We start from the raw sequence: 66829 nt of genomic DNA, 5'->3' as shown, positions 1-66829 counted from the left end.
GCGCTCTGGGAGCAGAACTCACGGCTCCTTCATACATACGATGGGTTTGTGCGGGAGCTCAGAACGGTGTTCGATCATCCCAACAGAGGAGAGACCGCTTCAACCGCGCTACTGTCAATAAGACAGGGGCGTCGGAGCGCAGCTGCCTATGCAGTCGCCTTCCGCATCGCGGCGGCGAGAATAGGCTGGAATAGCACTGCCCTCCGCGCCGCCTTTGTAAATGGACTGTCACTGGTCCTAAAAGAGCACCTGGTGGCGAAGGACGAACCGCGGGATTTAGATGGGCTCATCGATCTAGTCATACGACTCGACAACCGGCTAGAGGAACGCCGTCGGGAACGAGGCGAAGGGCGTGGCCAGGCACGCGTCGTCCCTCTCCCTTCCAGTTCCGACCGAGCTCCGCCCTCCCCACGCTCCTCTGTTCCTGCGCTCCGTGCGCCTACGGCTCCCCCTGCTGACGAAGCTATGGACATGAGCAGGGCAACATTTAGGGCACCTGGAGCACAAAGGAGGCGGGCCTACGGAGCTTGTTATGTTTGTGGCTCGAGTGAGCATCTCGCAAGCGACTGCCCCGAGCGGTTAAACTCCAACGCCCGCCCCTAGAGACTGGGCCAGGGGTGGGCCGAAACATTCACGTGGGACACACCCACATTGCTACACGACTCCCAGTCACGATCCTGTTTGAGGATTCAACCCTGAAGGCCCCAGCACTGGTGGACACGGGCTCTGAGGGGAATCTGCTAGACAGTAGATGGGCCAGGGAGATAGGGCTCCCTCTGGTGGCTCTTACCTCGCCTGTGCAGGTTCGGGCACTAGATGGCTCCCTACTCCCACCAATCACGCATAAGACACCACCTGTAACTCTGGTGGTGTCAGGTAACCACCCGGAGGTGATCGAGTTCTTTGTGACTCAGGCCACCTCCCGTGTGGTTTTGGGTTTTCCCTGGATGCTAAAGCACAATCCCCGGATCGATTGGCCGTCCGGGGTAGTGGTTCAGTGGAGCGAAACCTGCCATCGGGAGTGTCTAGGTTCCTCGGTTCCTCCCGGCTCCCAAGCTAAGGAGGAGGTCCGAGTCCCGCCCAATCTGAAGGCGGTGCCGGCGGAGTACCATGACCTCGCTGACGTGTTCAGCAAGGATCTGGCTCTCACGCTTCCTCCCCACCGCCCGTATGATTGTGCCATTGATTTGGTTCCAGGCAGTGAGTTCCCGTCCAGTAGGCTGTACAACCTCTCACGGCCGGAGCGTGAATCAATGGAGACCTACATCCGGGACTCATTAGCTGCCGGGTTGATCCGGAATTCCACCTCTCCGATGGGTGCTGGTTTCTTTTTTGTGGGTAAAAAGGATGGCGGGCTTCGTCCATGCATTGATTATAGGGGGTTGAACGAAATCACGGTTCGCAATCGATACCCGTTGCCCTTGTTGGATTCAGTGTTCACCCCCTTGCATGGAGCCAAAATCTTCACCAAGCTTGATCTTAGGAATGCGTATCATTTGGTTCGGATCCGGAAGGGAGACGAATGGAAGACGGCATTTAACACCCCGTTAGGACATTTTGAGTACCTGGTCATGCCGTTCGGTCTCACTAATGCTCCCGCGACTTTCCAAGCGTTGGTAAACGATGTCTTGCGGGACTTCCTGCACCGGTTCGTCTTCGTGTATCTGGACGATATACTCATCTTTTCCCCGGATCCTGAGACTCATGTCCGGCATGTCCGTCAGGTCCTGCAGCGGTTGTTGGAGAACCGCCTGTTTGTGAAGGGCGAGAAGTGTGAATTCCACCGCACTTCTTTGTCCTTCCTGGGGTTTATCATCTCCTCCAACTCCGTCGCCCCTGATCCGGCCAAGGTTGCGGCGGTGAGAGATTGGCCACAACCCACAAGCCGTAGGAAGCTGCAACAGTTCCTCGGCTTTGCTAATTTCTACAAGAGGTTCATTAAGGGCTACAGTCAGGTAGTTAGCCCCCTGACAGCCCTGACCTCTCCAAAAGTCCCCTTCACCTGGTCGGATCGGTGCGAAGCCGCGTTCAAGGAGTTGAAACAGCGCTTTTCGTCTGCACCAGTTCTGGTGCAGCCCGATCCTAGCCGCCAGTTAGTGGTTGAAGTGGATGCCTCGGACTCAGGGATAGGAGCGGTGCTCTCCCAGAGCGGGAAGACCGATAAGGTCCTTCACCCGTGTGCCTATTTTTCCCGCAGGTTGACCCCCGCTGAACGGAACTATGACGTCGGCAATCGGGAACTCCTTGCTGTGAAAGAGGCCCTCGAAGAGTGGAGACATCTGTTGGAGGGAACAGCCGTGCCATTCACGGTTTTCACTGACCATCGGAACCTGGAGTACATCAGGACCGCCAAGCGGCTGAACCCCAGGCAAGCCCGCTGGTCACTGTTCTTTGGCCGTTTTGACTTCCGGATTACCTACCGTCCCGGGACCAAGAATCAAAGATCGGATGCATTGTCCCGGGTGCACGAAGATGAAGTCAAAACGGAACCGTCAGATCCCCCGGATCCCATCATCCCGGAGTCCGCTATCGTGGCCGCCCTCACCTGGGACGTGGAGAAGACCGTCCGGGAGGCCCTGACCCGTGACCCGGACCCCGGAAACGGACCAAAGAACAGACTATACGTCCCACCAGAAGCTAGGGCTGCAGTCCTGGACTTCTGTCACGGTTCTAAGCTCTCCTGTCACCCTGGGGTGCGAAGGACCATGACAGTCGTCCGGCAACGCTTCTGGTGGGCATCCCTGGAGGCCGACGTCCGGGACTACGTCCAGGCCTGTACCACCTGCGCCAGGGGCAAGGCCGACCACAGAAAGACCTCAGGGCTGCTACAGCCACTGCCCGTGCCTCATCGCCCCTGGTCCCACATCGGCCTGGACTTTGTCACGGGTCTCCCGCCGTCCCAGGGAAACACCGTCGTCTTCACGATAGTGGACCCTTTCTCCAAGGCGGCCCACTTCGTGGCCCTCCCGAAGCTCCCAACGGCCCAGGAGACAGCGGACCTCCTGGTCCACCACGTCGTCCGTCTGCATGGAATACCATCAGACATCGTCTCCGATCGCGGTCCCCAGTTTACCTCACACGTTTGGAGGAGCTTCTGCCGGGAACTGGGGGCCACGGTCAGCCTTTCGTCCGGGTATCACCCCCAGACCAACGGGCAAGCAGAGCGGGCCAACCAAGAATTGGAGCAGACACTACGCTGTGTGACAGCCGCGCACCCGACGGCCTGGAGTACCCACCTGGCCTGGATCGAGTACGCCCACAACAGCCAAGTGTCATCAGCCACCGGCCTCTCCCCGTTTGAGGTGTGCTTGGGGTATCAGCCCCCCTTGTTTCCGGTGGTCGAGGGAGAGGTCGGTGTGCCCTCGGTCCAGGCCCACCTACGGAAGTGCCGTCGGGTGTGGCGTGCCGCCCGCTCTGCTTTGTTGAAGGCCCGGACGAGGGCGAAGAAACATGCAGACCGGCGGCGGGCCCCGGCTCCCAAGTATCGTCCTGGGCAGGAAGTGTGGTTGTCCACCAAGGACATTCCCCTTCAAGTGGACTCCCCCAAACTCCAAGAACGATACATCGGTCCCTTCAAAGTCCTCAAAGTCATCAATCCCGCTGCAGTGAGGCTCCAGCTTCCGGCCTCGCTGCGGATTCATCCAGTGTTTCATGTCTCCCGGATAAAACCCCATCACACCTCACCCCTCTGCACCCCGGGTCCGGCACCACCTCCTGCCCGGATCATCGACGGGGAACCGGCTTGGACCGTGCGCCGGCTCCTCGACGTCCGTCGAATGGGCCGGGGTTTTCAGTACCTGGTGGACTGGGAGGGGTACGGCCCCGAAGAACGCTCCTGGGTGAAGAAGGGCTTCATCCTGGACCCGGCCCTCCTGGCCGACTTCTACCGTCGCCATCCGGACAAGCCCGGTCGTGCGCCAGGAGGCGCCCGTTGAGGGGGGGGTCCTGTTGTGTGGGCCGCTGAAGAGGAGGTACTGCTGGCCCACCACCACCAGAGGGCGCCCTGCCTGGAGTGCGGGCTCCAGGCACCAGAGGGCGCTGCCGCCTTACGAGAGCAGTCAGGGTGACAGCTGTCACCCATTACTGGACACAGCTGACTCCACTCAGCACGGAGGTATATCATCAGGACGGCGTCTCCACCTCAGTGCCGAGATATCGCCTTAAGATTGAGGTAACGTTCTCTGCACGCATATTCTGCATAACCAGATAAAACTTGTTAAACCTTTTCAGGACAGCTGACTACTGAAAGCTAATTACTTGGATAAGTACTCACCTTCCTGCTGTATAGTGACAAGAGGTGGAGGCGGCTTCTCCCCTCTCCGTTTACTGGGTGCTGTCGCATCCACACCTGTGTGTTTGTTGCTCTCTCCCGCCAGCAGTACCGGATCCGACGAGCGGAGGCAGTGGCCACCTGGGAATTCGGGACTTGGCGGTTCCAGTACTCCCAGGGTTCGGTGGCAGAGGAGATCTGGGTGGTTCCGGTTCGACTGGGACGGACGTCTCCTACCTTCGAGCCTGCCCACACGACACCAGCGGATTTCGACCTAAACCCCAAATTATTGATTGTTGTATTAGCTGTGCTCGTTTCACAACAGTAAAACTTGTTATTCACCTTTCTCCATTGTCCGTTCATTACGCCCCCTGTTGTGGGTCCGTGTACCTACACTTTCACAACAAGAGGAGCCTGAAAGCTGAAGGCTCTGCCTCCCATTCTACTCTTACAAACCCTAGGAACTACAAGTAAGCCTGCAGTCTGAGAGCGAAGCGCTCTATTGGGGTGATATGGTACTACGAGGTCCCTAAGATAAGATGGGACCTGATTATTCAAAACCTTATAAGTAAGAAGAAGAATTTTAAAATCTATTCTAGAATTAACAGGAAGCCAATGAAGAGAGGCCAATATGGGTGAGATATGCTCTCTCCTTCTAGTCCCCGTCAGTATGTACATATGTTACCACGTAACGTGATAAAGCATGATACATGGTGTAAACTATTCCTCAACCAATAATTTGCATCACCTTTGAACAAAATTGGGGCAACTCTAAATTTTGACCCCTGTACAAACTGAAACTGAACTTTGTCTCCATTATTGTTGTTTTTACCCCATAACTCTGTAGAATTCAGTCACAGATAGTCCAAACTATACGTTTTTGGAATCTTTACAATCAGACAAATAATGTGGTATAATTTTCAATATGACTGGAGCATTTTTATATTTTGACTCCTATGTAATTCTTCAATTGACCCCTGCCGCCTATTGAAAATTCAAGTGGCCCATCGGTTTTTTTTTTCAAGAGTAATATCTAAGGTGTACTTTTGCAAAAGTTGGTGCTTCTATCACCATTTGAAGGATTACTCTGTAAATATTCTGTTATCTGCTGCACTATCTACTTCACCACCTGCAGTACTGCTTCAAGTCGTCCTTGAAGATCTTCTTATCCATCAGTCCATCACTTAGCCCAGGAATGTCCGCTTTCTTCAGCTGCTCCCTCTTGGCCAAACACAGCAAGGCAATGTCATTTGCATCCAACTCAAACCGATCAAAGCGGGGGGTGTGATCAGACTGCGACACCGGCCCTACAAGTAAGAATCCAGCTACAATCAAATAAAATCAAAGCACTACCCTTAGGTAAACTATAAAATTTTGCATCCATTCTCTATACATGCCATCATTTATTTCACATGTATTAGTACTGTTTCATAACAAAAATATTTATAAATATAAATGTGTGTGTATATTTGTTTGTGTGTGTGTGTAAGTAACAAAAAATTAAGTGAATAACCTGTAGAAATTATGCCATTGGTTTCAATGTACACACCCAAATAAGGTCGTACAGGATGGAATGTTCATCTAAAAAAATTATCATACATATACGATTATTTGGAATGTGATAGTAGGTAATCCCAGTTTCTTAAATATCTTGTAGTTTATTTATTTATCAAAAATAATTTAATAACACTATTCATGTTTCAATCCATCATGGGAGTAAAATCTGGGGTGCACAGAATAACACTTTTTTTCTTCTGTACAGTAGTGAGAAGATTGGGTGCCTTCTTGAGACAAACATACACCTTAATAAAAGAGATAATTGTTCCTCCATGAAAGACAGAAAAATGGCTGTTTGTGCAAAATTTTGTGGGATTTTTTTTTGGGGGGGGGGCGCTAGGAAGGGAAGTGATTCAGTGTAGATCCGCCACTGCTGCTATGCCTCTGATTACATTAAAACAAGTAGTTTTTCTTCCTAACCAGGAAGGACAGAAAGTAGAAACACGAGGACAAAACAAGTTTGGAGGACGCGGGCGGAGTTTCTTCTAGCACTGTAGCTGTAGCTCGCTGCTATGTGAGCCGACGGAAACACGTTGGTAAAATAATAAGTTTGGAGGATGCGGGCGTCGATCCCACTACCTCTCGCATGCTGCAGCTCACTATGTGTGTCAAAGTAAGCCCAAAATAAGCCATGGCCAGCCAATCACATAACGCTCCTCCGAAAGACGAACCAATCACAAGGCGGATACACTAAAACATGCGAGAACAGAGGAGAGTAAACAAGCGTCAACAATGTCCAAACAACAAGAGTCAAGTGTTTACTTTTTATCTGCTCTTTTATCCTACAGCTTCAGTCAAGGTAAATCTTATATCATTTTAACTTGTAGAAAATCCGTATTTCATTTTAATCTGTTTGAATCACACACACTCCATAATTTGAAAACCGTGCGGTCTGGTCCAACTGTGGTTGCAATCGGGAAGCGAACCCATGGTGCTGGACTCCCAGTCCAACGCGCAAGCCGTTACGACACAACACCCCTCCCCCCTCCTTATTTATTTATTTTTTTCCGCTGCGGAGCAGGCGAGAAGATTGGGCGCCTCAATCACACAACCCTCCTCCTGAAAAAATACCCAATCAGGCCAGCCAGATTAACTTCATTAGAATGCGGAAACACGGAAAAATAATAAGGTTGGAGGATGCGGGCATCGATCCCGCTACCTCTCGCATGCTAAGCGAGCGCTCTACCATCTGAGCTAATCCCCCACGAAAGCACAGTTTCATAGGATATCAATTGTTCTTATTTCCCAAGAAATTCCAGTTTATATCACGTATGAGTCCTCACCGCCGCACATTGAACATGACCACGTGTGTCGTGGCCATTTTTTAACGCGAACGCAGCCCAGTCGACACGAACAATAATTTACTTCACTGAAAGAGTCAACAGTTTTAGAGTTTTAGCGTTTGGTACACATTATATTAAACCGGGAAGACTTAGTGCTGACGGTAGCTTTTAAAAAGATACATTTTACTTATATTATAGATTAATTAAGTGATATTACACAAATTGTTCATATTTTCTGATAAAAACTGGGTCGTCTGCACTTAAAGTGTCTCACGTTGTCCGTCTTTCCTCCTTGAATGTTGTCGATAAAACAACACTCCCTTTGTCCTTTTCGCTGGAGTAAGTGGCAGAACTTGAAATTTTTAAGGGTTAGTGCCGTCGCGACACAGAAAAACAATTTATTTTCTTTTTAACTTCATGTCCTCAGTCACATCTATAATGCTGTGCTGCCCTCTACAGGTTCTCAGTGAAACTAGCTGCCGTGATTTACCAAGTTATGAGTCAGTGTGTGTAAACGTTGATTTAAATGCAATACTTGACAGTATGGTGGAGCAATATAGCACTCTTGAAATTTTCTTGTGTAGTGTTTGTATCATCCAAACATGTACATTAGGTTCATGTTCCACCAGGAGGTTGCAGGATAGTCACTCCAGTCAGTGGTCATTCAGCCTGAAACCCCATGAGGGTGGACGCTGGGGTGGTGCTGATGTTAACATGCACAGTTTACAATACAAAAAAAGTCAAGCATCATTCCACGACACCAGCAGCTCCCAGCAGCCCTTGCTGCCTCTCAGCCATAACTGTCCTCCTTCGCCCAGAGCTGCCAAAGTCCCATGCAAAAATGGAACGGTGTAGGAGCCAGAACATATCCCTGATGAACACCAGTATTCACTGTGAGATGAGATGAGATTTATTGCCATTGTCACTACGCGAGTGCAACGCTCCAATTACCACAGACAAGATACAGCAATTAATCCACAATTATTACAAGAAGCTACAGCAGCTAAAGCTGAGCTGCACCCCAGAGGGGGAAGGGAGTGGAGGGGTGGGAGCATGCGTATCAGTCTCTGTCCATGTGTAGACCCTGAAGCAATAACATTTTTGAATTACGGCTGGCTGAAGAGATTCTATGGCTGCTAGCCGGCTCCGCTTATGGCTCAGCTCTTATAAATGGCTCAAAATGGCTGGACTTTTTATTTTATTAGGATGTATAATCTTTATGCTATCTACAAGTTTCTCAGTCAATGATAGTGTCTTTCTATTAAAAGAAAGCAAATATACAGGTGATTAAGACTAGAGTATTTTATTACAGCTAATACAATCATGTACACTGTACTTGCCTACACTTTGTCGTAATTATCATGAATAATGCACATCATATTGCATTTGGATGGCGCTAGGCCAGATCTTCTCCCATTCAGAACACCTGTGGTACTGAAAAGGGATTCCACAGGCACGCTGCTTGCTGATATGCAAAGATACACTTTAGCCAAAGATGACAACAATGGAAAGTGTTTTTGATTGTCCTTCCAAAACTCCAAGGAAGTTTCAGCAGTTGTTGAGGTCAACAAGTACCTGTTGAGTTCTCCTTTCAGTTGTTGTTCTCGATACTCCACAACAGATTCCCCGCTGTCTCTGGCATCCTCCAGCCAGGACATCTGCAGCTTTTTCACACTGCTGACAGGCTCTGCATCACCCTGAGCAGCAGTTGGGACAGCTTCCTCCACATGACATGTCATGTTGCCCAGCACGGAGTACAGAACCTGTAAAACAAAATCACAATACAACCTTAACTATAAAACAAGATCACTATAAGTAATGCTTTTCAACATTTTTTAATAAATCCTACATGGTTGAAATTGAACAAATTTCATTACTTATGATAATGGTACACATTGGTAGTACCTTGAAGTCTGAATGTTACGGAGTAGTTCCTTGATATGTTGTGTAGCTTCTTCCTTGGTCAAGACTATATCCCTCACTGATGGGTCAAATCAGACACTTGCTTTCACCAAGTCAGTCATGGAGATTCACTTGTCCAGGTTCTGCAGGATTCTATTTTTCAGCTTTTTCATTTGTTCGGAATCACTGCCAGTCTCACACAGCTTCCTGATCCTCGAACGAATCAGTGGGACAACTGATAGGGTTGGAGCTACCTCACTGATGACAAAAAAGACAGTCATTACTTATGCGCCACTTGTGCGCCATGAGCGGCTCCGTCCCGACGCGCGAATTCCTCCGCACGTCTTTCATTACAAAATCTCCTGTAACAGTGGAATGTGCCGCAAAAGTGCTGATGTCCACATTTTCTGCGATTTCTCTGGTAGTCACATGACATCCCGGATCAACACAGCCTTCACTTTGGAAATGATCTGGTCGTTTCAGCCTGTCGATGGCCGCTCGGAGCGCGGCACGCCCTCTGCCGGTGTGGGCCGTCTTTAATCCGGTTGTAATGGTCCTTAATCTGTGTGACACCGATAGAATCTTCACCAAAAGCCATCTGAATTTTGCAAATGGTTTCCACCTGGCTGTCTCACACAGTTTCTGAAAAAATTTTCATGGAGCAAACCGGCAGTCGCTCAGCCATTTCCCTGACAATAAAAATCCGACGAGGGGGTTGGACCAGTGCTCACTCAAAGCCTGCTCACAGGCGAATGACGCAACTGACAGGCATGAAAAAACTCACGCATGCGCACGAAGGTTCAAGCTTGGCTGATGCAAGCGCACATGATTCAAATCCTTATAGTTTTTGAAAAAAATAAAAAGGTCCGTTACTTTTTGGACAGACCTCGTATAACTGTACTCAGTCTCACTGCGAAGTACGGATGCTTATGATGTTTGTCAGTCCATCCATCCATGAGTATTGTAGCACTGCTAATGTTGGCAAGTTTCTCTTTCACGAACTTTCTCACTGAGTCATACACGTCACACAGTGCTGTTGTGGCAAGAGCTCTTGAACTAGGCAGATGGAAGTTAAAGTTCTTGCTGTTTAGGTGTGTGAAGCCTGAGCGTTCCACAAGATCAAAGGGTAGGAGGTCCCGGCATAACCACAATGCCAGGTCACGATTGAACTCAAAGTCACTTGTGGCTCTAGCTGATTTTTTGTCACTGCTGAACCATGAGGTGATCTTCTGTGACTGCAGACTTCCTGATATTTGCCTCTGGATGTACTGCAGTAGCGTGGTTAAAGAAGTTCCCAGTTCCAGTGTTTTCTGCCAGGGAATACACCCTAGTTAGCTGACCCTCCTCTTTGGATGCCTCCTTGTTGAAGCATATCTTGCAAGAGTTTATCATCAATCCGAGTGTGACGGCCATCAGTCGTCCTGTGCACTTCCCCCATAAACTCCCCAAATCTGGAACGCTGAGGTTTTGTTGATTGTTTCATTGTCCAGAACAACCCAAGTTGTGTGAATGTGTTGACACGGCGATTGCTGACAAATTGATTCTGTACAGATCTCAGCAGTCTTGGCTGTCTAGGGTTCGCTGCATTCCCCTGGTCCTGCTGCGGAACATCTGCAATTCATAGAGAAAATATTGTAGACATTTGACAATGAAAAAACATACACAGAACAAAAAAGAACCAGATTTAACACTAGAACTACCAGAGCACTTCTTCCTTTCATGACCAAGGTGGTTCCAAATGACACTGCTGGGGTAATTTACAACTCATTAGGCCACCTCTTCTTATGTAAGTGCAGCCATTAGATCAGAATATGGCAGTACCAGACCGGCAGTTTGAGCCTGGGAGAATGTTCAGGAAAAAGATGCCAGTCTTAAAAAACATTTCAGCAGTGTGTAAATTTTAAGGAGGTTGGACGGGTATGTGTTTGCCCAAATTATGTTACTGTAAATCAAATAATAACACAGGGTGAATGGACAAGCCTTATCTACAAAATGTCTGAGTTTGCTGATTAATCCAAATGATCTTACTGTTTTTTGTGGATAAAACTAATGTGTTATTTCTGGTTCAAATTCTCATCCACTACAATGCCTAAAAATTTGATATGGGATAAATTTCATTTCAATCAATTGAAACTCTAGCTCGAACTGCTGGTCACTGGTACTGCCACATTCCCATCTAATGGCTGCACTTACATATGAAACATAAGAGCAGGTACATAAGAAAAGGTGGCCTAATGAGTTGTAAATTACCCCAGCAGTGCCATTTGACACCCTCCAGTCAGAATAGGAGGTGGGAGAAAGGGCTGGATTTTTGAGGGTGAACCATCTTTGGCAGTGCTGCTGACCAATGTCTGAATAGCTGATAATTGCATCAGCTTGTTGCACATGATCTGTGAAATCTTTTAGGTCTCACAGATAGACCTTTCTATAAGCTTTGATTTGATATTATATATATATATATAGAGAGAGAGAGAGAGAGAGAGAGAGAGAGAGAGAGAGAGAGAGAGAGAGAGAGAGAGAGAGAGAGAGATATTGAGCGGCCAAATAGATGGAATACATGCACACCTAGGTAGCAGCAATTTGCTGACATAACATGTGAATTTCTCCACTGTGAGATCAATAGAGTCTTATCTGTAAATTTATTCATAAGACCAAAACCTGGGGTGGCCCATCTACCCCATCCTCCCCTTACAATGGCACGTGTGTGTGCAGGACTGGGATAAATGTGCAAAAATTGTTTATTTATTAGGAAATGGCTATTGGCACGGTGCGAATAGGGTCTGCCTATTTATTACTGTTTTCCAGGCAAAACTGATACCATAATTTCCAGGCTATAGAGCGCACCTGAATATTAGCCACACCCACCAATTTTAAAAAGCAAAAAGAAATTGTACATAAATAAGCCGTGGGTCTCCATGTTGTAACATGAGATATTTACACATAAAGATGTTACAGAAATATTTTTTTAAACTTTTAATTAAATATGTACCATAAAATTGAAGGTGAGACCTAAATATTGATGCGCACATCATCCAGTGCGTGCATGGCCACACGGAGTAATTTTTACTTTTTCTAACTTTCATCGCGTGGAGCCAGGATCGGATGGAATCTGCGATAAATGAGACGTTAATAAGGCACTGTCTGTTACTTTTACGACTTTTCGCCAAGATGGGGAACCAATGTGGAAGAAGGTGGAAGAAGGCTCCACTCCACTAACTGACTGGCATTGCGACTGTGGAGTAAAGTGCCACAGAACGACTTTTCTTCACTTTAACAAACAGGCAAGATCTTATATTTACACTGTGTGTGAAATTACACTGCACGAGCGCACAGCTTTCAGGAAATCAATTGACGTATTTCGACTTATGGAAAAGCCTGTAAAAATCCATGAATTAGACGCATCCATAAAAGCCGCAGTGTTCAAAGCGTGAAAAAAAGTCACGGTTTATAGCCGGGAAATTATACTTTGCATTACCCAGTTTGGAAATCTTACCTGTGTTGTTGGTGGATCCCAACAGATGTTTCATTGCAGAAAATTACACCGTCTTCCAATTTTTGGTCAGTGGTCTTCTTGATTCTTGAAATCAACGTGAGTCAGGATCAGGACAGGAAGCACTGAGCAGTTCCAACGTGGCCTACGTCATGAATGCCAGAAGCGCTCTAAATGCGGACAAGTGCCCCCTCGTCAATATAGCAAACGGCTGAACCATTTAACAGCTGGCCAAATTCCTTGTGGCTGCGCACTTTATTTAAACGGCTGGCTACAGCTCAGCACCTGTTTGGCTTGGCTTGGCGGCTTACGGCGGCGGCTTCAGGGTCTATCCATGTGTGAGTGACAAATGAGTTGAGTTTATGTCAGTTTCTATCTGTGTGTGCTGGAGTTGCAGAAGATAAGAAAGAAGGTAGCCGAATGGTTCACCAAGACCGTAGAAATTCTTTTGGAGGAAAACAACAGGGCATTTTGTCCTTCAGAGGCTGATAAGCCTGCTATGTTTATGGTTGAGCAGTGAAAACACCTTTGCAGCTCACATGAACAATCAGATCCAATTTATGAGTATTCCCTGGTCTCGACATCTTCCTTTGCAAGACGTGCATTTGTTCCGAGATGTTATCCAATTTGCGTCTGAGTTCAAGGGTTCAGGGGTAATCCAGTTTGAGAATGTATCCCCTAGCCCAGCTCATTAATCATGACGGACAGGTGAAGGGAAGTGGTTCTGGTGGCAGCCGTCTTGCCAATTCTCTGGTAGGACAGGGCAGCACATAAACCAATACGTACCAGCCCGCCTACAATAAAACCAAATATAAATAGATCTTCAATGTCTTCCACAGAGAATGGCACAAAGCATGCAACCCGCCACGTCTCCCAGGCATCAAGAACATACACACACACATCCCCACTGTCCCTGTGGTTGAGATTAGAACAGACAAAGCTGGCTCCATCCACTCATTTCTGCCACACACGGGCACCTGTACAACAACAGTGAAAGGACGCGCTCTGTAATGAGCACCATTATCTGTTTTTTTGTTTTGTTTTTTTTTGTTTGTTTGTTTGTTTGTTTTTATATTTACTCTTTGCACTTGCTGGCACAAACTGTCCCTTTTTTTGGATGTTTTGTCAGGAATGTTCATGTGTGCTTGTGTTACATGTGACTGGACACATATGAAGTAACAACACTGGGAATGGAAGCAGGAACAGCACACTATCATGGTGAGTCAAGAAGAATTTCAATACAAATTTTATTTTTCACTTTGACTGATAGAGTGCCTTATTTTAGAACTTATGCCCCATAAAGATAGACAATTGAATTGTGAAACTTCTCACTGTTATGAAGTGACATTTCATAAATTGTCACTCAAGTATTGCTGAAGTATTCCCCCTACCAAAATTTTAGATGTGCTTTAAAAAATATCTTATGTTTGTTATCCTGTGAGAAAAACAAAGCACAGACAGTTTGTGCCACTTTTTTTAAAAAAAAGCATGTGACCAGCTATGTGACTTTCCAGAAGAGTGCTGCTGTGTTGTCTCTTGGCTTTATGTTGGAAACAGTTGGACAGGCAGCTGCACGTCCAAACACTGCTTTTCAGCACTTCTATTCCAGATAACATCAATTCAGACTGGCTCAGAATTTTATACCAGTTCAGTTTTGGTTTCATAATGTCATTGCTGACAGAGAAGTTAGGTTTGGGCCCTCAGAAATGCCTTTTATTCATGGCCTGCCACTCCTAGAAAGAGCCACAGGTCAGAATATCTGGATGTTTTGAGGTCAGGATTGGAAGCTAAAGGTGCTGAGCTTTGACTTTGGAACAGCCTACAAAATTATTTAAAAATAAAGTTACTTAATATTTTGTAATTTTCACAGTTATAGTTTGAGTTGCAGATTTTGTAGTTTATCTCTGAGGCTGACACTGTTTTTGTCCATGTTCAGTTGTTGATTTGTGATCATCAGGACACAAAAACTAATGAACCAATTTACACAAAACTTACTGCGAAGCATTGGGATAATTAAGAAATAAAGAACATGCTGGGTGTGGCAAGGTGGCTTAGGGGTTAGCACTGTTGTCTCACAGCAAAGTGGTCCTGGGATTGCATCCCGTCCTGATCATTTCTATGTGGTGTCTGTGTGGATTTCTTCAGCTTCCTTCCAAAAACATGCAGGTTAGGTGAATCGGAAACTTTTAAGTGTGTGAATGAGTTTGTCTGTTCAGTTGTGATCCTACGATAGACTGGCACCCTGTCCCAGGTTGTACCCTGAGTCTTGTGCTGTGACTGCTGAGAGAGGCTCAAGCTCCCCCATGACAACCCTTGATCAGAGTAAGCAGGTATAGAAGAAGCCATGGATTTGAAAAACTCAGAAAATTTGGTGAAAAAATTACATTTTTGAAAACATCTTAATTTTGGGCAGATACAGGAAAATTTAAAGTTTTTATTTACTAGCAGTGGTGACTAGGGTGGCTACCAGACCTGAACTTTAGAAATAAAGAAAACTGATAAAGCTCATTTTATGACATGGACATAACTTCATAACTACACATATATTAAGAAAGACACAAACAGAAAAAGAGAGATGAGTCAATATTTATACAGATTCCTTTCTGCATGGTTTTGTAGACTTGGGACTTTTATTTCAGTTTTACAACCCCATTTTGCTTGGATGGCAGCATGTGTTGCTCCAAAACCTGGATGTACCTTTCAGCATTGATGATGCCATCACAGATGTGTAAGTTGCCCATGCCATGGGTACTAACACACCCCCATACCATCACAGATGCTGGCTTTTGATCTTTGCGCTGGTAACAATCTGGATGGTGTTTTTCCTCTTTTGTCTGGAGGACACAACATCCATGATTCTCAAAAACAATTTGAAATGTGGACTCGTCAGACCACAGCACACTTTTCCACTTTGAGTCTGTCCATTTCAAATGAGCTTGGGCCCAGAGAAGGTGGCGGTGTTTCTGGATGTTGTTGATGTGTGGCTTTCGCTTTGCATGGTAGAGCTTTAACTTGCACTTGTAGATGTAGTGACAAACTGTGTTAACTGACAATGGTTTTCTGAAGTGTTCCTGAGCCCACACAGTAAGATCCTTTACACAATGATGTCGGTTTTTAATGCAGTGCCGCCTGAGGGATCAAAGGTTCACTGGCATTCAATGTTGGTTTTCAGCCTTGCCGGTTACGTGTACGATAAAGAAAGCTCGTAGAAAGTTCTCCAGATTATCTGAATCTTCTGATTATATTATGGACTGTAGATGATGGAATCCCTAAATTCCTTGCAGTTGAACATTGTGAAACATTGTTCTTAAACTGATGGACTATTTTTTCACGCAGTTGTTCACAAAGTGGTGATCCTCACCTCATCTTGGCTTGTGAATGGCTGGGCTGTTTGAGGATGCGCCTTTTATACCCAGTCATGACACTCACCTGTTTCCATTTAACCTGTTCAGCTGTGGAATGTTCCAAACAGGTGTTCTTTGAGCATTCATCAACTTTCCTAGTCTTTTGTCCCAACTTTTTTTGAAACTTGTTGCAGGCATCCATTTAAAAATGAGCAAATATTTGCACAAAAACAAAAAGGTCTATCAGTTTGAACATTAAATATCTTGTCTTTGTGGTGTATTTAATTGAATATAGGTTGAAGAGGATTTTCAAATCATTGTATTCTGTTTTTATTTACATCTCACACAATATCCCAACTTCATTGGAATTTGGGTTGTAGAATGAAAAAGCTATTAAACAATGAAAAATAACAGTTTTTTTTCTCTGATTTAGTACATTATGGTGTCTTACTTTCTCTCTCTCTCTCTCATTCTTGTACCCCATTCACTGCATACCTCACTTCACCACCTATTTTTCTTTCACTGCTAAGTTCATACAGAATCCTGTCTGTGCACTGAAAAAGAACCAAATTAATAATTAGTTTCAATTGGTAACACATGAATGAATTAAAGTCTTTGAAATCAAGTTAGTAAGTTAGATCAACTAATTTACTAAGGTAATTTCAAAGAACTTAATTCATTCGGGGGTTACCAATTGAAACAATTCAGTTAAGTGGTTCAACTGTTGTCTTTTTTTCCAGTGTGAGTTGTTGGGAGTGGATGGTCTAATTTACTTTCTCACTGTATTTAACACAACACCTGCTTATCCTTCACTAAAAACTATACGTATTTCAAGATTGGGCCCTTTGTACACACACTGAGTGCTTTTATGCTTTTCTGAATTTTAATTACTGTAGTTAACACTCAGTTTAACATTTTTGCCAGATATATATATGTAAATGTATACTTCTTGATTTTCTATTTTCCAAAAAACGCTTACGTTTTTGAAAAGTTCTAAATCAGACTTTTGCTCGGTGGGTAGAACCTGAGAATAAATATTCTTGTGTTTTATTGGTCACATTCAGGCAGAGCTAGACATGTCAAACGGAGGCTATGATGTGGAACTGTTTGTGGACGCCCCAGACTATGACCTGATCTGCACGATATGTCAGGGCGTCCTCAGGTGTCCAGTAAGAGCTGCATGCCACCACATCTTCTGCAAGAAATGTATCCTGCAGTGGCTGAAGAGGTAGAGTTCATCACAAATACGTAGCTCAGTTTCATTGGTCCAAGCTATATTAAAAATGTTAAACTGCCGTGTGTAATCCAAATACGTCTTCTTTGATTACAGACAGGAGACGTGCCCTTGCTGCAGAAAGTCTGTTAACCAGAGCTTGATCTTTATCATGTTTAAACTGAGCAAATCTATCGGACGCATGAAAATCAAGGTAGGAAAGTAAAAATACTTTGTTATATCAGCACACAAATCAAAGATTAGCTCATTCGTTTTTGGTCCCATTTTTTCATGAGGTGAACGCAAAGATCTACAACATTTTCTATATACACAAAAGATGTATTTCTCTCATATACTGTTCACAAATCTGTCTAGCACTTCTCCTTTGCCACCTCACAGGTGTGGCATATCAAGATGATGATTAGACAGCATGATTATTGCACAGGTGTGCCTTAGGCTGGCCACAATAAAAGGTCACTCTGAAATGTTCAGTTTTATCACACAGTACAATGCCACAGATGTTGCAAGTTTTGAGGGAGCGTGCAGTTGGCATGCTGACTGCAGGAATGTGCACCAGAGCTGTTGAATTAAATGTTCATTTCTCTACTGTAGAGTGGCCAGATGTCTTCCTTTTTGCAACAAATTTTGATGGTTTCTGGCATTGTTATTGGCAGTCCAACTTCAGTTTTGAAACGTGTGTTTGAAACATGCATTTTTAAAACACGCATTTCAAAACTGAAGCTGGACTGTCAATAACAACACCAGAAACCACCTCAATTTGTGGCAAAAAGGAGGACATCTGGCAGTTTGTTTGTGACCTGGAGCTCAAACATGTTGAGGCGGTTTTGCAGGCGAGAGAACGTAGGTACTCTGGTTAGCTGTGTAGGCTAACATTTACAACACGTCTCCCATCTCCCTTGTGTTCCCTTCTCCACTGGTAACCGAAAAACACTTTTCGCGACTGCTTCAGTGATTGCAGCCAGAAACAAAACAGTACATCATTTTTCCATCTGAAGTTATGCTGTGTATATATTACACAACAGTGGTCAAATCCCACAATATCACACAGGGTTCAAACAAGCTGCGGCGCCCTATTCCTCACTTGCATGTCTCTTTGGACAAAAGCCTCAGCTAAATGTAATGTAATGTAATGCTGTAAGCATTGATGGCTTTGTATTTGACTATTTGCAGTGTAAGAACGAGATCCTTGGCTGTGCAGAGACGTTCCCACTGTCGGAGCAGGACGGTCACAGCATGAGATGTCTGTATGAGCTCATCCTGTGTCCTCACCAGGGCTGCCGGGCGCAGCTGCTCCACAGGGACCTGGAGACCCACAGCCAGCACTGCGAACACTGGCGCCAGCCATGTCAAATGGGATGTGGGACAATCTTGTCCCAGCTCACTCGGGTTCAACACAACTGCTACAAGCAGCTGAGGCAGGAGTATGAAGCCAGGCAGAGGAGCCACAGGGCAATTGCTGCCGCCCTGCAGAGGAAGATGAGGAGGATGCAGAGCACCATGGCCCACATGAAGAGGCAGATCGGGCTGATCTGTGAGAGCCTGGAGGTGATGGACGACCTGCCTGAGGTTGAAGAGGAAGAGTTTGGAGGAAGCAGCGGCAGGGGGACTGGAACCAGCAACAACAGCAACTGTTGATGGATGAAGAAAGTCTGTGGCTGACAAGTGAATTTGCTAGAATTTATCTGAAAGTGGGTATTTTATGATTTGGTGTGTACATTATAAAAATTAATTTCAATTGTAAAGTAGAATTTGCTGATGTTCAATTAATTTTAGATATAAAATACTGCCATCATTTATCTTCTTTCAAGAGAATATTGGAAGTTGTGGGATTACAATCAATAAACACACTTATGTTGGAACTGGCTTTGTCATATCCACATTTTGACATAAATATTAGAGGTGGGCGATACTGGGAATTTTGGTATTGATCCGATACCAAGTATATACAGGCCCAGTATTGCCGATATCGATACTGATACCAATACTTTTTCATATTTAAGCTTCATAGATCCAAAACATCCAAAAGAACTAGGATGGAATTTCGCCAAACATTGTATGTGACAACAAAATACTTTATTTATCACAATCAACATTTTTGTTTAAAAAACATCACTCAACACAACTTAAAACAAAATCTCCTGAGTTAGAGGGCTGACTTGAGGAGAGCGCTGAGTGGGCGGGCCAGGCTGAGCCTACCTGCAAGGCTGTTGGCTAACACCGCTGAGCCACGTGATGGCGCAACAACAAAAGACCAGAGGGGGAAGGGTCCGCTGCTCCGTGTTGTGAGACACAGCGCAGCACTGCTCTTACAGAGAGTAAACTTTGATGAATCTGCGTGCGCAGCAGTCAGTGTGTGCGGGAGAGAAAAAAGCTTGAGTATTGATCTTTTTACACAAGGATCATTCAATATCAATACCAGCGTTGGTATCAATATTATTGATATTAGGATTGATCTGCCCACCTCTAATAAATATTCAGTTTCAAGTAAAATATGTTTCCTTTACACTGTGAGAAATGTTGATGAAAACTATTACAAAACAAATTGCCCTGTTCATCAACAAAGCAGTGAAGCAGAGTTGTTTTCACTGGTGTGTCTAAATGGCTGTAGACAAAACTTAAAAAAGGCTGGATGGATTTCCTTCAAAGTTGGTGTGAATATTACTTGAACATCTATCGAGAGATGAATAGATTTGGGAGTAGTTTGGTCAAACCGAAAATGCCAAGGAAAATAATTAATTTATTAGTAATTAATTAAAAGAATTTTTTAAATATCTTAACAACCAAGAAGCCTAGATGGTTAAAACCTGGTAGAAATGTTACTTGGATAGATATATATAGAAGTTGTTAGATTTCTGGGTGTTTGATTGCTGTGAATGACTTCATATTGAATTTGCACAGATATGATGAACCATACATAGTAGGTATATACACTCAACAAAAATATAAACGCAACACTTTTGGTTTTGCTCCCATTTTGTATGAGATGAACTCAAAGATCTAAAACTTTTTCCACATACACAATATCAACATTTCCCTCAAATATTGTTCACAAACCAGTCTAAATCTGTGATAGTGAGCACTTCTCCTTTGCTGAGATAATCCATCCCACCTCACAGGTGTGCCATATCAAGATGCTGATTAGACACCATGATTAGTGCACAGGTGTGCCTTAGACTGCCCACAATAAAAGGCCACTCTGAAAGGTGCAGTTTTATCACACAGCACAATGCCACAGATGTCGCAAGATTTGAGGGAGCGTGCAATTGGCATGCTGACAGCAGGAATGTCAACCAGAGCTGTTGCTCGTGTATTGAATGTTCATTTCTCTACCATAAGCCGTCTCCAAAGGCGTTTCAGAGAATTTGGCAGTACATCCAACCAGCCTCACAACCGCAGACCACGTGTAACCACACCAGCCCAGGACCTCCACATCCAGCATGTTCACCTCCGAGATCGTCTGAGACCAGCCACTCAGACAGCTGCTGAAACAATCGGTTTGCATAACCAAAGAATTTCTGCACAAACTGTCAGAAACCGTCTCAGGGAAGCTCATCTGCATGCTCGTCGTCCTCATCGGGGTCTCGACCTGACTCCAGTTCGTCGTCACAACTTCGCACAGCCACTGAAGAGGAGTGGACCAACATTCCACAGGCCACAATTGACAACCTGATCAACTCTATGCGAAGGAGATGTGTTGCAGTGCATGAGGCAAATGGTGGTCACACCAGATACTGACTGGTATTCCCCCCCCCCCAATAAAACAAAACTGCGCCTTTCAGAGTGGCCTTTTATTGTGGGCAGTCTAAGGCACACCTGTGCACTAATCATGGTGTCTAATCAGCATCTTGATATGGCACACCTGTGAGGTGGGATGGATTATCTCAGCAAAGGAGAAGTGCTCACTATCACAGATTTAGACTGGTTTGTGAACAATATTTGAGGGATATGGTGATATTGTGTATGTGGAAAAAGTTTTAGATCTTTGAGTTCATCTCATACAAAATGGGAGCAAAACCAAAAGTGTTGCGTTTATATTTTTGTTGAGTATATATATACACTTGCACAGTTTTATTGTGGTGTGTGGGGTATACAACAGCCCTGTGGTACCTTTTGTTTTTCATATATAAATCACATCCACAGAAGCAAATACACCAGCATTTTTCTGAGTATGGTCTGTGAAATCAAATAAAATGTATCTATTTCAGCTATTTCCATCAGAACAAGCATGAAAGAAATGAATACTGAATTCGTGGAGGATTTCCTTATTGCCTTTGCAGGTGAAGCCTTTCATTCTAACTACTGCCAAATCAAATGGCCACAAATAGTCTTTTTAAATGTCATTTCTGTGCATCATACCTGAAATAAATTTGATGAACTCTTCTTTTATATAAAACTGCATGATCCGTTCCTAATTCATGTTTTTATTGATAAAATTGTGTGTTCATATAATTTATGTACAAAAAATAATTTCATTCTTGCTGGTGGCCTGATGTAAACCACCTTAAACATCCGTTAAACTGAAAAATTACACTGAAAAATAGGATGCATTTGCAGCAATACTCCAGAAATAAAATTATTTTATTTTATTTGTCAAAGACCTCGTTCCGGAAGTCATATCTTACTTTCACTGCACACGCGTGTCAAACTTCCTGTCACGACGTCCAAAGGGATTTTCTTTTTTGTTTTGAATTTAGTTTGTACTGTGTTCCGCTGCTTTTTAAAAATAGTTTATTAGAATCGTTTTAAACAAGCTAAATATAAAATACTTGAGCCCAGCAGATGTTGCTATGTTTATTTTTTTTCCCTTTAAGGAAATATCGCGATAATAGGTGCTAATAAAATCTGACTCATCATCTCGCGTGCCTTCTTCTTCCTGTTTTACCCATCACGTAAGTACACCATGTATTTTTCCTCTCCGTGGCATCTGTTTGGCAATCTCATGCATCGCTTTGCAGAACACATTTATTACTCCCACACATTAATACTGAAACATGTTACTTCAAAACAATTCCAATATTGGTTAACAAAGTGAACCATATTTTCAGATAAATTCGTGATAAAGAGCTTTTGCGCCCATGCTCGTGTGGTGCGTGCTACGTCGGTATTATCCAAAGAAATGTGTCGATCATGAAGTGTGTCTTCTCGCAGCAAATGGCGGACGACGCCGGTGGTAGAGGAGGTTTTCGTGGTGGTTTTGGCGCTGGCGGCCGTGGTAGAGGCCGTGGACGCGGGAGAGGCCGCGGCAGAGGCCGCGGTGCCCGTGGCGGCAAGTCCGAAGACAAGGAGGTATGAGTCTATCCACAATCCCTGGTAAAAATTATGGAATCACCGGCCTCGGAGGATGTTCATTCAGTTGTTTAATTTTGTAGAAAAAAAGCAGATCACAGACATGACACAAAACTAAAGTCATTTCAAATGGCAACTTTCTGGCTTTAAGAAACACTATAAGAAATCAGGAAAAAAAATTGTGGCAGTCAGTAACGGTTACTTTTTTAGACCAAGCAGAGGGAAAAAAAAATATGGAATCACTCAATTCTGAGGAAAAAATTATGGAATCATGAAAAACACAAAAACGCTCCAACGCATCACTAGTCTTTTGTTGCACCACCTCTGGATTTTATAACAGCTTGCAGTCTCTGAGGCATGGACTTAATGCATGGGTTAAAGTTCTCCTTTCCGTCATTTGGAAAATTTAACCACACATACACGTGCGCACGTGATGTCATGTGTGTTTTGGGGCCGAAATATGATAGTCTCACTGTCAAAGCAACATCCCATTCTGCACTAATCAAAACAGCATCAATGTCAGCGTGGACTGCGGAGGAAGGGACTGTGTGAAATTTCACTCCTCGCTCTGTTTACTGCTTGCTATGAGCCACGGTCCTTCTCCTCTCTTTGTGGGAACATTGGCAGGCACTCCCCAATGTTTTTAAAAAAAAAAATTCTGGGGGAGATCCCCCAGACCCCCCATAATCAATACTGTGTTTTTACTTCACAGATTGAAGTGAGTTTTATTTGATTCTGGGGGAGCACCCCCAGACCCCCCAGAATCAAGACTACACCCCACCCCCACCACCTTTTTATTACCTTTATGTTCAGGTTTTGCATTCTTTTTATGCTTTGTCCTTCCTTAGAGGCTATTTAGAATTGATTTGTATGCTGTATAATGTGTTTATTGTATTTATTGAGGAAAAAACTGTGCCCCCACTACGCCACATTTTACGGAATTGCTGGCATTGATTTTTGCCTGGAAAAAATTTCAGTCAGATGAAAATTTATTGCTTTAACCCATGACTTAATGAGTGACAAACAGTACTCTTCATCAATCTGGCTACAACTTTCTCTGATTGCTGTTGCCAGATCAGCTTTGCAGGTTGGAGCCTTGTCATGGACCATTTTCTTCAACTTCCACCAAAGATTTTCAGTTGGATTAAGAGCCGGACTATTTGCAGGCCATGACATTGACCCTATGTGTCTTTTTGCAAGGAATGTTTTCACAGTTTTTGCTCTATGGCAAGATGCATTATCATCTTGAAAAATGATTTCATCATCCCCAAACATCTTTTCAATTGATGGGATAAGAGAAGTGTCCAAAATATCAACGTAAACTTGTGCTTCTTTTTTTTCTTTTCAATATTTATTTCATTCATTTAAAAGAAAAGCAGAAATGAATATATTACAAGACATTGAATGAAAAGGAGCAGAGGGAAGAACAAGTCTTATATTTTCTGCCCCTTTTTACAATACAATCTTTCAAAAAAAACTAAACTTGTGCATTTATTGATGATGTAATGACAGCCATCTCCCCAGTGTCTTTACCTGACATGCAGCCCCATATCATCAATGACTGTGGAAATTTACATGTTCTCTTCAGGCAGTCATCTTTATAAATCTCATTGGAACGGCACCAAACAAAAGTTCCAGCATCATCACTTTGCCCAATGCAGATTTGAGATTCATCACTGAATATGACTTTCATCCAGTCATCCACAGTCCACGATTGCTTTTCCTTAGCCCATTGTAACCTTGTGTTTTTCTGTTTAGGTGTTAATGATGGCTTTCATTTAGCTTTTCTGTATGTAAATCCCATTTCCTTTAGGCGGTTTCTTACAGTTCGGTCACAGACGTTGACTCCAGTTTCCTCCCATTCGTTCCTCATTTGTTTTATTGTGCATTTTCGATTTTTGAGACATATTGCTTTAAGTTTTCTGTCTTGACGCTTTGATGTCTTCCTTGGTCTACCAGTATGTTTGCCTTTAACAACCTTCCCATGTTGTTTGTATTTGGTCCAGAGTTTAGACACAGCTGACTGTGAACAACCATCATCTTTTGCAACATTGCGTGATGATTTACCTTCTTTTAAGAGTTTGATAATCCTCTCCTTTGTTTCAATTGACATTTCTCGTGTTGGAGCCATGATTCATGTCAGTCCACTTGGTGCAACAGCTCTCCAAGGTGTGATCACTCCTTTTTAGATGCAGACTAACGAGCAGATCTGATTTGATGCAGGTGTTAGTTTTGGGGATGAAAATTTACAGGGTGATTCCATAATTTATTCCTCAGAATTGAGTGAGTCCATATTTTTTTTTTCCCTCTGCTTGGTCTAAAAAAGTAACCCTTACTGACTGCCACAATTATTTTTCCTGATTTCTCATAGTGTTTCTTAAAGCCAGAAAGTTGCCATTTGAAATGACTTTAGTTTTGTGTCATGTCTGTGATCTGCTTTTTTTCTACAAAATTAAACAACTGAATGAACATCCTCCGAGGCCGGTGATTCCATAGTTATGGCCAGGGGTTGTATAAACATCGACGGCGTCGATCAGTCTAAAGTCTAATGAGGTGTGTGTGTGTGTGTGTGTGCGCGCGCGTGCGTGTGTAGTGGGTGCCGGTCACCAAGCTGGGCCGTCTGGTTAAGGACATGAAGATCAAGTCCCTGGAGGAGATTTATCTCTATTCTCTGCCTATCAAGGTAAGAATGTCTTTGATAACAGGGATGAACTGTGATGCAGCACTGAAAAGACTTCAGATTCGACTGGCAAAAAAAAAAAAAAAAACTACTACGATTTATTTTTTAGAAAGGCTAGTAAATAAAAATGTCAAATTTTAGTAGGGCTGAAATGATTAGTCGAGTAACTTGGATAATTCAATTACAAAAAATGTTTGAGGTATTTCTGTGCCTTGAAGCTTTGTTTAATGTTGTAGTACATATTTTTATTTCTTTATTTAAATTTTTTATGTTGAACTGTTCTATGTGATGCGCCTTGAGGAGGCTTTTTTTGTGATTTGGCACTTTATAAGCCGATTGAATTGAAATTGAACAACATTTTATTGAGTCTTAAACTAAATAAATATGAAATTGGTCACTGGATCCTTAAGCTTTGGACATAATAAACTCTACATGGTGGATCCTTGATCTCTGGTCATAAATAGAAATAAACAAAATCTGTAGTTATTGTCAAAAGCATTTCCTTTCAGACATTATTGGCATGAATGTCTTTCCATACATGTGAGCTGAGCTGTTGCAGCTGGCTGCGCTGAAGGTCAGGATGTAATTTATACAGAATGCAAGATGTCTCATTTTGGGGAGGGGGGGGGAGTTTTAGTCAATTGTAGTTTCTGTATTACGTTTGTAAGCGGTGTCATTTTATTTAAAGCAGCAATTCGTTTTGAATTTACTAATTCCGACCAGATCAAAGCATTGCTTAACTGGTTCACACTTCAAAGTGGAGTCACGCTGCAGAAACGGTTGATTACAGAGCCGCTGCAGGGTCTGTAATCAGCGTAAAGAAATAATAATTTTCCCGACAAACACCCTCAAAAACAATGGCTTCTCTGAAGGGCTGATAAGGGATTCGTTAAGCAAAAAGGCTGTTATTGGTGGATCGAATCATTTCTTAACAATGCTCGAAAAGAACCGGTTCTCGATACCCAACCCTATTCTTCCCCCAAGATTTTCCAGGAGCGCATGCCCTCTGACCCTTCAAAATTTGCCACACACGCCACAACCTTATTTCAATTTGCCACTTATTACATAATTTGTGTAAGTAAGTCCCTTCGGCTGCTCCCTTGTTTGCACTTGCGGTCGCCACAGCAAATCCAAGGTGGATCTGCATGTTGAATTGGCACAAGTTTTACGCCGGATGCCCTTCCTGACGCAACTCCACATTACATGGAGAAATGTGGCAGGAGTGGGATTTGAACCCGGAACTTTCTGAACTGAAACCAAGCGCATTAACCACTTGGCCACCACCCCTGCTCTTATTACATAATTTGTGAAACAGTTAAACAGTTTTGCACAAACCATTTATGGCCAATGCCCTTCCTGATGCAACTCCACATTACATAGAAAGTGGGCAGGGGTGGCCCTGAACTGGGAACCTGCTTTGGATACAAGCACACTAATTTCTTGGCCACCACCCCTACCCTCTAATATTGCTTGTGTGTCTTAATTAGTGAGTGGGGACTAAAGCACATGTTTACCTGTAACATTGGCCTAATATGTTGCTTGTAAGTCTGGTATACAGATTAGCTTTTTATTTTTCTCACTGCTACTTCCCAGGAGTCTGAGATTATAGACTTCTTCTTGGGTTCTGGTCTCAAAGATGAGGTGTTGAAGATCATGCCTGTCCAGAAGCAGACTAGGGCTGGACAGCGTACCAGGTTCAAGGTGAGACTGTCAGATCTGAAAAATCTGTGTACAGTCCTGATGGTTCACACATAATGTGTTGGCATCTGGTTTGTTTGTAGGCCTTTGTTGCCATTGGTGATTACAATGGGCATGTGGGCTTGGGAGTGAAGTGCTCCAAGGAGGTGGCTACAGCCATCCGTGGGGCCATCATCTTAGCCAAGCTGTCCATCGTCCCTGTCAGGAGAGGTTACTGGGGTAACAAGATCGGCAAGCCTCACACGGTGCCCTGCAAGGTCACGGGTCGTTGTGGTTCTGTCCTGGTGCGTCTCATCCCAGCCCCTCGTGGTACTGGCATTGTGTCTGCCCCTGTGCCTAAAAAGCTGCTCATGATGGCTGGTATTGATGACTGCTACACTTCTGCCAGGGGCTGCACTGCCACGCTTGGCAACTTTGGTACGATTTTGCTGCCGATTGGCTAAGTCTGAATGCAGGTTCTGGATTCTCCTAGCTCTGTTCAGCTTCACCTCTCCAGTGGTGTAGTTGTTGTTAATCAGGAGAGAAAGAAATGGGTAATGTAATGCACAGCAGAGAGACTTTTGTCACGTCTCCTCTGTTCCCTTTATTTGCTCAACATTTAAAAATCACAACAAAATGACTTAATCTGTTTACGTGTGAAATTGACTAGCGGCCACACCTATAAATTTGTGGTGACTGTCAGCCCCACACTGACAGAATTTGACTGGCTCTCAGCTTCACCTGTTAAGATGTATAAAGTACATTTCTAGTTTCTATGTGGACTTTGTGATAACATTGCATGTCGACATTTAGCTGCTTGTTTGTCCCTCTGCAGCCAAGGCTACCTTTGATGCCATCTCAAAGACTTACAGCTACCTGACCCCAGATTTGTGGAAGGAGACTGTCTTCACAAAGTCTCCCTACCAGGTCAGTACATGAAGTGTTGTTACTTTCCAAGGTTCTGGTTATACAATTCACCCCCCCTCCCCCTTTGATTTCAGGAGTTCACTGACCATCTGGCCAAGACTCACACCAGGGTGTCTGTGCAAAGGGGCCAACCAGTCCAGCCCCCTACTGCCTAAACTTTTGTACATGTTGAATAAACATTCTGAACCATCTCTCGTCTTCTCCATTTCATAAAGCCTAATCACATATCGGGCCCAAAAATTTTAAAAAGAAATGCACAAAAGGGCAGGATGAAAATTTAGTGCCATGTATAAATTACTTTGAGGTAAGTTTGGCAATTTGCTGACAAGCTCGATGCTGATTTAAGGGATTTTTAATTTTTTTTTCTCTCTCCCCTGTTTGTCATGAGGCGGCATTTAAAGAATTCTAAATAGTCCAGCGGATATGTAGAAGAATCGTTTGCTTCCGGATAGAAGCATGAAATTTGGCACAAATGTAGCTAATTATGTCCTCTTTCATATAAAAGCAAGACCCACCTCAGATCTTGCATGGTTCTTGCGTTATTCAAGATGGCGTCCAAGATGGCCACCAAAAATCTGTTTTTGGCAAATAACTCCAAACTGACTAGTTAGAGCAAAATATTGTATTACCATTGTATAGAAATATGGCTATTCTGCACATTTTGAGCCTAATTACAAGCTTGTAGCATGAATAGTTTTAAAGATACAATTTTTTTTAATCAATTAACAGTAGCAGATCTTTGTATATTCAATGTAACACTAATAGCTGGGTGATTTTGTATACAAACTTTATTAAAAATTATACCTGTAAACAGAAACACAATCACACATTTCCATATTATACAAAGTATTTTTTTCAAGTTTGTGACAATGTTCAGACATTTGATCAATTAATAGTGTCAACTTACATTGGAAAGCAGGCAAAAGATATCAAACGTATTGATATTGTTTGGGACAGATATCTAGAAAACAGCCTCAAGGAATCCACCAGCACTTGCAGAGGAGTAGGTATTCGAAGAAAAGTACCAGAAACTGCAATTCCAAGTAATTGGCAAACCTTCCTACGCTGCTCAGAAAACAACGTGGAACTCTTTCAGTTCCTAAGTCGAGCAGTTCTTTCACTAGATGTGAAAGACACTTATCTCCACACTGAATTAAGCTGTGACTAATTGTTCAGTTGATACTAGTCTATCAATCCAGCAAACCATGAGGAAGCTGATACAAGAATGTTTTTGCATGGTGCTGCACAGGACTTCAATCGAATTTTGATAAGGACAGTGGATACAGATGTTCTTGCTGTTGCATATGTGAACCAACTCAACATTAACCTCTGGCTTGCATATGGTGTTGGAAAGTCTCTGACATAGTCTAGCAAGTGCCCTTGGACCAAAGAAGCAAGGCGTTACCTTTCTTCCATGCATTCAGTGGTTCAGACACCACCACCTCTTTTGCTGGGAAAGGCAAGAAGTCTGCCTTTGATGCCTGGAATGTTGTGCCAGAGTTGACTACAGTCTTGGAGAGGCTAAGTTCAAGGCAGGACACCGTTACACCTGAAGATGAAGCTGCCCTAGAGAGGTTTACAGTGGTGATGTACAGTCGCACATGTCCTCTGTCAGATGTTGATAAAGCTCGTCAAACACTTTTTGCCCAAGGCAGACTCAGTGGAGAGCATTCCACCAACCAAGGCAGCCCTTAGAGAGCACATTAAACGAGCTGCATTTCAGGCTGGACATATCTGGGGACAAGCTCTGAAATTCCAGCAAGATATTCCAGATGTCACTGATTGGGGTTGGGAGGTGTCAGGGCAGATTTACTCCCCAAGTGGAGTGCTCTGCCAGAAGCATCAAGTGTGCCAAGAGTTCATTAACTGCAGTTGTAAGAAAGCTTGCAGAGGCTTGTGCAAATGTTTCAAGGCAAATTTGAATTGCACCTCTTTGTCATTGTGGTGGTGCATGTCATCAACTAATGTAGTGTAGTTGCGATGATTTGTATTTCGTAATTGTCATTTCAAGGTGTTCGTTAATATCTTCCTTTTTGTCAAGCTTAAAATAGGAGTTTGAGTTATATGGTTTAGCTTGTTCATTTAACTTTGATCTGAAAATTGTCTGGATTAGACATGACTTTGCATTTTATGTTGTAGGACAATAAATGCTTGTACATTTGTATGGTTATAGATTAAGCCCTTAAGATTTCTTGGAATCCTTTAAACTTTGCAATGGTGTATCTTAGGAACTGTGCATCATACAGACATGTAACTATGCTTAAAATGTGCAGAATAGCCATATTTCTATTCACTAGTAATACAATATTTTGCTCTAACTAGTCATAGTTTTGAGTCATTTGCAAAAAAGTGATTTTTGGCAGCCATCTTGGACGCCATCTTGAATAACACAAGAACCATGCAAGATCTGAGGCGGGTCTTGCTTTTATATGAAAGAGGACATAGATAGCTACATTTGTGCCAAATTTCATGCTTCTATCCGGAAGTGAACGATTCTATCGAAAATTGACGCATATCCGCTGGACTAAAAGGTGCGCTGATACCTGAGCGACTTTGATGCATGCACTGTCGTGCAGGAGAGTAAATTCATCTTTAACGGGTGTAGACTAGTGTGACATTCGCGAACGAGCCGATTCTTTTGAACGGCTCTTTAATATGAACGAAGGGAGCCGAGTCGCGGCTGCGAGGGAGCCATTTTTTTTTTTTCCATGCGTGTTTGATTCACACAGCTCCCAGGAACATCCAGTTGCAGTTGCGGCTGTGGCCCCCCGCATAGAAAGCGAGCAGCTACGGGGGGAGGGGCACAGGCAGCATATGCCTTCACATGAGTATTCCTGCAGTGGGGAGGGGGGTTCTTGTGGCGCGAAAATATTGTACCACCTAGTGGAATATTTTATTCATATGTGACAACAGGCGTTAAGGGGTTAATGGCAGGTTTCTATTCCCTGTTCTCTTCTCGTTTGGAATGAGATTTCAGTCAGTCAACACCAGTCTTTTGCCTGACCGTGCTGTTCTCCCCAAGGATTCATGTCAATGTCCACTGCTGGCAGAACAGGTAGGGTGACACAGAATAGGGGAGCAAATTTGAAAAGTGACATTGAGATGGCTCATTTCTCTCTCTCTCTCTCTATATATATATATCTATATCTATCTATCTATATATATATATCTGGGTGATTCTTAGACTACGGGCACTTATGTCCTTTGATCATATTGTATGAAAAACAGAAAAAGGGAAATTTCACACTTTTATAGTTACCTTTACAATGAAAGTGTGTTAAGAAATTTGTTCTAGTAGTCTATGATGACTTTTTCACCTTTTTTCAGCATCATATGCAAATATTGCCGTTTTGTGCTTGTCCCACACCCAGACTTTTGATCTTCAATGATAAAAATGAATGGTAAAGAAACGTTTTTTTCTAATGTTTTAAAATATCTCTGAATAAAATATCAGTAAAATAATCAAAACATAATTGGGGTATTCAATGTCATACAACTGTTAGATTTTTTTTAAACAAAATGTAGTTGTCCCACACTATTGCCGTAATTTCCACCACAACACTAATGTCCCTTTAAACAGTTTGTATGAAAGATTGTTTGGGTAGTTTCAATGGAGATAAACAGTGACATCAGAGCACATGTATATAGCGCCAAATCACAACAAACAGTTGCCCCAAGGCGCTTTATATTGTAAGGCAATGGTGTGGTGGAAATTACATTTACAAGGCCAATAGTGCCCGTAGTTAAAGAATCACCCATCTATATCTATCTATATCTCTCTCTATATATATATTTAGGCTTAATTATGAGTTTGTCACAAATGGCGCTAGGAATTTCTAACCAGAATGCATTGTAATGGTAAAGTGCGCATGCACGCTGCAGCATGCACCACCGCGAATGCGCACATGGTGGAAATTGATAATTAAGCCTAAAATACTAAAAAAAAAAAAAAAGCCATATGAGCCAGTTTTTTGAACGGCTCTTTGAAAGGAACGAGCCATAAAGATCTGGATCCCCCCAAAGAGCCATAAATCCCATCTCTAGTGTAGACTGAACGTGAGAGGGGCACTGACCGGCACATGCAACTGCGCAAAGAATTTTGAAATGTTCAAAAAAATCTTTCGCGCATAAATGTCATGCAATGACGTGCAAACTGCTCGCCAACACTACGTGCAGCTCGTTGAGTAAACTGGAGAGCGAGTGGTTGCATCAGCACAGCTCATCTGAATGATTATAACAGGATGTTAAATTGATCAAATATGCTTTTACAGCTGCACATCGGAAGGAGAAAGATGCAACTGTTTTACCAAGCCATGACAATGTAAACATGACAGATTGCTTCAAAGGCTTTCTTCAGCTCATTCTGCGTGCATGAGCGGCTCCAGCTGGAGCAGTCCTGATTCAGGAAGCGATTAGAGCAGTTTTCAGCGGCAAACTTGCAAAGAAAACTTAATCCGGGACAAAATCGATTTATATAATGTCCAGCGCAGAACACGTGGCAGCCAGTGGAACAAAGCACAGCATCGTTGTGCTAGTGGCAGAGCACCTTAAGTTATGGTCAAAAGACCAAAACCAGATCTGTCACACCAAACTTCAAGTATTTTTTTTTTAGCACAAGTTGTATTTATGAGCTATTTAATTTGGGATAATTGCACTGTAGTTTTCATGGAAAAATTTGTGGAAAAGTACTAAAAGAAAAATGATTTCAGTGTAGACAGGGGACACCCCAAATTAGTTAAACCTGTGACTTGTACTCCAGAAAATACAGTAAATGCTATAGTAAGACAACTTAACTCAAACTTTATTTTACAGTTACACAGTACAGTGTTGAACATGAAAGCCATGTTTCTTTATGACTCCTTTTGAGCTCTAGCAGCAATCATCCTTTCTTTCTGCTTCATTAGACATTTCTTTGAGTCTGCGTAACCTCCCAGGTCTCCATCTACAAGAGCAACAGAACATTCAATGCATTAAACAAGGCTGGATACAAGATATAAAACAATGTTCAAAAATGGCTTTTTAGAATATACACACACCCCTCATAGTGAGCCCCCATGTCTGTTCCATGTCCTGTGTGCACTCTGCCAGAGGGAGGAGGAGGGGGGCACTGGGTTGAAGGCATTTTTGTATTACTTATTTTAGCAACTAAAATGCTAAAATCAGCATTACTTTGGTCTTACTATAATGCTGGATTAAGTTTATTTGAGCCATATAAATAAAGTTAACTTTTCTGCATAACTAAAGTGGTTTAGAAGTGATGCCTTTTTTTTAATGTAGCGACTAAGCTCAGCATTATTGGGTCTGGAGTTCTCGCTTTGAAATCAGGTGAGTCTGGATAAAGGAAGCCAGCTCTTGTGGTTAGTAATTTTAACAAATAAATGGAAGTTGTGATATCAGTCTGTGAGCAGGACTTGAGCCCTTTTTTTTAACACTGTGATGAGAGTTTGAGGGGAGAACAAGGAACTAACTGCCTGCAGCCAGACAGTTTTTTTTTCTCTCTTTTAATTGTTCACATGTGCGCGTGTGAACAAATCGTCCGTGAGTGGACTGGAGATGTTCGGACTTTTTCGGCACATTCCACTGTTACAGGAGTTTTTGTCATGGAAAGAGGAGCGGAGGAATTGGCCACGGAGCCGCTAATGGCGCGGGACAAAAGCACCTCCGTGTTGGTCTCACAGGACATGTTGTAACATGCCCAGCTCTTGCACCATTCGGAAGATTCAGACGGCTTTCGGTGGCTTTTCAGTCGTGTCACTATCCGAGAAATTGTGGATGAGCTGGACATGCCACAACATGTCCTGTGAGGCTTCATCACGGCGTTGCTTTTTGTTCTCCGCCATTAGCGGCTCCGTCCCGACGTGCAAATTCCTCCACACGTCTTTTCATGACAAAAACTCCTGTAACAATGGAATGTGCCGAAAAAGTGCTATGTCCACATCTTCTGCCATTTCTCTGGTAGTCAGACGATGTCCCAGATCAACAGCGTTCACTTTGGAAATTATCTGGTCGTTTCAGCCTGTCGATCGCCGCTCGGAGTGTGGCGCGTCCTCCGCCATTGTGCGCCGTCTTTAAACCAGTTGTAACACTCCTTAATCTGTGTGATCCCCATAGAATCGTCCCTGAAAGCTGTCTGAATCTTCCGATTGGTTTCCACCTGATGTCTCTCACAGTTTCTGGAAAAATTTGATGCAGCAAAGCTCCAAATCGTTCAGACATTTTCCTCACAATGAAAATCCGACGAGGGGGGTGGACCACTGCTCACTCAAAGCGTGCTCACAGGCGAATGACGCAACCGACAGGTGTGAAAAAACTCACGCATGCGCACGAAGATTCAAGCTTGGCTGATGCAAGCGCACATGATTCAAATCCATATAGTTTTTGCAAAAAATAAAAAGGTCAGATAGTTTTTTAACAGACCTCGTAAACTACGTTTTTTTACACCACTTTTTAAGACTATTGTGGTGTATGTTTGACACATTTAACGGCGTCATCTTTAATTACTGCGAAAACACCGCAATGGATCAAAACAGACAAACTTCATAAGCATTTTGAACGGAAGCCTGTTAACGATGATGAAACAGTTTGTGAACAAAATGCTGCTTGTTGGCTGTAAGATGGTGTTAGTTTGACACAGTTCCCTGGGTGTGATGAGCTAAACAGAACCGCTTTAGATCACAGCCCCTCCGTGGGGTGCGAACCCCCCACAGCCGACGAGAAAATATCCGCTTTTTTTCTCCCCACTGTGCTGAAACTGGAAGTGAGCTTACATGCACGCTCACTGGTCGGTTGTGGTTGGGTGTATATGCTTGTGAATTTACTTGATTGACCCAACGGTTGGGCGTATAGCCACTCCGTTTCAAAAAAGCTAGGACAGGGGCAACAAAAGACTAGGAAAGTTGATGAATGCTCAAAGAACACCTGTTTGGAACATTCCACAGGTGAACAGGTTATTTGGAAACAGGTGAGTGTCATGACTGGGTATAAAAGGAGCATCCCCAAAAGGCTCAGCTGTTCACAAGCAAAGACGGGGCGAGGATCACCACTTTGTGAACAATTGTGTGAAATGACACTCCAAAAGCTTAAAACAAAGTTTCTCAATGTTCAATTGCAAGGAATTTAGGGATTCCATCATCTACAGTCCATAATATAATCAGAAGATTCAGAAAATCTGGAGAACTTTCTACACATAAGCGGCAACGCCGAAAACCAACACTTAATGCCCGTGACCTTCAATCCCTCAGGCGGCACTGCATTAAAAGCCAACATTGTGTAAAGGAACTTACTGCATGGGCTCAGGAACACTTCAGAAAACCATTGTCAGTTAACACAGTTCGTTGCCACATCTACAGGTGCAAGTTAAAACTCTACCATACAAAGTGAAAGCCATACATCAGCAACATCCAGAAATGCCACCGCCTTCTCTGGGCCTGAGCTCATTTGAAATGGAGAGATGCAAAGTGGAAAAGTGTGCTGTGGTCTGATGAGTCCACATTTCAAATTGTTTTTTGGAAATCATGGACGTCGTGTCCTCCGGGCAAAAAAGGAAAAAGACCATCCAGATTATTACCAGTGCAAAGATCAAAAGCCAGCATCTGTGATGGTATGGGGGTGTGTTAGTGCCCATGGCATGGGCAACTTACACATCTGTGATGGCACCATCAATGCTGAAAGGTACATCCATGTTTTGGAGCAACACATGTTGCCATCCAAGCAACGTCTTTTTCAGGGACATCCCTGCTTATTTCAGCAAGACAATGCCAAGCCTCATTCTGCATGTGTTACAACAGCGTGGCTTCGTAGTAAAAGAGTGCGGGCACTCGACTGGCCTGCCTGCAGTCCAGACCTGTCGCCCATTGAAAATATGTGGCGCATTATGAAGCGCAAAATATGACAACAGAGACTGGATGAGTGAGAGACTGTTGAACAACTTAAGTCGTACATCAAGCAAGAATGGGAAAGAACGCTTCAACAATTAGTGTCTTCAGTTCCCAAATGCTTAGTGAGTGTTGTTAGAAGGAAAGGTGATGTAACACAGTGGTAAACATACCACTGTCCCAGCTTTTTTGAAATGTCTTGCAGGCATCCATTTCAAAATGAGGAAGTATTTGCACAAAAGCAATAAAGTTTATCAGTTTGAACATTAAATATCTTGTCTCTGTGGTGTATTCAGCTGAATATAGGTTGAACAGGATTTCTAAATCGTATTCTGTTTTTATTTACATTTTACACAACGTCCCAACTTCATTGGAATTGGGTTGTACATGAATGCAGTACTTACAGCGCATGTGAAAGTTCTTGACGACCTCTTCATATTGCTTTACTTCTTTGGCACAGTTCTGCTCATAGCTGTTTCCTTCTCTCTGGTAGCAGGCCCCCATACGTTCCTTGATCACCTTCACAATCTCCTGGTCCACTTTACTGAAGAATGAAGACCATGAGATGGCATGATATTTATACTGTAGTTTGCTCAAGGACACTTCGAGCTAACGTTATCTGTAACAAGATCAGCCACTAATCAGGAGATACTACCTTTGTTTCCTCTTAATACCTGACAAATGTGCATGCTTTAGTCTTAAAAATGCTTAAACAGCACGAATCATGATGGGGGAATTAATGTTGAATGGATCACTACCTTGATTCCCTACATTGGTTCCAGGTGGAACAATTTAATATCATTAGTGAGTAATCTGCAATAACTAATCTTATTGGTTTATTGCCAAACAAAATGAAAGGTTCCCCCAACCAACACTGGCAGAGAGGAAGATGCTGGTAAGGATGTCTGCAATCATTAAGAAACCCTCCTGCCAATTTGACGGATTTCTGCAAGGGCAGAGGAGTTGACTGAGCAGCAGGTTGCTCCTGCAGTGCTGCAGGAAAGAACGCTTCCACTGGTCTTTTCAGGAATGGGAAATATCCAATGGAATCATGGATTTATTACTGTGCTTTAATGGTGCAATTGGTCAGTTGACCTGTTAGCTGTACCGGCCGTCCCAGAGACTTCAGAATGCATAGGTGCTGAAGATTATCCCAAGACATAAGTGTGAATTTGTGTCACAGTGACGATTTTAAACCGATGACTGCCTAAATATTGATGCAATTGTGGTCAAATCACAGTCTGAGTAGAAGAAATGCAGCGTGTTTTAAAAAAAAAAGAAAAAAAAAAAAAGACTTGTAGTAAGACTGGAGTTCCCATCACAGCCTCGTGTTCCACAACACAACACTAAATACAACCACACAAAGAATCTCTGTTAATGTTAAGAGTTGAGGACAAAGTGTCTGTTGTCTCTTCCCTGTTCAGATGGGAGCCCAATGAACAGAGTGTCACACTCGAAGCACGTGTGCAGCCAAGCTGGCTTAAAGTCCACTGCTCCAGAAAATAACCAGTATGCCTGTTTCCAAGCATCTATTCTTCAGGATCTGTGGATAGGATGAGTGTATTTATTCAGAAAGGGTTATAAATAAAATTACTTCTCACCTTCTCACCACACAATGTAGACGGCCTCATCTCTTGTAATAACAATAAAAATGTTATAAACGCAGATCCGTTTTGCTCCTTTTCTCTTTTTTGTACTTTTCATGTTTTTGACAAAGGCAATTTTTCTTTATTCACTGATACTGTTCATATTGCAATTTAATACAACAATCAAATATTTTTAAATATTCTGTAAAACATTGGACACCTTGTTTTCATTCAGGACCACAGACAAAAGTTTGATATTTTCATTATAGAAAATAGAAGGCAAAGTAATTTTTCCTTTTTTTAGCTGATCCAAAAAATGAAATGATCAGTGGCTGAAAAACCATATCCGATCAATCTGTGGTCTCTGAGATCAATGGAGATCCACTGACATCTGAAACTCACAAATATTAGGGGGTTTAATCACCAGTCTCTGCCAATAGATCACAATTTCTGAAGCCAAAATACTCAATTCGAGTGCTGTTTGCTCATCCAAAGGGTCTTTTCCACAGTTAATATTTGTTTTGAGAAAAGAAAGAACCAAACTGGCCAAACAAGACATCAACTTAAATTACAGATAGCTGAACATAAAACAGCAATCCATACTCAGAATCTAACCTATGCCATGGCAAGGCACTATAAACAGGCCGGTCATGGCTCCCCAGTATCCTTAAAATTTTGGGGGATTGAGAGAATAACAGCTCCACCCAGAGGTGGTGATATCAATAAAAAACTCTTATGTAGAGAAGCATTTTGGATTTACACTTTGGGCACCTTGGAACGTTTTGGTCTGAATGAAGATCTAAAACTGACTTGCTTTCTTTAATATCTGTTTTTTAGTTTGGTTTTAGTTCTGTGTGTTTTGGGACAGTGTGTTTCTAATTATGAACTGATTACCAATTGAGTGAGTGTTGTGTCTGACGGATGGTCATGCCCCTTTGAAAGCATTAGGACACCTGCTTCTTATTAGTATTTAAGCTGTACCATCTTTGTCTTTGCAGGACTCTGAGGAAGATGTGACTCTCACATCGAAACGTTAGTCCTGCTGTATATTTTTGTTTTCAGCACCTTATTAAACTTTCCGGCACGTATTTCTGTGTTGCACCAGTCATTTTTCTTAAAAAAAAAAAAACCTCGGTGACACATATGGCATTCACTTCAATGCTAAAGCTATTTATTGAATATGGGTGAAAATATGATTAGGATTTAGTACGACATTGCAAACAACACAGGGAATAAAACTTTCAGAAATTGTACAGATGGAGTATTTTACATATTAAGCGTAGTACATATACTTGATAAAGCAAGAAAAATAGAGGCCCAGTGAGGAAAAAAATACTTGCATTTTGTGAATACGACTACAGACGCATTGCTAAATAAATAATCAGCTCATTTGTATTGATGGACCACCTCACTGGCTTCCATTTGTCAAAGTTTGTGAAGGACTTACGAATGGGCATCTTTATTATTGGTACAGTATCCATCCATTTTCTATACCCGCTTAGTCCAATCAAGGCTCAGGAGGGGGCAGGCTGGAACCTATCCCAGCAGTTATAGGGAGTGACATGGGGTACACCCTGAACAGGATGCCAGTCTGATGCAGGGCCATTGGTACAGTATCTCAGAATATTATTTCATAGCCTGCAATTCTAAGATGGATGATGACTATACGACTATTTCTCTATTCAAATTCTGAACATTATTGTAGAAACATGACTTGCTATAATCCTTTTAATTGCTGAAGGTACCCTGACACTTGCACGACTTTGATGCACGCACATCGTTGTGACGATCCCATCCGCTGTGCTCCCAGCTGGACGCCGTGCTTTGTTCTACTGGCTGCCATGCGCTGTGCACTGCGTATAGAAAATACTTATTTCATAGTGGATTAATCATTTTCTCTGCAAGTTGGCTGCTGAAAACGGCTCTAATTGCTTCCTGAATCACAGAGGACTGCTCCAGCAGCGGCCATTCGCATGCACGCTGAATGAGCTGAAGAAAGCATTTGGAGCCACCTGAAAAAGTAACTATTTGTCATGTTTTTTTAATTATTTGTCAAGTATGTTTACGAGAGATTTAACATATTGTTATAATCCTTCAGACAAGCTGCGCTCTGATGCAGTGCACTGACGCAACCACTTGCTCTGTTAGCTTCTTTACTCCACTTGACAAGCTGCACATAATGTTGGCGAGCAGATCGCACCACATTGCACGACATTTATGTGTGAAAGTTTTTTGAACATTTCAAAATTCTCTGTGCAACTGCACGTGCCGGCATCCCTCACGTTCAGTCTACACCCATTAAAGACAGGTTTACTCTACGACACAGGTCATGCAAGTGCATGAATCAAAGTCGTGCAAGTGTATTCACACCTTTAAGTCAAGCTTTACAATTTGTCAAACTCTGTTTTTCTATTAGCACAACTGAATATTGAAGAATCTTAAGCACAACTCAGATACTTTTACTGCTGTGCACATAACAGACCTACCGCTGGGGACAGATATTTACTGGAATGTCACAACATGTGTAACTTTGCTCATAAATACTCAAACTGCTGTTTTTCACAAAATTTTCTAAAATCTTATGAAAGTCTCTGCACAATTCCTTCAATTTAATGTTCTAAAATGTAGGAGAATGAATTTCAGAGCATCCAGAAGCCTCCATCTACTGGGACCTGTCTTCTTCCTTATTGAATCACATCCCTGCTTTTCTTCCTGCAGCCATCAGCCTACAATTGTGGACTTTAAATGCTTTTATCCATTATACTGTACTGTCTCTGTGCTTATACTTGACTATTCTCTGTGTATTTTATGTATTCTACTTCATTTATTTCATTTTTATTCTTATTGTATTTTACTACTTTTCAAGATGTTACTTACTCTTATGTGTGTTTTGTACTTTGTTTTTAATTTTGCCTGTCAGTTGCTGGAACACCTAAACTTCCCTTTGAGGATTAACAGTGTTATCTTTAACTGGGCTGATACTGATCTGTTTTGTAGCCTTATTTATTTTCAAAACTACAGTTGTTTGAAATAAAATCAAAATGAATTAAAAGTTTCAGAATGGGATCACTGTTATGAAGCTGCAGCTTTACCTTATGAGAAAATTACAAGAGGCATTGATCAGTATTTTCTGACACCATTTGCATAAGCTGAGCTGCCTGATCTACTGCCACTGCAACTTCGACAAGAGTCAGAACATGAATGAATTTACAGAATAGTTAAATCATGAGTTAAAATATCACAATAAAGCAGTCACTTGTCTGCCTCTACATCTCTGTTTAACCAGCTACTTACTAGTCTCTCCGCCATTGCATCTCAGCTTCATAGTAGCAGACAAAATCTCCCTCCACGCAGTCTGTCAAGTAGTTAACACGACGGAACTTCTGGTGGTAGTAGACGAGCTTGTTGTTAGCCCGGAAGCTGTCAATAGTATCTGGATGAGTAAAGAAAAACAGCTCAGAGTAGATCTAAAGCCATGACTCAATTAGTTCATACACAGAAAACGTAATTTTAAAAGGCACAAATAAAGCAATGTGTCCCGTTGCCACTGCACAAGCACTGAACATAAAACAATCAAAATATGAAGAAATTTTTTGTAAGTGCGTGGGTGACAACTTTGTGACTTTGTGAAAGAATCATAGTCATTAACGTCTGCTTCTCATTTCCAGGGACCATATGTAAGGTGTTCCTGCAGTTAAAACAACCAGTTTCTCACTCCTGTTGAAAATAAACCAACTGGCAAGGTTGTGCAAACCTTGAAAATGTATTCATAAACATTTAACATGACAGCTGCTTTAAAGGCTGAAACACTAATTCAAAGTTTCAAAACTGTCCTCTCATGACGACAGTACAGACTTATGTTTAGTAAAAACACTAATGCATACATAGGTGATTACTGGATAATGGTCCTACTGGTCCTTTTGGTAGGTTTCCAAAGGTTTATGATTGAGACCGACTTTATTGTTATGGTTTAGCTAGATCAGCTCAATGCTTGTCAAAGTGTCATTCAAAAACTGGAATACTGGGGGCTGATAGATACATTTTCTGGAAAGCTGTTCCATGGATTTATTTTCTTTTAGTGTTTTTTTCCCCCTCCATCAGAGAACAGGTTCTTGAATTGGTGTTGAGAGTTATTTGAATGTTGGTGTTAACTAATGATCCGACGTGCATTTCCATCAGTTTTGAGTGGAGGTATTGAAAACAAGGACCTCATCACTGCCCTGTATGCACCCCCAGTGTTTCACACAATCACTGCCCTAAATGTTTGCAGTCACTTTTTAAACTGTAAAGCTCCTTTCACATTGGCGTATTTGTAGAGCTGCTCATTGTGGCGTATCGCCTACACTGAGTTGAGCAGCTCTCTGCCCACTTTTAGCAGCTCTACGTCGAGTTTTTGCTCCCTACGCAGCAGTATGTTGACGGCTACACACGCAGGACGGAAGAAATTACAATTACATAAAAGGAAAAATAGCGAAAGCCATTGCTGTTTTGCATAAAGTAAAATTTTCATTAAATAGTTATGGTTTATTAACATTGTACAATTCAATGATTGTCCCATATTTAACTTATTGTGTAGACATCTGGGGATCAACATGAACAACTTATACACAACTATTATTTATTCTGCAGAAAAGAGCTTTAAAAATGGTTAGTAATAGTCGTTTTAGAGATCCATCTAATCCATTATTCATTAAGTATAGGGTACTTAAATTTTGTGATTTAGTTGATTTGAAAATATTACAATGTATCAAGCTAACAAAAATACCTTACCAATAAACATTCAAAATATGTTTGAAAAAAGAGTAAGTACTTATAATTTGAAAGGAATAGAAGTCTTTAAAAAACCAAGATTCAGAACCAAAGTAAAGAAACGGAGTATTGCAGTGAATGGTGTAAAATTATGGAACAACCTCAACAAAGAAATCAAAGAATCAAGGTCGCTCAAATTATTTAAAAAACGTATTAAATTAGATGTATTAAGTAAGTATGAAACTATGAAATAAGTCAGTGGGCTATGACAAAGCCTAGGGTGTGATCTGTTAATGATGTCTAGAATGTTTTAAGTTTAAAATGTAACCTGTTAGGGATGTAATCTTTTAAATAATGGTTAAAATTATGAAATAAGTCAGTGGTATGTGACAAGTCAAAAATGTAATCTGTTTAATAATGTTGAATAATGATACTTAAAATTGAAAGATTGTATTGTAAAAAGGGGCAGAAAATATAAGACTTGTTCTTCTCTCTGCTCCTTTTCATTCAAAGTCTTGTAAATTTCATAGTAGAGAACCTTGAATCTTCGACTAGACTGGGTTGCTTGACGTGAGGACGTTTCGCTTCAAATCACAGAAGCTTCCTCAGCTAAAATTCTTGCTCTGGTAGTCTGACTTCTGTCTTGACTCTTGTAGAGAAGAATTATTCTTTAGAATTATTATTTATTCTTCTGGACTTATTCAGTCCAGTCGAAGATTCAAGCTTCTCTACTATGGAAACCACCTGGACAACTGAGAGCTTACACAGAAATCTTGTAAATTTCATTTCTGCTTTTCTGTCTTTTTCTTTTAAATGAAATAATGAAATTAATTAATTAAACGTTTAATTTTCTTCGGCATAGAGCCCTGAGCCAGCGTTACTGCATGCAAGTCTGTGCAACACAGCGCTCCTGTACACAACGAAAAACTGAGTGCGTGAATCCAGAGGAATCAGCTGAGAACAGGATCACACAGCTCACAGCGGCTGGGTGCGATCAGAACAGGGAATCAAACCTCAACTCAGAAATCCAGAAACAGCAGGTCGGTCGCTCGCGCGCTCTCTCTCCCTCTGTCTGTCTCGCTCTCTCTCTCTCTCTCACTCTGTCTCTCTCGCGCTCTCTGTCACGCTCTCTCTCTCTCACGCTCTCTCACTCTGTCTCTCTCGCGCTCTCTCTCGCGCGCGCTCTCTCACTGTCTCTCTTGCGCTCTCTCTCTCAGTCTGTCTCTCTCGCGCTCTCTCAGTCTGTCTCTCTCGCGCTCTCTCTCGCGCTCTCTGTCACGCTCTCTCTCGCGCTCTCTGTCACGCTCTCTCACTCTGTCTCGCGCTCTCTGTCACGCTCTCTCTCTCGCGCTCTCTGTCACGCTCTCTCTCTCGCGCTCTCTCACTCTGTCTCTGTCACGCTCTCTCTCTCGCACTCTCTCACTCTGTCTCTGTCACGCTCTCTCTCTCTCAGTCTGTCTCTCTCGCGCTCTCTCACTCTGTCTCTCTCGCGCTCTCTCTCTCTTGCGCTCTGTCACGCTCTCTCTCTGTCTCTCTCGCGCTCTCTGTCACGCTCTCTCTCTCGCGCTCTCTCACTCTGTCACGCTCTCTCTCTCTCACGCTCTCTCACTCTGTCTGTCACGCTCTCTCTCTCGCGCTCTCTCACTCTGTCTCTGTCACGCTCTCTCTCTCGCGCTCTCTCACTCTGTCTCTGTCACGCTCTCTCTCTCACTCTGTCTCTGTCACGCTCTCTCTCTCGCGCTCTCTGTCACGCTCTCTCTCTCGCGCTCTCTCACTCTGTCTCTGTCACGCTCTCTCTCTCGCGCTCTCTCACTCTGTCTCTGTCACGCTCTCTCTCTCGCACTCTCTCACTCTGTCTCTGTCACGCTCTCTCTCTCGCGCGCTCTCTCACTCTGTCTCTCTCGCGCTCTCTCTCTCTTGCGCTCTGTCACGCTCTCTCACTCTGTCTCTCTCGCGCTCTCTGTCACGCTCTCTCTCACTCTGTCACGCTCTCTCTCTCACGCTCTCTCTCTCGCGCTCTCTCACTCTGTCTCTGTCACGCTCTCTCTCTCGCGCTCTCTCACTCTGTCTCTGTCACGCTCTCTCTCTCACTCTGTCTCTGCGCTCTCTGTCACGCTCTCTCTCGCGCTCTCTCACTCTGTCTCTGTCACGCTCTCTCTCTCAGTCTGTCTCTCTCACGCTCTCTCTCTGTCTCTCTCGCGCTCTCTCTCTCAGTCTGTCTCTCTCGCGCTCTCTCTCTCAGTCTGTCTCTCTCGTGCTCTCTCTCTCAGTCTGTCTCTCTCGCGCTCTCTCTCTCTCGCGCTCTCTGTCACGCTCTCTCTCGCGCTCTCTCACTCTGTCTCTCTCGCGCTCTCTGTCACGCTCTCTCTCTCTCGCGCTCTCTCACTCGGTCTCTCTCGCGCTCTCTCTCTCGCGCTCTCTCACTGTCTCTGTCACGCTCTCTCTCTCGCGCTCTCTCACTCTGTCTCTGTCACGCTCTCTCTCTCGCGCTCTGTCACGCTCTCTCTCTCGCGCTCTCTCACTCTGTCTCTGTCACGCTCTCTCTCTCGCGCTCTCTGTCACGCTCTCTCTCTCGCGCTCTCACTCTGTCTCTATGTATACAACACATTCAATACATTGCTTTTCAGATTATGTAGAAAGCAAACTGTGCTGAATGTTTTAGCTTTAAAGAAAGCAATTATTCTGAACAATAAACTATAATCTTTGACGTTATCTGCTTGTACTTGTATATTTTATAAATTATTTATGATCATTGATCCTTGCATGTGATAGTGCTGTGAGGCACATTAAGTGCTTTGCACTTGTCAAGATTGCCCTTCATCCACTACTAATAGTATAATTTATTATGAGATATTCGTATAACATTAATAGAATTGATAACTTGAATTTACTCGTTTTAGGATTTTGCTTGGATGAGCTTCCTCTGGGATTGCTTTTTACAAACGCGAAACATGACAACACTGCTATGACTCTTTGATGCTAACCACAGAACGTAGCTAAGTGGCCAATTAACTCACTACACTTTACCCCTACAAAGCAAGTGTTTATTGCAGAATTGATGTAAATATTTAATTTAAAAAAAGCGAAATTTAAAATATGATAGTGTCACGGTTATTAAGTTGTGTTATGCTATCATGATAGCTTAGCATCAGTTACCTCTAAATTTGGTGACAGGCAGATCCACGGCATAATAAAAGAGTTTACTCAGAATCAGGGCTGGGTTCGGTAGCGCCGTCTCTTTGTCAATGATAGGAGTCTTCCGAGGAGGTTCTGGATATGTTTCTTTATCATAATCTTTCGGCATTTTGACAAAAAAAAGTCAAAATCCGACAAGACGACCTCAACAAATCCCCTTTAGAGGTTGCGCATGCGCACGACACACACTACAATGGCGAAGACACGACCACTCTTCTTCTTCTTCTTCTTCTTCTTCTTCTTCTTCTAATGGGGTTCCGCCAGGCTATACGCTGGTGTGCGCAATGCTGCCCTCCTCTGTTATGATGCCAATGTTACACTATATTCTTGAGTAAGCGCCAGTCAGGCGGAGAAAACGAATAATAGCACTCCTGATTTCTTCAGAATTCGCATGATACAAAAAAAGGGACGTAAAGGAAAATGTGGTCAGTCCAAGATCAGCCAGTTCCACAAAAAGGTGCTGCCTTTCTCTGCTGTATTTACTGCATGACAACAACATGTGAATAACTGTTTCAGGGCTACCACACTCACACAATCCGTCAGCACGTTTACCCATCCTAAACAAGCATGCTGCAAGGCCACAGTGCCCCAGTCTCATTCTAGTAAAGACAACCTCATCCCTACGACAAGAAGCCTGGAGCTGCCTACTGACCTGAACTGACGGCTGACAAGAAAAATAAAGCCTACCCCTGTGCTCCCCCTCCCATTCTTCCTGCCACTGATTTTGGAGATACCTGCTGCATATACGAGGTCTATTAGAAAACTAACCGGCAGTTTTATAAAAAAAAAAAAAAAAAACCTATATGGATTTGAATCACGTGTGATTACACCAGACATGCTTGAACCCTCGTGCGCATGCGTGAGTTTTTTCACGCGTGTCGGTGACGTCATTCGCCTGTGGGCAGGCTTTGAGTGAGCACTGGTCTAGCCCTCTTGGCTGAAATCCTTTGTCTGAGACGCTGCTGGAGACGGCGCGCCCTGCTTTATCAAAAAAATTTTCGGGACCTGTGAGGCACATCCGAGTGGACACTATTCGAGAACTTTAGCTGGTTTTCGGTGAAAGGTTTAACGGCTGATGAGAGATTGTGGAGTTTCTTTCGCTTTAAGGACAGCTCACAAAGCGGATCGGCGCGGTCGGAGGTGGCGTCCGTCTGGCTGTTTCGAGCTGAAAACTTCCTAATTTAAGGCTCTGTTCACCCAGGTCGTCGTCAGAGAACAGAGAAGTTTCAGAAGAAGTCGGCATGAGGAGTTTATGCGGACATTCCACTGTTAAAGGAGATTTTGTAATGTTTCTGTGTAGGCTCTTAGTTGTCCAGGTGGTTTCCATAGTAGAGAAGCTTGAATCTTCGACTGGACTGGGTTGCTTGACGTGAGGACGTTTCGCTTCAAATCACAGAAGCTTCCTCAGCTAAAATTCTTGCTCTGGTAGTCTGACTTCTGTCTTGACTCTTGTAGAGAAGAATAAACCAGAAGCCAACAAAAGCTGGAGTTTTTTTAACCTAACCAGACCCTTCCTACCGAGAAGCCGACTGCTATAGGCTAGTGACTAAACAATAGCTCTAATTAGCACCTATTGTGCACTCTCCTAATGATGGGATGGAAGCCTCCCCTGATGGCTCCCTTGACGACAGGTCTCCTTTAACAGTGGAATGTCCGCATAAACTCCTCATGCCGACCTCTTCGGAAACTTCTCTGTTCTCTGACGATGACCTGGGTGAACAGAGGCTGAAATGTGGAAGTTTTCAGCTTGAAACAGCGAGACACCGCCGCCTCGGAGCGCAAATCACCGTCAGGCGCCGTGGGCCGTCCTTAAAGCGACACTAACAGACCAAAATCTCTCATCAGCCGTTAAAATTTTCACCGAAAACCAGCTGAATTTATCAAATGGTGTCCACTCAGTTGTGCCTTACAGTTTTTGAAAAAAATTTTATCAAACAAAGCAGCAGTCTCTGAGCCATTCCTAAACAATGAAAAAATCGACGAGAGGGTGGGCCACTCCTCACTCAAGGACTGCCCACAGGCGAATGACGTAACCGACAGGCGTGAAAAAACTCTCGAATGCTCACGAGGGTTCAAGCATGTCTGATGTAATCACACGTGATTCAAATCCATATGGTTTTTGAAAAAAATAATAAGGTCGGATACTTTTCTAACAGACCTCGTACTATAACATTCGTGCTTCCCCAGTGCAAGGTGAAGGTCAATAGTGCCTCTGCAAAGTGATTCTTTGGCCAATGCATCAGCTATCTCATTTCCTACAACACCAGAATGTCCAGGGACCCAAACAAACAGGACACTAGAGTCCCTGTTCTCAATTTGTTGGAGACAGCACAAAATCTCAAACAGTATATCAGGGCGCGCAAAAGTAGTTCCCAGATAATTGTGATATATTCCTGTGAGATAATGAGTAATATATCTCATCTAAATCAATTCTGAAATTTACCAGTAATAAAATTATAAAGATAGCTGAAGTTTTAAGAGTGGCTGTAATAAATATTTAAGAAACTTAAAGTTTATGAGCAGCTTCACCTGTTATTGCTCAAGCACATTGTAAACATTGACACGATGGAGTTTGATGCGGAAGAGATCAGAAAGATAGTGATTAAACCATTACTTAAGAAATCTAATCTTGACCCTAGTGTATTGACAAACTATCGTCCGATATCAAATCTATCATTTTTCTCTAAAATTCTGGAAAAAGTGGAGTCACGTCAGCTTGTAGACTATCTTACTGAGAATAATCTCTTTGAGCCACTGCAGTCTGCTTTTAGAAAATATCATTCCACAGAGACGGCTCTCACTAAAGTGGTGAATGATCTTCTGCTTACAATGGATTCGGACACCACTATGGTTCTGTTGCTGTTAGATGTCAGTGCTGCATTTGATACAGTGGATCATCGTATTCTACTTGATAGGCTGGAAAATCATTTTGGGATTACTGGGAGTGCCCTTGCATGGCTGACGTCATACTTGACCAGTCGTTCTCACTGTGTTTTGTACAGTAACAGTACCTCTAACCTTAGTGACATGAAATTTGGGGTTCCACAGGGGTCTGTCTTAGGCCCCCTGCTTTTCTCCCTCTATATAGCACCCCTTGGGCACATATTGCGGCGTTTTGGGATTACCTTTCACTGCTATGCAGATGATACTCAGTTATACATGCCGATGACTGCTGGTAATCTCATTCACATAAAATCCTTAGAAGATTGCCTTGCAGCAGTGAGAAGTTGGATGTCTAGAAATTTCCTACTTTTAAACTCTGATAAGACTGAAATGATGGTTCTTGGCGCAGTGAGACATTGGCATCAATTTGACCAGTTAACGCTCAGCCTCGGCTCGTGTGTCATACATCACACTGACAAAGTGAGGAACCTTGGGGTAATTTTTGATCCTTCGCTGTTCTTTGGCCTCCACATTAGAAATATTATTAGGACTGCTTTCTTCCACCTGTGAAATATAGCGAAGATTCGTCCCATCCTGTCTATGGCTGATACTGAGACCCTGATCCAAGCATTTATTTCTTCTAGATTGGACTACTGCAATGTTCTATTTTCTGGTTTACCGCAGTCTAGCATTAGGGGTCTCAATTGGTTCAAAATGCTGCAGCCAGACTTTTGACACAAAGCAGAAAGTTCGACCACATTACACCCATTTTGGCATCCCTTCACTGGCTTCCTGTCCCAGTGAGATCAGATTTTAAGGTTCTGCTACTAACCTATAAAATTATTCATGGACTGGCACCTCCCTACCTAGCTGACCTAATGAAACCTTACGTACCGGCCCGGGTTTTACGTTCTCAGGGTCCAGGACTACTTTGTGTCCCTAAGGTGAATAAGAAGTCTGCGGGTCACAGAGCTTTCTCTTATCGTGCCCCTGTTCTGTGGAATGATCTCCCTGTGTCAATAAAACAGTCAGATTCTGTGGAAATTTTCAAGTCCAGACTTAAGATACACTTATTTTCCCTTTCATACGGCTAGCATACTGGTACAGTTTTGTTTTACGCTTTTTACTCTTTTAATTCATTTATTAGTAATTGGAGCAGGCCGCAGCCTCAACTTTACCTAAATTCTGGGTCTTTTAGTGAAGTTTAGGGCTAGTGGCCGGCGATCACCTTAGTATTTCTGTTTTTCTTGTTGTTTAATGCTGGCAAATTACACAGTATTTTTTTTTTGTCTTTCTGATGCCTGATTCTGTTTTTTTTTCTCTCTGTTTAAGGTGCAGCTCCATCCAGAGATGGGAGCTGTATTCGTGTTGGCGATCCTCCTGTCCTGTGCGCCAATAGCATTTCTTGTATATTTGTCCGTGAATTGTTCTGTGAATTGTTTTGTAATTTATGTTTGTAGCATGGCCCAAGCAGAGGGTCACCCCTTTGAGTCTGGTCTGCTTGAGGTTTCTTCCTCGGAGGGAGTTTTTCCTTACCACTGTTGCTCTGGGGGTTAGTGGGGTTGGACCTTGCCTGTGTGAAGCGCTTGGGGCAACTCTGTTGTGATTTGGCGCTATATAAATGAAAATAAATTGAAATAAATTGAAATTGAAGATACGATTGGAATGGTTTGATTACCATTTACAGCTGGCGATGAAAGACTTGGGTGTTAACTTCGTGTTAAAGTCAGAACAAGAAGCTGCACTGAAAGAGATCTATTTGGGAAGAGACACATTCTGTGTGTTGTCGCTCCAACGAGGCAGTCTGAGCAGGGTGGACACGACGTTTCCACTTGTTTTATAATTCGGCAGATAATGCATACACTTAAAGGGACAGAGCATATTGTTTTTTTTTTTACTTTTTGTTTCTTTTCCCGGGGGACAAACAAAAAACCCACGACCATTTTTGGTTTGTCAACGCATGATAACTAAAATATATGCCACGTCACAGAATAAAGGAATAAATAAAGGATATTCTGATTCTGTCATCTGGTATCTTTTTTATCTACATTTTATTGGAAATGCATTATACGAGGTCTATTAGAAAAGTATCCGACCTTATTATTTTTTCAAAAACCATATGGATTTGAATCACGTGTGATTACATCAGACATGCTTGAACCCTCGTGGGCATGCGAGAGTTTTTTCACGCCTGTCGGTTACGTCATTCGCCTGTGGGCAGGCTTTGAGTGAGGAGTCGTCCACCCGCTCGTCGATTTTTTTCATTGTTTAGGAATGGCTCAGAGACTGTTGCTTTGTTTGATAAAATGTTTTTCAAAACTGTAAGGCACAACTGAGTGGACACCATTCAATAAATTCAGCTGGTTTTCGGTAAAAATTTTAACGGCTGATGAGAGATTTTGGTCTGGTAGTGTCGCTTTAAGGACGGTCCACGGCGCCTGACGGCGATCTGCGCTTCGAGGCGGCAGCGTCTCGCCGTTTCAAGTTGAAAACTTCCACATTTCAGGCTCTGTTGACCCAGTAAGTCGTCAGAGAACAGAGAACTTTCAGAAGAAGTCGGCATGAGGAGTTTATTCGGACATTCCATTGTTAACGGTCATTTTGTAATGAAAGAACGTGCGGGCAGAGTCGCATGTCGGGCTGGACCCGACCGCGGGGGGTCGCGGCAGGAAAAACACCTCCGTTGGAAACCTTAACGGACAAGTTGGAACATGCCCAAGCTGTTAAACAATTTCTCAGTTCCTCACTTGTTGAAAGCCATCAAAAGCCGCCTGAATTCTACAAATGGTTTTCAACACGGAGGTGTTTTTCCTGTCGCGGCGCACAGATTCACCGAGTCGTCACGGAAACGACTCGGCGAATTTGCGCGCACGTCTTTCATTAACAAAAATGTCCTTAAACAGTGGAATGTCCTCATAAAGTCCTCATGCCGGCCTCTTCTGAATCTTCTCTGTTCTCTCACGATGTCCTGGGTGAATTAAGCCTTAAATTAGGATCTCTCATCAGCCGTTAAACTTTTCACAGAAAACCAGCTTAATTTCTCGAATAGCGTCCACTCGGATATTCCTCACAGGTCCACAAAAAATTTTGATAAAGCAACGCGCGCCGTCTCGAGCAGCGTGTGAAACAAAGGAATTCAGCCGAGAGGGCGGGACCACATCTCACTCAAGGCCTGCCCACAGGGAAATGACGTCACCGACACGCGTGAAAAAACTCACGCATGCGCACGAGGGTTGGTGTAATCGCATGTCATTCAAATCCATATAGTTAAAAAAAAATAAAAGGGTCGGTTTATTATCTAAGAGACCTCGTATATGGTCTATATGTTTATTTGTGATACAATGTTTAGGCCGTTGGAAATAAGTTTTAACAGTTTTTTGTGTTACCCTGTATATTCAATGTAATTATTATATTTTTAAGGCCTATTTGTATTGTTTTATATTTACATGGTTTATACGAAGAAAAAAATCAAGCAATCAGCTCGAAAGTAATGGATGAACGGTTAAGTAGTAGCCATCCATTTCTAGTTACTGATGTCTGCATTGGGCAAGAGTTTTTTCCTCTTTTTTCTTGGCCAATCACAGCTATGTGCCTTCATGACGTAATTTGTGTGCGACCTTCCTGTCCACATGCGGCATATCGCTGTTTTAGCCTTGTTGACTGGGTGTCTAATGTAACAAGAAACGAGTTTTACATGCAACTAAAGATACCTAGGAGTTTGACTTTGAAAAAAATCCCTTAATATAAGATGGCAAAGACGAATGTTCAGTTCAAAACAAAGTGAGTTTGATGCACTGCAAACGGAGACTTGCTGATGCTAGCTGGCTAACACAAGCTAACGTTAACTTCATTTAATATGTTCTTGTTAATAATATAGTTGTTGTTTCCACAGTTACGCTGTTTCTAATAAGATTGAGCCGTTTTACAAAGGAGGGAAAGTGCAGGTGAGTTTTCAAGTTTATGTTCAGACTGTTTTAACAGACTTGCTAAGTGCAACTGATGACACTGTTGTTAATATGTACAGACGGTTACCCAGTTCCAGATCACCTTTTTTAAAGTCCCGCTATACGGAGCCGTAATGCAACAGAATGTCCTTTATTTGGGCACTGTTGTATTGGGTATTTGGATGTTATCTCGCTGAAAAAGTCAGGATGGGGTAGCCGCTCTACTTAAAGTGTGAAGCCACATTATGTGTGGTATTTGCCGGAAATGGATCACTTTGCCCGGTTCTGGATCACGACACTCTGTGTCACTTTGGGGGGGCATTCCTGGCATCTGGCTGGAGCCCTTCTAATGCAGAATGATACACACTGTGCCAGAGAATGTGTTTTGGACACAAAATGATATAAATTATACTTATTAAATGAAAATTTACTTAGTTTCGCAAGGCACTGTTATATACTCAACAAAAATATAAACGCAACACTTTTGGTTTTGCTCCCATTTTGTATGAGATGAACTCAAAGATCTAAAACTTTTTCCGCATACACAATATCACCATTTCCCTCAAATATTGTTCACAAACCAGTCGAAATCTGTGATAGTGAGCACTTCTTTGCTGAGATAATCCATCCCACCTCACAGGTGTGCCATATCAAGATGCTGATTAGACACCATGATTAGTGCACAGGTGTGCCTTAGACTGCCCACAATAAAAGGCCACTCTGAAAGGTGCAGTTTTGTTTTATTGGGGGGTGATACCAGTCAGTATCTGGTGTGACCACCATTTGCCTCATGCAGTGCAACGCATCTCCTTCGCATAGAGTTGATTAGGTTGTCAATTGTGGCCTGTGGAATGTTGGTCCACTCCTCTTCAATGGCTGTGTGAAGTTGCTGGATATTGGCAGGAACTGGTACACGCTGTCGTATACGCCGGTCCAGAGAATCCCAAACATGCTCAATGGGTGACATGTCCGGTGAGTATGCCGGCCATGCAAGAACTGGGACATTTTCAGCTTCCAAGAATTGTGTACAGATCCTTGCAACATGGGGCCCTGCATTATCCTGCTGCAACATGAGGTGATGTTCTTGGATGTATGGCACAACAATGGGCCTCAGGATCTCGTCACGGTATCTCTGTGCATTCAAAATGCCATCAATAAAATGCACCTGTGTTCTTCGTCCATAACAGACGCCTGCACATACCATAACCCCACCGCCACCATGGGCCACTCGATCCACAACAGTGACATCAGAAAACCGCTCACCCACACGACGCCACACACGCTGTCTGCCATCTGCCCTGGACAGTGTGAACCAGGATTCATCCGTGAAGAGAACACCTCTCCAATGTGCCAAACGCCAGCGAATGTGAGCATTTGCCCACTCAAGTCGGTTACAACGACGAACTGGAGTCAGGTTGAGACCCCGATGAGGACGACGAGCATGCAGATGAGCTTCCCTGAGACGGTTTTTGACATTTTGTGCAGAAATTCTTTGGTTATGCAAACCGATTGTTTCAGCAGCTGTCCGAGTGGCTGGTCTCAGACGATCTTGGAGGTGAACATGCTGGATGTGGAGGTCCTGGGCTGGTGTGGTTACACGTGGTCTGCGGTTGTGAGGCTGGTTGGATGTACTGCCAAATTGTCTGAAACGCCTTTGGAGACGGCTTATGGTAGAGAAATGAACATTCAATACACGAGCAACAGCTCTGGTTGACATTCCTGCTGTCAGCATGCCAACTGCATGCCAAATGCATCTGTGGCATTGTGCTGTGTGATAAAACTGCACCTTTCAGAGTGGCCTTTTATTGTGGACAGTCTAAGGCACACCTGTGCACTAATCATGGTGTCTAATCAGCATCTTGATATGGCACACCTGTGAGGTGGGATGGATTATCTCAGCAAAGGAGAAGTGCTCACTATCACAGATTTAGACTGGTTTGTGAACAATATTTGAGGGAAATGGTGATATTGTGTATGTGGAAAAAGTTTTAGATCTTTGAGTTCATCTCATACAAAATGGGAGCAAAACCAAAAGTGTTGCGTTTATATTTTTGTTGAGTGTACGTTTTCTTTTACGAGCAAAAAATGAACTGTGGAGGTGAGATTTCTCCCGAATTAAAAAGTAAAAGCCCCCACATTCATGCCCATTCATGATGTTGAGATGACCTCCAAAGTACACATGGCTCACAACTACAGACACGAGGCTGCTGCTTCAGTGATCCACAACCGGCAAATTTTCGCGTCGGAGATAAATGTGCGCAGCAATTAAACAGCAAGACATAACACACTGACATTGTCTACACAAGTAAGTAAGTATTTTCCCACTCCAGAACCAAAAACACCGAATGGCTAACTCAACTTTGCTACGTTTTAGAGATCGTTACTTTAAAACTTGCAGGAATGAGTCCATGAGAATAAGCGCACACACCACAGACACAGAATGTTTTGATTCCTTTGCTGATCACAAGGATGGCTAGATCCGGTCGAGGTTGTGGTCGTTTGTAGACAAAACATCAATTTTTCCATTGGTACCAAATATTAGCTTATTCATGCTGATTACGAGAAACGACGGCGCAAATACTACAGCAGTGATCTGGAACTAGCAATGATCCGGAACTGGGCAAGTGACTGTATATGTCGCGGACATGACGAGCGAAGCTCTACAGCATGAGCATCTCACCATGTTATTTAGGTCCTTCAGACTTTTTTTTTTAATAAATTGGTGGAGCATGAGCATGGCTAAAACCTTTCAGTTCTGCCCCGCAGACTCCCAGTCTTTTTAAACTTTTTTTCTTTTGGTTTTGCCCCCGCCTTTATATATATATATATATATATATATATATATATATATATATATATATATTTATATATATATATATATATATATATATATATATATATATATATATATATATATATATATATATATATATATATATATATATATATATATATATATATATTTATATATATATATATATGAGGTCTGTTAGAAAAGTATCAGACCTTATTTTTTTTTTTTTTTTTTCAAAAACCTGATGGATTTGAATCACGTGTGCTTGCATGAGCCAACCTTGAACCTTCGGGCGCATGGTTGTGTCATTCGTCTGTGAGCAGGCTTTGAGTGAGTACTGGTCCTCCCCCCTCATCTGATTTTCATTGCGAGGAAAATGTCTGAACGATTGGAGCAGCGCTGATTCAAATTTTTCCAGAAACTGTGAGAGACAGCCAGGTGGAAACCATTCGGAAGATTCAGACGGCTTTCGGTGGCTTTTCAGTCGAGTGAGTATCCGAGAAATTGTGTAAGAGCTGGACATGTCACAACATGTCCTGTGAGACTTCCAACACGGAGGTGCTTTTTGTTCTGCGCCATTAGTGGCTCCATCCCGACGCGCAAACCCTCCGCATGTCTTTCATTACAAAATCTTCTTTCACAGTGGAATGTGCCGAAAAAGTGCTGATGTCCACCTCTTCTGCAATTTCTCTGGTAGTCAGACGACGTCCCGGATCAACACAGCGTTCACTTTGGAAATGATCTGGTCGTTTCAGCCTGTCGATGGCCTCCGCCATTGTGCGCCATCTTTAAACTGGTTGTAATTGTTATGTGTCGGACGCAGCTCGGAGAACCGACCAGCGTTTGAAGGACCCAGTATGAAATAAGCAGAGCACGGTACAAAGGCTAACAGAATTTAATACATAACAGTGATGTGATACAAAACAACAAAAGAGTGTGCGGTCTGGCGTGGTGGTGATACGGTGCGCTCCCAGCAGCGCTAACGGTCCGGAGCCAGAAGCCGTTCGGACCCAAGGACCCCGCCGACACCCCCCAGGTGGCCGCAACAAACCGAGTCTGTGAAAGAAGGAACCATTATGTGAGTCCACACTCTACACACAGAGAGACCACTCAAAGGTGTACATAAACAGCAAACACTTCCTGGCTTAATTACTAATCAGCTTCCCAACCTGCAGGCATGGAACATCCAGTTCACAAAACTCCACTGCAGTGGAAGCCGATACATGCCTAACGTACAGCTCAATATAATAAGGTGTGAGGGACACCACATTTACTGACTGTATAAACGTTAGTCACAAAATCTAACGTACCTCAGGAAGTGTGCTGACGAGCATGAGACCTCACCCCCTCCTCTTTCACAGACCGTGCATCAAACCGTGGACGTTCTCTGCATCCACTGATGATGAGATGGCTCCCGAGACGACGATCTCACCCGTCTGGTCACAAGGTCGAGTCTCTGGCAAATACACACTGTATACTCCAGTCTTAAATGCCACCATGTTCCAATCCATATAGATGCACCACAGCTGTGAGTCCTGACGAGCCGCAGGTGATCAGGGTGAGGTCCTGATAACCTCAGCTACACAGCCACTCAGTCCCAAATGCAAGCCACCTGGAAGGAAAAACAAAAGACAGAAACAAAAAGGCAGCCAGGCCCCCCAGCCATACAACAGTACCCCACCCTCACGGGAAGCCTCCCGGCGACCACACAAACCTGGCCCAGGAGAAACACCCCCCTCCAGGGACCATGGCTGGAAACCGCATCTGCATTTGTCTTCCAACAGAATGGTTGATGCCCTCTCCTCTGGCTGCATCCTTGCCTTTGTTTCAGTCATTCACTTAGCACAGGTGTGGCCAGGAGTTCTTAAACCTGTGCGGTCAGCCTTTATCCAACCATGTTCGGTCTTTAGTCATAAAACAAAAAAGACAAACACAAACAACCAAAACACCCCCCCTCCCCAGGGGACCGTCCCATCAAACCCCGGGAAGAGGAGAAAAGAAAAACCCCAAACTTAAACTTACAAATAAAAGTGCTAAACCCCCCCCCCCCCCCCCAAACGACATGTAGGGACCAACACCCCCCAGAGGACTTCCCGCCAGCTCCAGGAGTAATAACCACAGCCGAGGTCCCTCTGGGATCCAACGTCACCCACGGGGACTCCCAGCGCCTCCCAGAGGACCACTCGTCAACCCCAGGAGACGCCTCCCCTCATGACCAACGGACCCAGCCCCGGCCGTCTATGGCTAGATGGACCCACAGCCCTTTCCCCCCAGAGGACACCACAGTCAAACCCTGAGGGTGGAAACTGGGGGGGAAAACAAGAAGAGAGAAAAAAAAACATACAAACAAAACAACCCCAACCCCACCCCCTTGGCGCAGTGGAAACTGGAAGCCCGTCCAGTGTCACCAACCGTGACTATACCCCAGAAGCCAACCGGGAGGAGTGGAACAGCGGTTATGGCAAACGGCACAAAACGGCGCCACTCCTCCGACTTCTACACCAGCCACTAGCTGCGGGTATATCCCACTGCCCCAAACCTCAGCCACGCCGATGGCAGACGGCCAAAGGCGTGCAGAAGCCGGAGGTGGAACAGGGAATCAAAAAACACCCCCCCCCCCCCCCCCCCCAGGTGCAGAGGTTACCCGGGAAACGCCCAGTATAACCAAACTGCACCACTCCAGCAACGCCGACACTACGGCTCACCCGGCTGGAGTCAGAGGAGAAGAGAGGGCATAACAAAAACAAACAAAAAAAAGAAAAAAAAACCCAAGTACCACCCCATCACCCCCCAGGGGACCGTCCCATCAAACCCTGGGGATGTGAAACAAAAAGAAATAAAAAGAAAGACTAACAGACCAACATACAGTTGTTTGGGTCCTTTTTTTTTTTCTTTTTTTTTTTTCTTAGACAGGCTGCAGGGTCACAACCCCAGACACAAACAGTGGAAAAAAAAAAATAAATCCCACACAAAAACCAACTCAAAAAACACCCACACGAAATGAACTAACACAAAACAAATCAGTGACGTATACCTTTAAGCTCAAACAAATCGAACACACCTGTTCTAACTTAAGAGCTTAAAGGTAATGTGACTAAGTCACCAAAAGAGGGAGCCAAAGTGCTAAAAATGAAAAAAACCCCTTTGGTGACAGAAAACAAACGAGCTGCATCTCCGTGCGCAGCTGTGTGCAACACACAACCAAAATGTGCTCAAGTAAACGCCGGAGCTGATACAACAGATGCAGTAGTTATCTTTATCCGGGGAAACGGGGCTACAACTGTAACACAGGAAGCTCAGCGACCCGTGCCACAGAGCTCCGCCGTGCGCGTGCACCCATTACAGACACACTCTTGCAGCTCCCGTTTAAACCTCTTATCCGGTCGGAGCATGACGCGAAGCCGTCGCCAGTCACACTCCACCACGACCCACGGATAAGGCACAACACAGGAACACGGCTGCAAGAGAGCACAAATCAGTATTCAACAATGGGTCTCAAACACGCACCATCCGGGCGGAGAGCACCCGCAACTGATCCGGATAACTACTGAACGTCTGCTGCCGCCTTCCCGGCGCGTTACCGTCTCTGCTACCGCTGGGTCCGTGATGTTTGGCCAGAGACTACTGTTATGTGTCGGACGCAGCTTGGAGAACCGACCAGCGTTTGAAGGACCCAGTATGAAATAAGCAGAGCACGGTACAAAGGCTAACAGAATTTAATACATAACAGTGATGTGATACAAAACAACAAAAGAGTGTGCAGTCTGGCGTGGTGGTGATACGGTGCGCTCCCAGCAGCGCTAACGGTCCGGAACCAGAAGCCGTTCGGACCCAAGGACCCCGCCGACACCCCCCAGGTGGCCGCAACAAACCGAGTCTGTGAAAGAAGGAACCATTATGTGAGTCCACACTCTACACACAGAGACCACTCAAAGGTGTACATAAACAGCAAACACTTCCTGGCTTAATTACTAATCAGCTTCCCAACCTGCAGGCATGGAACATCCAGTTCACAAAACTCCACTGCAGTGGAAGCCGATACATGACTAACGTACAGCTCAATATAATAAGGTGTGAGGGACACCACATTTACTGACTGTATAAACGTTAGTCACAAAATCTAACGTACCTCAGGAAGTGTGCTGACGAGCGTGAGACCTCACCCCCTCCTCTTTCACAGACCGTGCATCAAACCCTGGACGTTCTCTGCATCCACTGATGATGAGATGGCTCCCGAGACGACGATCTCACCCGTCTGGTCACAAGGTCGAGTCTCTGGCAAATACACACTGTATACTCCAGTCTTAAATGCCACCATGTTCCAATCCATATAGATGCACCACAGCTGTGAGTCCTGATGAGCCGCAGGTGATCAGGGTGAGGTCCTGATAACCTCAGCTACACAGCCACTCAGTCCCAAATGCAAGCCACCTGGAAGGAGAAACAAAAGACAGAAACAAAAAGGCAGCCAGGCCCCCCAGCCATACAACAGTAACACTCCTTAATCTGTGTGATGCCCATAGGATTGTCACCGAAAGCCATCTGAATCTTCCCAATGGTTTCCACCTGGCTGTCTCTCACAGTTTCTGGAAAAATTTTATCCTTTCCTCGCAATGAAAATTCAACGAGGGGGGAGGACAAGTGCTCACACAAAGCCTGCTCACAGGCAAATGACGCAACCGACAGGCGTAAAAAAAAATCACGCATGCACACGAAGGTTCAAGGTTGGCTCATGCAAGCACACATGATTCAAATCCATCAGGTTTTTGGAAAAAAAAAAGGTCTGATACTTTTCTAACAGACCTCGTATTTGCCTTTTAGCTTCTAGGGGAGCTCTGCCCCCCAGAGCCCCTCGTTTTTTAAGTATTTTTGCCTACAATATGGCCACATTATCATATGGCAATATTGTCATATCAATATGATATACGATATGACTATGATTTCACACAAAGTGCAGCAACAGTGACAGTTAAACATTCTTAAACAAAACAGTAATAATACCACATTCATTTTGCACTCATCATAAGCTTAGGATACAGTGCCCTCCAAAAGTATTGGAACATTTGGTATTTCACACATATTATGTGAGAAAGATTAAAAAGAAAATAAGACTATAAAATCAAACCTTCACTTTGTGGTCCATGTGAGGCTAAAACTTAACACTGAGGAGCTCGATTAAATGTAAAGATTGCAAAGACATTATAATCTCATCAGTTAATGTAAGTAGCAATAAATGTGTAGTTTATATATATATATATATATATATACACACACATATAATTTACACTGGGATATCAATAAAATAAGTACAAATTGAACAGAGAACAATAAGATCTCAATAAATTAAAATAAATAGCCACTGTATCCCTGTAGAAGTGTAGACAACAAATTTAGCACCACAATTTGGACAAGAAAATAATGGATTAGAAGATAAGCTAGTCTTTTGGACCAGAAATCATATTAAAAAATAAATAAAAAGGTGGCTCGATCCTCTTCCCTTAGCTGACTGGATAAATGTAAATTTAACTGTCTTTTAAAACTTGCCTTGTTGCTATTCGACTGCAAGATCTATGATATATTTTATCTGAATAGTTCCCGACGTGGGATACGTGGGGTATATCTTGATCTTTCAACCTAACCGGTTGTTTGCAAACCTTCGTAACAATAACAGTGCAGCACTGCGAAGCGTTTTTATTTTGAGAGCAGCGTGACTTTGTGAGCGATAATCGGGGCAGCTACAAAATGTAAGGCTCTGTAAATTATGTAGACTAACTGATAAAAACCTTTAACCTTATTTTGTGATGTTTGATATCATTGATTCCCAGCAGAATATTGAAGTTTATAATACCTGTGAATGAAGCGCTGGCTGCAGAGCAAAAGACCGGAAATGAAAGAACCCAAACTCCTCTCGCGCATACGCAGCACAACTTCAGCCGCCGAGATCAGAAGTTGGCGTTCCATCTCTCTACTTCTATGCTTTTAGTAATTTAGCTGAGTTATTTTTTAAACAGCATTTTTGTTTATTAAAAGATGTTGACTATTGTCTTTAAATAGTTTTATAGTGCTCTAAATAATAGGTATAGTGCTGAAATTACTTCATTGATCTTGTGTATAACAGTTTTATGACATCATCTGACATTTTCATCTTCATTTCTAATGTTTCTGTGTAGGCTGTCAGTTGTCCAGGTGGTTTCCATAGTAGAGAAGATTGAATCTTCGACTGGACTGGGTTGCTTGACGTGAGGACGTTTCGCTTCAAAAAGCTCTAATTAGCACCTGTTGTGCTTTAGTTAGCACCCTCAAGGGAGCCATCAGGAGAGGCATCTGTCCCATTATTAGGAGAGACAGCTGCCCTGTTTTCAAGGAGGGTGCTAACTAGAGCACAATAGGTGCTAATTAGAGCTATTGTTTAGTCACTAGCCTATAGCAGTCTGCCTCTTGGTAAGAGGGGTCTGGTTAGGTTTAAAACTCCAGCTTTTGTGGCTTCTGTTTATTCTTCTCTACAAGAGTCATGACAGAAGTCAGACTACCAGAGCAAGTATTTTAGCTGAGGAAGCTTCTGCGATTTGAAGCGAAACTTCCTTGCGTCAAGCAATCCAGTCCAGTCGAAGATTCAAGCTTCTCTACTTCATTTCTAATGTTTTCATTTGTGAGACTATTTGTCGTTTTGTTTCTTCTGTAACATGTTTAAGTAAAAATCACTGTAGACACACATCTGGTTCCAATTTAATCAACTTTTCCTCAAAAAAGCATGGACCTCTCCACCAGATTTCAGACCCTCCAGAAATTTGCGATGCCAGGTTGATTTGTTTAATACATTTTTGAAATTCCGGGATTGCACATTTCTGGAGGGACTTTGGTTTCTTTGAAATCATGTCTTTTTGAGATATCCCGCTGACAGGCAGACTATCAAAAAGACAAGCCAATGGAAGTGAAAACATATCTTTGACAGGTTAATTGTGCAGAAATTAATATTTGATATCCCCCCACCCCACACACACACACACACACACACACACACACACACACACACACACACACACACACACACACACACACACACACACACACACACACACACACACACACACACACACACACACACACACACCTCACCTAATCTCAATATAGCCATTCATGGTTAAACTCACAAAGATCGTTTTTGTTTCACTGTTGAACTTATGAACCTGTGTTACATCTGCATGCTTTTATGTCAAGTCCCTGCAGCAGGACTGATTTATTTAATATTTGCATAAAGAAGCAGGGGATTTTTTTTTAAATGACAGCTGACTGCATACCATACGACTGTTTGGATCTGAGCTATCTGGATTTTTTTGTAATTTTGGTTAATATCTTTATAGATCAGCAAAGATGAGCAGTACATCTTTTGTACTTGTGGCTCTCGTGTCAATGTTCTGCAGATTAACACAGGGAAGATTGTGCAAAGCATTGAGCATGTGAGTAGAGAATTGTTATCGTCCAATAATATATATATATTTTTAACTTTATGTAATTGTAATGCACTTGACATTTTATGATTTCAGGATGATCAAGAAGACATCACATCATTTGCTGTGAGCTGTGATGATGAGGTAAAGAAACACCTGTAATTCTCTTTTGTAACTTTATTTGGAAAAAATGGCACGAGAATTTGGGAAACCAGTTGTCTTATTTGAGATCAGTTCTGACTTGTTAGGGAAGTGGACGAGAGCAGGAGGCTACAGGCAACAGAAAGCTTTCATCTGGGATGAGTGTTGGTCATCTCGACCACTTCTCTTCATGCACTTTAGTCTTGCAGTTATGGCTGAAACGATTAGTCAAGCAACTCGATTAATTCGATTGCAAAAAATGTTTGAGGCAAATTCTGTGCCTCAAAGCTTCGTTTAACGTTGTAGTACATATGCCAGACCTGTGTGTGGCGCTGTAACGTCCCCAGAAAAACAAACAGAAGAAGACTAGAGCATGCGCATAGGCCTTGTAAGTGCTAATCAATTTAGCACAAAAGCTACATCCTTCCAATGCGACACACTGAGTAAAATTAAGCCTTTTAGGAGAAAGAGGGTCCACGCTGATCGTCTGAAATAGCTTACTGTGCGTTTAAAGTTTAGCGGTGTGTTTGTTTTTTTTTTTGTTTTTTTTTAAAAACACCGCTTCGTCTGCTGCCTACTCTCTGCTCTACGTGGGGGTGGCTGTTTGCGCGGTGGCCGGTGGCTGCCTCTCTGCCCGGTGTGAGCGGCTCAGCACTGCCTTCACAGCTCCGTCCCCAGCCACACTCCTCCACTCTTCCTTTTTCGTTTTACTCAGACTCGCACTGAGTGTTTTTTTTTTTGGCAACACACAACGCTTCACAAACGGTAACTCAAATAAAATAATAATACAACCCCTGGCAAAAATTATGGAATCACCGGCCTCGGAGGATGTTCATTCAGTTGTTTAATTTTGTAGAAAAAAGCAGATCACAGACATGACACAAAACTAAAGTCATTTCAAATGGCAACTTTCTGGCTTTAAGAAACACTATAAGAAATCAGGGAAAAAAACTGTGGCAGTCAGTAATGGTTACTTTTATAGACCAAGCAGAGGGAAAAAAATATGGAATCACTCAATTCTGAGGAAAAAATTATGGAATAATGAAAAACAAAAGAACGCTCCAACACATCACTAGTATTTTGTTGCACCACTTCTGGCTTTTATAACAGCTTGCAGTCTCTGAGGCATGTACTTAATGAGTGACAAACAGTACTCTTCATCAATCTGGCTCCAACTTTCTCTGATTGCTGTTGCCAGATCAGCTTTGCAGGTTGGAGCCTTGTCATGGACCATTTTCTTCAACTTCCACCAAAGATTTTCAATTGGATTAATATCCGGACTATTTGCAGGCCATGACATTGACCCTGTGTGTCTTTTTGGAAGGAATGTTTTCACAGTTTTTGCTCTATGGCAAGATGCATTATCATCTTGAAAAATGATTTCATCATTCCCAAACATCCTTTCAATTGATGGGATAAGAAAAGTGTCCAAAATATCAACGTAAACTTATGCATTTATTGATGATGTATTGACAGCCATCTCCCCAGTGCCTTTACCTGACATGCAGCCCCATATCATCAATGACTGTGGAAATTTACATGTTCTCTTCAGGCAGTCATCTTTATAAATCTCATTGGAACGGCACCAAATAAAAGTTCCAGCATCATCACCTTGTCCAATGCAGATTCGAGATTCATCACTGAATATGACTTTCATCCAGTCATCCACAGTCCACGATTGCTTTTCCTTAGCCCATTGTAACCTTGTTTTTTTCTGTTTAGGTGTTAATGATGGCTTTCGTTTAGCTTTTCTGTATGTAAATCCCATTTCCTTTAGGCGGTTTCTTACAGTTCAGTCACAGATGTTGACTCCAGTTTCCTCCCATTCGTTCCTCATTTGTTTTATTGTGCATTTTCGATTTTTGAGACATATTGCTTTAAGTTTTCTGTCTTGACGCTTTGATGTCTTCCTTGGTCTACCAGTATGTTTGCCTTTAACAACCTTCCCATGTTGTTTGTATTTGGTCCAGAGTTTAGACACAGCTGACTGTGAACAACCAACATCTTTTGCAACATTGCGTGATGATTTACCCTCTTTTAAGAGTTTGATAATCCTCTCCTTTGTTTCAATTGACATCTCTTGTGTTGGAGCCATGATTCATGTCAGTCCACTTGGTGCAACAACTCTCCAAGGTGTGATCACTCCATTTTAGATGCAGACTAATGAGCAGATCTGATTTGATGCAGGTGTTAGTTTTGGGGATGAAAATTTACAGGGTGATTCCATAATTCTTTCCTCAAAATTGAGTGATTCCATATTTTTTCCCCTCTGCTTGGTCTAAAAAAGTAACCGTTACTGACTGCCACAATTTTTTTTCCTGATTTCTTATAGTGTTTCTTAAAGCCAGAAAGTTGCCATTTGAAATGACTTTAGTTTTGTGTCATGTCTGTGATCTGCTTTTTTCTACAAAATTAAACAACTAAATGAACATCCTCCGAGGCCGGTGATTCCATAATTTTTGCCAGGGGTTGTAATAGGGAGGTGGTGGCGTAACAGCTTGCACGTTGGACTGGGACACCAGCGACTCGGGTTTGCTTCCTGATCGCAGCCACGCTCCCGACTGGCACTGTTAACATCAGTGCTGGGGAGGAGTGAGAGACACGTGCCGTGGGCCCTTCTGGGAATAAGTCCTTCATGGAGACTTTCGTTGGTTACCCATGTTAAATAAGAGAACCTCAACCTCAGTAATAATAATAACAACAACAATAATAATAATAAAAAACTGACTGCGAGGCTTGCATGTTCAACCTCCAGCTGAAATGCATTGGCTGAATTGCAGAGAAAGAGGGATTAAAAAAATCATAGGGACCCAGTCCACCAACTTTAAAAAAAAAAAAAAAAAAAAAACTTAAATTGCTTAAATTTTACAAGTTGGGAAAACAAAAAACTGAAAGCCACACCCATCACCATTTCAGCAAAATTTCAAGACTTTCACCCGACTTTGGCTGAGCTCCTGACACCAGGAAAGATCCAAAACCTGTAAAGATGTGAAAAAATAAATGATTACCCAGGAAAACAGAAAGGGATACACTAAATTTGACAATCACTGTGATGATGCAGCGACATTGTGCCATTGCTTAGGAAGAGCCCTGGACTGTTGCTGTTGCTAAAAATGCAAAAGTACTTTTTATCTGATGACTTGATTCATCGCCAGAATTTGAATTGAACTGAATTTATTTATTTTGGCACACAAACACGACAATAACAAAAACTGATACACAAGACAATTCCACAGTGATATGTGTGACCAAAAAGGGGGTGAGCAGAAGCAAAACTTATAAACGCCCACCCCATATATACATACATACATACATACATACATACATATATACACATTACCAACCCCCAGAGCAAGCACACAGGTGACAGTGGTAAGGAAAATCTCCCTTTGATGTACTGAGGAAGAAACCTCAAGCAGACCAGACTGTAATGGCGCGTTCACACTGGGCGTGATCAGACGCTACAAATTTTCGGGGGTCGCGTGGCGACGGACGCGCCACCATCGCCCAGTGTGTCGCTCTGCTTTTGCTGCAAAAATTCGCCCAGGTGCGTCATCAAATAGGAGGAGCTTCCATTCCGCTCGCCGGCTCCGGTTGTCAGTCAAGTTAACATGACGGACCTTGATCACACGCGAGTTGTTGTGGAAAGCTGACAAACGTCATGAGACGTTCCCAATTCAGGGAGTATCATTGTTTGCTGCAGGAGCTGCGTCTGGATGACGGCCGCTTTCAGTGGTCCTTCCGCCTCTGCGGGACCCAGTTTGAGGACCTCCTGTCCCGTTCACGCGCGCACATGTAAACAATAAAAACAAAACAAAAAAAAAAAATTCTGCTGCCTGCTGTGGGGCTGTAGCTCGCTCTTCCCCCAAAAACTCTGTCATAATTGTGTTTAGAAACCAGTCACCATTTCTTTTATTATACATTTGTGTAGTTAATAAGTAAAATAATATCCATGGTCGATTTGCTCGTGCGCGCACGTAAAAAGAAAAAAAAAAAAGAAACTCCGCTGCTTGCTGTGGGGCTGCTGCTCGCTCTTTCCCAAAAAACTCTGTCATAATTGTGTTTAGAAACCAGTCACCATTTGTTTTATTATACATCTGTGTAGTTAATAAGTAAAATAATCTCCTTGGACGATTCACTCGCGCGCGCATGTAAAATAAAAAGAAGAAGAAACTCCGCTCCCGCTGCTGCGGGGCTGCTGCTCGCTCCAAAAACTCTGTCATAATTGTGAAATAAAGGACAAAAGAGACATAAGTCCTGCTCACAGGCTGCTACCAGAGACAGGACATGTTCACATCTTCAGTCAAACCCCAGACTTCTCTACGTCACTACATATTCAGTCTCTGATTGGTCATCACGACGCGACGAGACGAAAAAGTTCAGATTTTTCAACTTGGGGAGAAGGGCAACGCGACATGATGTGACGCAATATTGCGCCACAAACACGCCAATCGCTCAAAATCGCTTTGCTCGCGTCACTTCATTCACGTCCATCGCGTCGCGCTCTGTGACTTGGCGCCAAAACGCGTCGTTCCATAGGGATTACATGGCAACCTGTCGCTGCT

General features: G+C 43.2%; 4 protein-coding genes and 1 non-coding gene across 6 annotated transcripts in view; 3 read left to right on the top strand and 2 right to left on the bottom strand.

Moving 5' to 3' along the window:
- Positions 1 to 6958: 6958 nt before the first annotated feature.
- Positions 6959 to 7031, bottom strand: trnaa-agc. Its single transcript has one exon. It is a non-coding gene; the product is annotated as a tRNA-Ala (tRNA).
- Positions 7032 to 13569: 6538 nt separating this feature from the next.
- On the top strand, positions 13570 to 18866 carry rnf151 (ring finger protein 151). Its single transcript, XM_034190275.1, has 4 exons — positions 13570 to 13720; positions 16911 to 17074; positions 17177 to 17273; positions 18251 to 18866. The coding sequence occupies exons 1-4, from the start codon at positions 13718 to 13720 to the stop codon at positions 18713 to 18715; spliced, it is 729 nt and encodes a 242-aa protein (XP_034046166.1). The 5' UTR covers positions 13570 to 13717; the 3' UTR covers positions 18716 to 18866.
- Positions 18867 to 21834: 2968 nt separating this feature from the next.
- Positions 21835 to 33788, top strand: rps2 (ribosomal protein S2). Of its 2 annotated transcripts, XM_034191419.1 has the most exons (7): positions 21839 to 21969; positions 22229 to 22366; positions 24960 to 25049; positions 26640 to 26747; positions 26828 to 27161; positions 27559 to 27650; positions 27725 to 27841. In XM_034191419.1, the coding sequence occupies exons 2-7, from the start codon at positions 22232 to 22234 to the stop codon at positions 27803 to 27805; spliced, it is 840 nt and encodes a 279-aa protein (XP_034047310.1). In that variant the 5' UTR covers positions 21839 to 21969; positions 22229 to 22231; the 3' UTR covers positions 27806 to 27841. The 2 variants fall into 2 exon arrangements, with proteins under 2 accessions (XP_034047311.1, XP_034047310.1); XM_034191420.1 differs by lacking the exons at positions 27559 to 27650; positions 27725 to 27841 and adding an exon at positions 33777 to 33788 and having other exon boundaries at positions 21835 to 21969; positions 26828 to 27187.
- On the bottom strand, positions 32434 to 45247 carry ndufb10 (NADH:ubiquinone oxidoreductase subunit B10). Its single transcript, XM_034191421.1, has 4 exons — positions 45016 to 45247; positions 40405 to 40543; positions 35929 to 36068; positions 32434 to 32592 (listed from the first exon to the last, which is right to left on the bottom strand). Exons 1-4 carry the CDS (start codon positions 45161 to 45163, stop codon positions 32501 to 32503), a joined length of 519 nt encoding a protein of 172 aa, XP_034047312.1. The 5' UTR covers positions 45164 to 45247; the 3' UTR covers positions 32434 to 32500.
- A 6299-nt stretch (positions 45248 to 51546) lies between these two features.
- Positions 51547 to 66829, top strand: part of tbl3 (transducin beta like 3) — a 78831-nt gene continuing 63548 nt past the window's right edge. Inside the window, exons 1-4 of the mRNA XM_034191417.1 lie at positions 51547 to 51717; positions 51830 to 51881; positions 62037 to 62132; positions 62220 to 62267. Coding sequence (XP_034047308.1) covers positions 51686 to 51717; positions 51830 to 51881; positions 62037 to 62132; positions 62220 to 62267 — 228 coding nt within the window. The 5' untranslated portion in view covers positions 51547 to 51685. The remainder of the gene's footprint in view (positions 51718 to 51829; positions 51882 to 62036; positions 62133 to 62219; positions 62268 to 66829) is intronic.

Source organism: Thalassophryne amazonica, chromosome 16 (genome assembly GCF_902500255.1).
Source record: "Thalassophryne amazonica chromosome 16, fThaAma1.1, whole genome shotgun sequence".
Lineage (NCBI taxonomy): Eukaryota > Metazoa > Chordata > Actinopteri > Batrachoidiformes > Batrachoididae > Thalassophryne > Thalassophryne amazonica.
Note: the sequence above shows the minus strand (reverse complement) of the source record. Positions and strands in the feature narration are given on the sequence as shown.

What these genes read in the sequence shown, in the direction of transcription:
- rnf151 (XM_034190275.1), top strand. An exon ending in ATCCTGCAGTGGCTGAAGAG is followed by an intron (nt 17,075 to 17,176) that starts GTAGAGTTCATC and finishes CTTTGATTACAG; the next exon opens with ACAGGAGACGTGCCCTTGCT. An exon ending in TCGGACGCATGAAAATCAAG is followed by an intron (nt 17,274 to 18,250) that starts GTAGGAAAGTAA and finishes GACTATTTGCAG; the next exon opens with TGTAAGAACGAGATCCTTGG.
- rps2 (XM_034191419.1), top strand. Translation starts at nt 22,232, where the DNA reads ATGGCGGACGACGCCGGTGGTAGAGGAGGTTTTCGTGGTGGTTTTGGC. An exon ending in TCTATTCTCTGCCTATCAAG is followed by an intron (nt 25,050 to 26,639) that starts GTAAGAATGTCT and finishes GCTACTTCCCAG; the next exon opens with GAGTCTGAGATTATAGACTT. An exon ending in TGCCACGCTTGGCAACTTTG is followed by an intron (nt 27,162 to 27,558) that starts GTACGATTTTGC and finishes GTCCCTCTGCAG; the next exon opens with CCAAGGCTACCTTTGATGCC.
- ndufb10 (XM_034191421.1), bottom strand. Translation starts at nt 45,163, where the DNA reads ATGCCGAAAGATTATGATAAAGAAACATATCCAGAACCTCCTCGGAAG. An exon ending in ATGCAATGGCGGAGAGACTA is followed by an intron (nt 36,069 to 40,404) that starts GTAAGTAGCTGG and finishes TTCATTCTTCAG; the next exon opens with TAAAGTGGACCAGGAGATTG. An exon ending in CAAGAACTTTCACATGCGCT is followed by an intron (nt 32,593 to 35,928) that starts GTAAGTACTGCA and finishes TTGCTCTTGTAG; the next exon opens with ATGGAGACCTGGGAGGTTAC.